This window comes from Herpailurus yagouaroundi, unplaced genomic scaffold, assembly GCF_014898765.1.
Source record: "Herpailurus yagouaroundi ecotype Mexico unplaced genomic scaffold, PumYag 166, whole genome shotgun sequence".
Classification (NCBI taxonomy): Eukaryota; Metazoa; Chordata; class Mammalia; order Carnivora; family Felidae; genus Herpailurus; species Herpailurus yagouaroundi.
Genome location: NW_024412407.1, coordinates 9,301,522 through 9,373,610, shown reverse-complemented (window position 1 = coordinate 9,373,610; position 72,089 = coordinate 9,301,522). Strand labels below are relative to the sequence as shown.

Genomic DNA, 72,089 nt, shown 5'->3' with positions numbered 1-72,089 from the left:
GACCAATCTGTTTACTGACACACTATATAAAGCATTAAAAATTATTTTAAACAACAGATTATTTTATGATCTGAAAGTAAGTAAATTGTGATATAGCTACACAATACATCATTGTTCAGCTTCTACAATTTATGTTTATTAGGAGAGCTTGGTAGCATGATGGATGCTTATGTTAAAGTCATCGATGAAAAAAGAGTAAGATATGCATTTGGCCTACAGTAATAACCAAGAAACAAAATACATCGAAAGAAGGTTCTAGGTAGAAGTAGCCAAAAATTCGGAGTTATTTTTCTTGGTCGGTGGATCTGTGAATGATTTTAGTTTCTTCTTTCTATAGTTTAGTTTCCATTTGTATATGTCTTTTGAAAGTTGTATTCATGTAGCATATTTTTTGAGGACATATCTACCATGTTCCAGACACTATCCTAAGTGCTTAGGATAAAGCAAACACAAAACCAAAATTTTCACACTGAGTAGTACTGCCGGATTTAGCATAAATACATAGGAATCTCATTAAGTTAGAATTTCAGATAAACAATGAATAATTTTTTAGTAGAAGTGTAGTACTTTATTTGGCAACCCTGTCAGAGAATTTAATTCACTGGGGGATAAATTTTCTACAATGAGCATGAATTAACTTAAAAAAAATTTTTTTTCAACGTTTATTTATTTTTGGGACAGAGAGAGACAGAGCATGAACGGGGGAGGGGCAGAGAGAGAGGGAGACACAGAATCGGAAACAGGCTCCTGGCTCTGAGCCATCAGCCCAGAGCCTGACGCGGGGCTCAAACTCACGGACCGCGAGATCATGACCTGGCTGAAGTCGGACGCCCAACCGACTGCGCCACCCAGGCGCCCCTGAATTAACTTTTTAAATTTATTTTTTATTATAGCAAAATACACCTAACATAACATTTACCATTTTAACCATACTAAATATACCAGGCAGTGGTATTAAGTTCACTCACAATGCTGTGACTACTATCTGGTTCCAGAACTACTACATCCCCTCAAAGGGAGAACTCTCTATATATTAGGCATTCACTCCTCAGTTTCCACTCTCCCCAATGCCTGACAGTCAGTAATCTGCTTTCTGTCGCTGTAGATTTGCCCATTCTGGATATTTCATATAGATGGAATCATATATGCTGTGTATCAGATTTCATATAAATGGAATCATATAAGACCTTTTGGGTCTGGCATCTTTCAGTTGATGTTTTTAAGGTTCAGCCACATTGTAGCATGTATCAGACTGCCTTTTGTATGTATATACCACATCTTGTTTATCCATTTATCTCTTGGTGGACATTTGGGTTTTCACCTTTTGGCTATTGTGAGGTGTGTATTAATTTTATACTTTCAAAAAATAAGTTTGAGTTAAACCATTAAAAACCCCAGGGGATAATGAAAATCTTTCTCAGAGCCCCCTCTCTCTCAGTTTTCTATGTGTAAATTACTTTGTAAAGTAGAGGGCCAGGCAATAATCAAGACAGAATAATGTATTAAGCAAAATAAAATAAAATATGGCAGATATAAAGAAGCACAAAAGATAGATCTTGCCATCAAGAAGCTTATACCAAATTCTGGCAAATGAAAGTCAAAAGTCCAGCATTTAATCCCAGTGAGGCTACTCTGCCTCTTGTTAGAAACAGTTGAGTTTAGATGACCAATTCAGGGCTGCCCCTAGAACAATAAGTAGGGCACATGACATCTGCATGGTTAAAAAGCTTACTAAAAAAGCTGTGCTTCCCAGAAAAAAAGCAAGACTCTTATCCAAAGATAAGTCATATTTTCCAACCTTTAAAGCTACAAAAGTTCAGAAATATTGGAGTCCCTCTTCCAGCACCTCCTCACAGCCCATGTAAGATAACTGGTTCCTGGCTTCCCATTTTTAGTGAATGTTCTTTTGTTGTAGGTCCTCTGAGGTTTTCAGACTTACATCAGTAAATTCTTCTTCCAACAGCTGGGGTAAGCTGGCTTGCAAAACCTCAAGCCGGCATCATCTCAGAGCATTATGCACCATAAGAGATAGAGGCGACACGAGGGCATCTTCACACTTCTTTTTCCTTTGGCAGGAGCCCAAGCAACCATTGCCTGACCCAAAGCCAAAGAAAACACAAAAGGGTAAAGGGGAGTAAGATGGGGTGGTGAAGAGCAGAGTCAGAGACTCAAGAGTCCTCGAGGGTCTTATATGGGTCACTTGGTTCATTCTCTCTTCCAGAATTTGCCAGACTTTCCTTCTTTTGCCCTTGCTCTAGTTACCTGCCTTTACCTTACCTCCGACTAGCCGCTGATGAGAATTTTGTGTTTTTCCTTTGAGGCTCAGTGCAAACCCTACCTTCTCCAAAGAGGCTTTGCCAGTCTTCTTGTTCATCTTTGGAAGGTTTTGGAAAGTCTTGCAAAGAGGTTTTGCTGATTCTTGTTCCTTCCTTCCAAAGAAGGAAGATGCGATTTCTTCCTTCTTTGGACTTTATCTTACCATATGTATTATAATTACTGAATATTCTAGTTACTTATATTTGTGTTTTTGTGTTGGTACTTGTTCCCCTTCCTTACTGCCATCCAACAGACATAATACAATCCTCACACGTTGTCTCCTCATGGTTGCAACTACATTCCACTTGTTTCTAAATCCTCTCCACCCTTTAGTTTATTCTGCCACACACCCATGACGGGTTGACTAGTATCATACTCAGGCATGATATTCAGAAGAAAGTATTTAATAGGTCGATAGTTGCTTTTTTTAGACTCCCAATTTCAGAGGCAAAGAAGTCTCTTCAAATACAAAATGCCCAAATAACAGGGTCGTGGTGTTTGCATGCTCACAGCAAGCTGGAAGTATTTGATTCTCTATGTTATCTGGATAGATGGAGCATCTGCTCTCCTTCGATTCTTAAAAGCATTTGTCTTATAAGGGCGCCTGGGTGGCTCAGTTGGTTAAGCATCTGACTCTTGATTTCAGCTCAGGCTACAGTACGGACCCTGCTTGGGGTGCTTTCTCCCTCTCTCTCTGCCACTCCCCCACTTGCAGTCTCTCTGTCTCCCAAAATAAATAAATAAAGTTAACAACAACAAAAAAAGAATTTGTCTTTTAGGGTGTAAAAGGGAGAATTTAGGTCACGCCTCTCTAGATACCTCCCAAAGAGTACCCTTCCTTCATTTTCATTTTTTTACCTTTAACCATTATTTTTCTACACTTAATTTCTCAACTTTCTACATCAAATCATACAAACTTTTATCCTGTTACTATTTTAATAGTTTTTCTGTAGTTTTAACCCAAATATTCCAAATGATCATACACTAGAATAATTTCCATATTTATGTGAAAAGTGGGAAAATAGCACTCTCCCATAGAGAAAATAACCAAAGCATTAATATCCTTAACCCAGAGTACCTGGGGATATTGTTGTGAATCAGACTGCTGACCTTTCATATCACCCTAATAGCAGTAGAGTTGTCAACACTTGACTTTGTAACTTATCCATTCCTTCAACAAATAGTTATTGACTACAATGTCTGAGATACTGCACTAAGATACTGCACACTGGCTCATTTTCCTCCTAACCCTGTTCTTGTTCTCTTTTGCCAGCACAGACTTTCCAACCATCCCTTAAGGACTGGTGTTCTCCAGGGGTGTGTTCTTGAGTCCCTTCTGTTATTGGGAATGGCTAACATCTGATGCAGATGCAACCACTTCCCTCTCTGGGACCAATGGTTGATACTAGTCATCACTCATGGTGCGCTCTCCCACTACTCCTGAAGGGGTCCTTAAATTCTTCCTCAACATAGCATCTAGGAAAGTTCTCTCTTCTTCGGAGGTGATACACAACCGGAAATATTTCTTCTTCTCCTGAAACTTTCTCCCTGAATGATTTCATCTACTCCTAAGGCTTCCACTTTCACTTCTGAGAAGATGATTCTCAAACTCCTCCTGACATTTTTCCCTGAGTCCTAGATTCATATTTCCAATAACCTAAAGTTCTTGTCCAGTTAGTGCCTCAAACTCACTTCATCCAAAACCAAACTTACTATATTCTTACCTGCTCTTAGAATCTTATTATATTCTTACCTATTCTTAGGAATCACTATTTACAATCACCCAACCTGGACTTTAAACTTATCTCTTTCTCTTACCTCTCACTGCTCATCTGCATTAGCAGTTGGTCATTAAGTTCTATTAATTCTACTTCGTAAATGTCTCCTAACTATATTACTTCTTACTCTTTTCCACCTCCCTAGTTTAGGCCTTTATGTATTGCCTACATGGATTCTTGTAATAGCTTCTATCATTCTCTGTGAACAGATTACTCCCTCTCCAGATTATCCTCCACCTTGCCATCAGTTGTCCTCCTGGAGCAATGATCCGACTATATTAGTGGTTTCTTTCATTCCTCCGGTGGATCTTTGAAATCCTTCAGTGTCACCAAGAGAAATAGCAAATTCCTTCTTAAGAGGATACCTGGAGGCCTTCACATGCTAGCTCTGCCCTGACTTTCCAAGAACATTTTTCATCACTTCCCAACTCCCAGCTCCCTGCTTCAAGTGTGCAGGGAGAGTACTCCCTAAATACACCAGGAGCTTTCACACCTGGATGTCTTCCTCCTTCATGTTGTACAATCTGCATAGAATGCCTTTCCCCCACTAACTGCCTAGGAAAATTCTCCTCCTTCAAAGTTTTTTTCTTCCCTCTTCTTCTGTCCCCTTACTCTCCCCACCTCTGTCCCAGCCTCTATTAGTGGTACATGTTGCTATGTTGTATGGTGGTGAGTTGAGTCTATTCCACCAAGCTGTGGACTCCTAGTGCCGTCTTATCCAGTTTTGTATCTGTAATATGAATAGCAGAATTCCTAACTCAGTAAAACATGAGTGGATATTCTTGGCATATGCCTGCCCATATTCTAAATCATTTTTCTCTTTAAAGAATAGATGGTTAGTAAAAAAAAAAAAAAAAAAAAAAGAGAGAAAAGAAAAGAGAAAAAGAAAAAGAAAAAAAAAAGGTTAATTTGGCTTACATTTGAGTCTTATCACATGGTCTCAAGTTGGAAATTACTGAGTTGCCAATATTTTTCCCAAGGCTCCAGTGAAATGGTCTTGGAAAATTATGCAGTGAGGTGGTTCATCCAGACTTTATAAAATAAAATTGTCCCTTCATTTTCTTGTTTTAGAAACAAAAAGAAAACCATCAATGCTTGATTGACATAAGCGGAAAAACCCTTTTGTTCTGTATAATCCAGTGTTTTCATAAGTAATTTGCAGAGTAGGAAGAGGAAAAGAGTCTTTGTAGGGGGTTCCAGAGGCATTCTGCCCAAGGAAATCTGATTAATTTGAATAGCAGAGTTGGAGTCTCCAATGGTACCTTATAAAAACCATCCCTAGGGAAAAGGTCTTCATAGTAACAAACTGCTTCTACTTCTGGATAGAAATCCCATTTCATGCTGCCTACAAGCCCCTGGAAGAAAATGTTCTGTGACACTTTCAGACTGAAATCTGTTTTAAAAAGGGAAACCTGCTTGTGCTCGCTTCGGCAGCACATGTACTGACAAGGGAAACCTGCTTATGGCGGTGGTTGAGCATAATAATATGATAAAATCAAATTTTGGTCTTTGTAATGACATAACTCTTTACTATAACATTTTAAAATGTGAGAAGGTATACCAGAGAGTTAATGCTCACTAGACTTTAAAATTGAAGCTAAAGTATTTGCAGGGATGGTGGCAGGTGCCCCTGAGCCAATCTAATAATATTTACCTGCATTATAAAACTGTATTTAATAAGGCAAATGGGATTAGTGAATGATAGTGTAGTTTATGAGAGAATAAGGGCCTGCTGTTCACGTATTGCTGTGAGCAGTTCCCTTTGGGATTGTTTCACGAACTGATTGAAATTACATTACCCAGATTTTAAGTGGAAGCATTAATAAATGGATCAAGACATAGAAGGGTAGAAAAAAAATCCCAGAAAGCCAGAATACCAGTAAGTGAATCTTTCTGACAAAGAAAAAGATGCCAGATTACAAATGAGCACTCTCTTTAGAGAACGGGCTAATGCAGTGTGCAGGCTTGGATAAAAGGAACAATGGTCACCTTCTGACACCAGGCTGTGTGTCTGGTGAGCATCCCTCAGTGCAAGTGTTAGTACTGTGTGAGTATTTATTGTGTTTCTATAAAGTCCTAATGAGCTCCTTGGGTGAGAGTGAAACCCTTTGCTTTTTCACACTGTGCTCAAGACCCCTAAACTTCATGGGGTCAAATCTAAAGAAAGGGTAATGGACCATGAGGTCCAGCTTAATAGACCTGATATTAACACAGCAGCAAGAGTGTCACCAAATGCAAAGTTTAGGGCAAGCCATGAATGAAGTATTTGTTACACTTAAATAATATACAAAGGTTATAACAGAGTAGTGGCACTATATCAATGTCATCATTGCAAGACTTTGAAAATCTGCCATGTATGAAATAACCCTGTAACACACATCTTTAGGTTCCAATAGATGAATTTGCTTTTCAAATGGTAGATTAGAATAGAAAGTTATGCAACTGCAGTGACTAAACTGTAGTTATTTTTAGATATTAAAAATCTCTTGTCCATGGAAATAATCAAGCTACTCTCAGCATCTAATATTCATATAACAAATGTGTTGCACTCTACGCAGATTATACAGTTCGTATACTTAAGTGTTCATTTCCTCTAAATGAAATAGAGTTTTTCTTCTACAGTCGTCTGGTGTTTTTTAGGATAGGACAGATGTCCTTTGCTTTGAAATGAGTAAAACATAACCACACTGAGTATGATGTCATGAAGCAGAACCACTTGTATAAATAGGACTCTTTCACCAGACTCCTTTATCCATGTACTTGTTGGCTCATCACAATAAGCCTGGTCTGTTGTTACAGTGAACTTCAGTTCAAATGATGCAATGTAAGCCACAGACTTGGGATCTGAGAGCGCTGCCCTCTGCGGTTTTGTTCATAAGTTAATATTAAACACATCATCACTCTCACACATGGGTAAGAATGGGAAGATCTGAGGGTATAAGCCAGTAAAAATATTTGTGTGCTTGTTCACCTTCCATGTTTTTATTTCCTGCTGGGTTAAATACTTGTCTTTGGGATCGACTCAAGTAGGTTGTAAATTCTTTTAGGACAAGGACTGTATTTCTACTTCTGCTGTTTTATGTTTCTATTCCCAGCACCAAAGACAAAGCCACAGTATTGTCTACACCCTCCAGACCTCATGCATGCATATGTAAATGTTGTTCGTTACTTATCATCTCTTTGTTTCCATGACTTGATAATCGCAAAAGTGGAAAACTGCATTTATTCAGGAAATTAGACAGTATACTGTCAAATTAGCCAACATATGCTGTTGTGAATTTTCAACAGGCTCCTATGTGCTAACCCTCGTTTCAGTTTGCATTAATAACTTGATTTCCTGTCCCATCCACCAATTTTCAGAGGTTACTAGAATGTCACTTTCATATTTGTAAAATTACACCAGGTTCAAACAGATGAGAAACCTCAAGGGTTTCAGAAAACTAGTTTCTGTGTTTAAGTACATAAAACAAGGACGTTTACAAACAAACATAAAAATGCTTCCAGATTTTTCAAGTTCCATGGTTAACTGTTGTCATTTCTCTGTGACTAATCCCTATGATGACTAGTAGGAATGGAAAGAATGACATGACCATTTTATTTTCACATGTTGCTCTTTTAAAAGGAAATACAGAGAAATTCAAAAGGGTAAACGAATTAATTTTTGTTAATAAAGAAAAAACCAAAGGCACTTATCTGTTGATGGAGTTGATCCTAAAAAAGGGAGACTAGGAGCCAGGTGAATGTGTATGATACAGCAACATCAAAACTCTGACCTACCTAAAAATATCATTTCCACCAGGCGGCCAGAAAACTTAGAATTTCTGTCATTGGAGTCTTTACTGTGCATTAGAACTTCATTTACAGATGGTCCATTAAAATGCAGGCACAGTGCACTTAACCCAATAATATCCATTCTCTCTGTGGTTTGTAATAGCCAAGGGCGGGCTATAGTCCAGAGCAGATTGTCTGAACCAAAAGAGAGTAAAAACTTGAGACGAGAGTGAAGACTTGAGTAAAGTAGGATGTGAAGGGAATTCTGGAGACTCAGGGGGTCCCAAGGCACTGGATAAGTGTATTAAGAAGTCACCACCTGGGATGCCTGGGTGGCTCAGTCGGTTAAGCGGCCGACTTCGGCTCAGGTCATGATCTCGCGGTCCGTGAGTTTGAGCCCCGCGTCGGGCTCTGTGCTGACAGCTCAGAGCCTGGAGCCTGTTTCAGATTCTGTGTCTCCCTCTCTCTGACCCTCCCCCGTTCATGCTCTGTCTCCCTCTGTCTCAAAAATAAATAAACGTTAAAAAAAAAAAAAAAAGTCACCAGCTGAGAGAATGGGGCAATACTGAAGACTGCCTCTTTCAAAAGTGGCCATGGAGCCTGGTTATGCCTATTAGTGAACTGTTTCTAAAGGTTTCCCTAAAATGAGCAGTTCTTACAGGAGCTTAAACATACAAAGGTATAGTTTTTACACACAAAATAATAATGTAGAATTCATGTCTTCTGATATCATTTTATCCGTCAGTCCAACACAAATGTTAGAAGAGAGATACTTCCACTTCAAGCTGAGATGGAGTCAGTCAGACCAGTGTACCTTTCCACCGTATGTATGCACCCACAGATCTGAAACAATTATTTTCAAGATACTGAACATTAGGAAGTGAAGGACAGTGATACCCAAAATGATGATTTTTTATTTATTTTTTTTAAACGTTTATTTATTTTTGAGACAGAGAGAGACAGAGCATGAACAAGGGAGGGTCAGAGAGAGAGAGGGAGACACAGAATTGGAAACAGGCTCCAGGCTCTGAGCTGTCAGCACAGAGCCCGACGCGGTGCTTGAACTCACGAACCGCGAGATCATGACCTAAGCCGAAGTCGGCCGCTTAACCGACTGAGCCACCCAGGTGCCCCAAAATGATGATTTTTTAAATAGACTATTTTTAAGAGCAAGTTTAGAGTCACAGCAAAATTGAGCAGAAAGTGCAGAGAGCTCCCAAATATTCTTTCCTTCCCCCCCTGACACACAGCTTCCCTAAGAATCAGCATCCCACACCAGAGTTGTACACTCATTATGATGAGGAACCTACATTGATACATCCTTATCACCCAGAGTCCATAGTTTACCTTAGGGTTCACTCTTGGTGTACATCCTATGGGTTTTAACAAGTGTATAATGTGTGTAATGACATGCATCCACTATTATAGTATCCTACAAAATAGTTTCACTACCCTTAAAATCTATGTTCTGCCTATTCATCCCTCCCTCCCTATTAACCCCTGGGAACCACTGATCTTTTTACTGTCTCGGCAGTTTGCCTTTTCCAGAATGTCATATAGTTAGAAGAATCATACAGTATGTAGCCTTTTCAGATTGCCTTCTTTCACTTAAGTGATACACATTTAAGATTTCCTCCATGCCTTTTCATAGCTTGATGCTCATTCCCTTTTAGCATTTAATGATATTCTATTGTCTGGCCTTACTACGCTTTATTTATCCATTCACCTACTGAAGGACATCTTGGTTACTTCCAAGTTTGGGCAATTATGAATAAAGCTGCTATAAACATCCATGTGCACATGTTTGTGCGGACATAAGCTTTCAGCTCCTTTGGGTAAATAACAAGGAGCACAATTTCTGAATCAGATGGTAAGAATATTTTTAGTTTTGTAAGAAGCTGCCAAACTGTCTTCCAAAGTGGCTGTATTATTTTGCATTCCTGCCAGCAAGGAATGAGAGCTCCTGTTGCTCCACATCCTCTCCACCATTTGTTGTCAAGTGTTTTAGACTTCAGCCATTCTAATAAATGTGTAGCATTACCTCATTGTTGTTTTAATTTGCATTTCCCTAATGACACGATGTTGAGCATCTTTTCATATGCTTATTTACCATCTTTTTATCTTCTTTGGTGAAGTCGTCTGTTCAGATCTTCCACCCATTTTTTAATTGGGCCGTTTTCGTATAGTTAGGTTTTAAGTGTTCTTTGTATATCTTGGATAACAATCCTTTATCTGATGTGTCTTTTGCAAACATTTTCTCCCAGTTTGTGACTTGACTTCTCATTCTGTTGACAGTGTTTTTCACCGAGCAGAAAATTTTAATTTTAATGAAGACTAGATTATCAAGTGTTTCTTTCATGGATTGTGCCTTCTTTAGGGTGGTATCTTAAAAAGCCGTTATCTTGCCCAAGGTTATCTGGATTTCCTATGTTATCTTCTAGTAATTTCATTGTTTTGGGCTTTGCATTTAATTCTCTGGTCAATTTTGATTTAATTTTTGTGAAGTATGTAAAGTCTGTGTCTAGATTCATTTTTTGTGGAGTGGATGTCCAATTGTTTTAGCATCATTTCTTGAAGACTTTTTCTCCATTGTATGTTGTTGAGTATCAGTTGACTATATGTATGTTAATTTGAGTTCTTTATTCTCTTCCATTGATCTGTTTGGCCATAATATTGTCAATACTACACTCTCCTGATTATTGTAATTTACAGTAAATCTTGACCTCAGGTAGTGTCAGTCCTCCAACTTAGTTCTTCTCCTTCAATATTGTGTTGCTATTCTGAGTCTTCTGCTTCTCTGTAAAAAGTTAAAATCAGTTTGTCAATAGTCTCAAAATAATGTCCTGGGATTTTGGTTAGTATTACATTAAATCTATAGATCAAGTTTGAAAGAACTAACAACTTGACAATATTGAGTCTTCCTATCCATGAACATGGGGTGATGAATTTTTTAATGTTTTGCAAATAGGTAAGAGATGCTTTAATTCGGAAAATTACTGATACGTTATTTAAAAACAATAGTAAAATCAGTGGGTTTTTTTAAAGGACACTCTTTGATGACTTTAATTATAAAAATTATTAAATATCCCCCAATTTTTTTTTATCAATGCTTAACAATTCATTTATTCAAGAAATATTTATTGAATACTAATAGAAGCCAAACACTATACCAGATGCTGGGGATAAAAAAAAAGCATACAAGACAAGGTTTTTCTTCTCTAGAAGATTGCAGTTTAGAGGGAATGAGAAATAGGGGATTGCACTGTTGTTTCATAAGGGTTACTGATCAATGTAAAAACTACAGGGTACTCTGGAATCAACTAAAAGCAAAACTTAGCTTGAAGGATCAGGGAGGGCTTCCTGCAGAGGGTGACATTTCAGGTGAGATGACTCCTTCTCTTCCCAACTTTTAAATATTGAAGGACTCCATCCTCTTGGCTATCAACATCCAGTCCCTAGACAATTGCATCAATTTCAAGACTAAACAACAGCTTGGGCTCCTGGGTCCCAACAAGATTCCAGCACTCCTGACTTCTCTCTTGAACTCTAAACTCAGATATCCAACTGCCTACTAGATATCTACATTTGGATGTCTAAGAAGTGTTTCAAATTTAATATAAGATAGTAGTCCTGATTTTCTCCTCCAAACGCAGTGTCTCCCCAGTCTTCCCACCTGTTACTTAATCTGAAAATCTTGGAGTCACTCATGACTTCTCTTTTTCTCTCTCATTCCACAGTCAATTCATGGGCAAGTCCTGTTGACTGGTCTCAAAATAAATCCCAACCAACTCCAATGACTTCCCCCACCATCTCCCTAGCTCACACCCATCATCTCTTATCTGAACCATTGTGATAGATTAGTGGCTCTTCCCTCAATTCCAGCATTGTTCCCTACAGCAGCCTGAGTGATTTTTTTTTTTAATACCTATGATGTCAGTTTCCTGCTCTCAGTTTTCAAGAGGCTTCCTACAACACTTAGACTAAAATCCACATTTCGTCCAATGACACACCTAGATTATTTGGCCCCTGCTTGCCTCTCATTTGTTTCTTATTGCTCCTACTTTGGCTTACCTCCCTCTTGTTATAGCTGGCTTGTATGCTGATGCTCACAAGTGCCATTCTCATTTTCTTATCAAAGCCTTTTCATTTGCTCTTCCCTCAGCCCAGAACTTTCTTTCCTCAGATCTTGGCAGGGGTCTAGACTCACCCTTCACATTTCAAGAGCCCAAGGCAAAAGTGAAAATAGAGACTCTGTATCTTGTGTTTAAAACGATTAGACAACAGAGGTGCCAGGAGACTCAAGTCAGTTGAGCATCCGACTCTTGATTTCAGCTCAGGTCATGATCTCACGGGTCATGAGATTGAGCCCCGCATCGGGCTCTGTGCTGGGCGTGGAGCCTGCTTGAGATTCTTTCTCTGTTCCTCATGTGCAAGCTCTCTCTCAAAAAACAAACAAATGAATAAATAAATAAAATGCTGAGACAACAAACTGCCAAATGAAATAGATTATATTCTCTTGCCTTGACAAATGGACTTTCTTGGTGACAATTTTTCTTCAGTGGAAAGCTATGGTTATTACATGACATAGTAGACAGTATCAAAGATTTCTAAATTTAATAATATCTATAATGACTATCAAAATTTTAATTAAATTGTCTAAGTAAAGATGAAATTGTATTTCTTTTTTGGAAAAAGCATGTAAATTGTAGTAAATATTTTTATACACATAAAACGACCCACAATTCTGGTGTTCAACGTCCATTTAATTTCAGTGTAAAAAGTCGAATTAATTTGTATCTCCAAAACTACAAATCAGAACATGAAAAGAGGGAAGGAAGTGGACATTTAGCATCAATGGGAAATAGTTTTTCACCATGCAAGAATATGTTATTTTCCGAGAGGAATCTGACAACCCCATATAACCTGTCTTTCACCTTAGCGCCGCTGTTACTTGTATCCTCTCCAGCTTGAACCGCGGAGCAACTCACCCACCCTAACAGCATTAGGACACTGTGGCCTTTAGTTTTGAGGTCACAGCCCAAGAGATTTCTGACAAGAGTTTCCCTGGAGCCTGAGCAGTTTTATTCACGAGGAGAGACATTTAGGGTCCCTCGTTGTGCTGTGCCAGCACTGAGCGCCAGGTTCTGAGTAACAGAAGCACTCATGTGTTCTCTACAAATTTGTTTTTGTGTGTTTGTGATATGTGGGTCCCTCTAGCCAGCAGAGCCTGGGGAAACTGCCCTCTTGCCTGAGCCTAAGGGTGATGTTACAAAGCTCATGCCTATGATTCTTCCAGGCTTTGATTCAAACACCACCTCGTTAGGTACTCCCCAACATGCATGCACACATAAATGCCCACATATACACACATGTGCCCTTATAATTCTCTAGTCTCTTTTCCAGATTTAATTTACTTCAGAGTACTTATTCCTACCTGACGTATGCTGTGTACTAATTTTTTATTGTGTATGTCCCCACATACAGAATATGTAAGCTCTGTAAATAAATATTCCCTAACTCTTTCCTCTCTGGGTCACTGCTGGGCAGTGTGTGCGTGTGTTCAGGGTCAGTGAACAGGAGCATCAGCTAGAAAGAAGGTAACACACGGAATGCAGGAAAATTACCCAGTTTGCTGTTGTCCAGGGATACTTCTGACAAATACCATAAAATAACTACTGTTTGCAGACTTGTGTGTTTGCAATTAAAACTAAGGGTATCTTCGATAGATTTTTTTGGTTTGGGAGTAAAGCAATGAAGGCTAATTGCACACGTTCCCCTTCAGTTTTCTGCAGTGAGAACTTGAATGCATCCTCTGAAGTCCTTTCTCACCCTCTGTGGCCCCTTAGCTTGTGTCCTTAAATGAGCTCATAAACACCTTACCGAAATCAGATCCTCACCCTTACAAATATGTTTACATGATAATATCATTTACTAAATAATAAAATGTAAAGTGAGAAAGATAAGTCCTAGCTCAATAAAACTCAAATGGAAAAACAATTAGCAAGACAGCTACAATCTAAATGCAAACAAAAAATATTCTCATACATAATTCTCATAAATAGAAAGTTCCTGTATTTCCTGAGCTTTTTCTTTTCGTTCTTTCTTTTTTCTTCTTTTGGTCTTTTCCTCCTCTAGTCTCTTAGTCTTTCTCTCAAACCATCACTCATAGATTATACCGGTAAAAAGTACATACAGGAAATCATTGTAAAAAATAACGTTAATATGTCATGACTGAAGCCAAAAATACATAGTTTCCTTATAATAGCAGTGAAGGAGAAAAAAATGTAGAACTCATCCCATTAAAAGGGTTATTAATAACACTTCACTAATAACATAGACTTCACTGGGTCAGCAGTTTAGCTCAAACAGTCCCTGACAGCAAGCAACCTCATCAGGGTTTGGTTCCTTTTTTCTTTTGAAATGTTTCTTTGCTAAATTGTTTCTGGTGTGCCTATGTCAATGGCTTCAAAGCATTCCTTTTCTTTTTTTTTTTTTTTTTATTTTAAACTTTAAAATGTATGCTCTCCCTTCAGAAGTTTCATACAGCCTTCTAAGCGGTTGGAAATTGAACCTTTTCATGCCAGTAATGATGATCAGTTAGCTGATGTAAACATTCAGTAGCTATCCAAAATGTCTGCATCAAATGCTAAGTAAAAATATGAGATTTCATGTTTTATTCTAAAGACATAGACTCTTTTATAAATAGACATCATGAATTAAGAGTGATTTGTGGTTTCCTTGGAAAATTCTGCCACCTAGAATTTATATATAGGAATCTACAGCTAGAAAAATGAGGTAGACCCCAGAGTTTTAGGGAGAAGACATGTATAATTCTACACAATATCTGATGGAAAAGAGGAGAAAGGAGGAAAGGAAATCTTAGTGATAGATTCACAGTGTTTCAGGAAAAGAATGATGTAATGTTCTCAAATTAACTTTACTACAGGTTTGAGCAGTACTCTGGGTACAAATTGCATGGCCTAGAGCCATGATTATCTCTGTTTATCTGTAGAAGAGTGTGTTTTATTAACAAGGCTTTATTAAATTACTATGTGCCAGGAAGTGTGCTATCCACTAAAAGTGTAAAATGTAATACACATTCCAGGGAGGAAGAGCTACCTATTTTTAAAAAACAACAACAACAAAAACATCTCATTTAATACCCAAAAGAATCGAAAGCAGGGTCTTGAAGAAATAGTTGTATGCCCATGTCCATTGCAGCATTACTCACAATAGCTAAGACATGGAAGCAACCCAGTTGTCCCAGGACAGATGAACTTCTAAACAAAATGTGGTATATACATACAATGGAATATTATTCAGCTTGAGAAAAGGAAATTCTGACACGTGCTACAGTGTGGATGACCCTTGATGACATACATTATGCTAAGTGAAATAAGCCAATCATAGACATACACAAAAACTAATACTGTGTGATTCCACTTATATGAGGTACCTATTATGTTTAAAATCATAGACACAGAAGTAAAACAGTGATTGCCAGGGACTGGGGGAAGAGGAAATGGAGAGTTACTATTTAATGAGTATAGAGTTTCAGTTCTACTAGAAGAAAAGAGTTCTGGAGATGGGTGGTGGTGATGGCTGCATAACAATATGAATGTAATTAATGCCACTGAACTATACAGATAGAAGTGGTTAAAATGGCAAATTGATGCTGCGTGTATTTTATCACAATAAAAAAAAATCCAAAAAATGACCACGCTTTTTTAAGTATGTACTAGAAACAATGTACTGTGCAGTCACTGAAGAGGAAACAATTACCTCTGTGTCAGGTGGAGACATGACCAGAGAAGTCTTGCAGCACAGGGATAGCTGAGGCAAGGAGACACACAATACATTAGCCTTGGAGGCAAGGACACACAATACATTAGCACTTGCTCAGTCATTGCCACTTAACATCAGATTAACCAACACTCCTGTCCCGTCTAGAAACATACTGCCTGGAATCCATGGCTACTGGTTCCTGGTGGGAGTGACTGTCCTCTGGAGTGCCCCAGAGTTTCCCTCTCACTGAAGACTTGTGTGCTTATCACGTCAGACATGTTGATTCCCCAGAATGTGTGCCAATTGTATTAAGGATTGTAATTACTCAAATTAAGTATTTTGTAAACCAATTGTATTTCAGCATGAAAAGGAATAGAATTGTTGGTCTCTAAAAACGTACGCTTTGGAAATTCTCCATGAATTAATCCCTATTAAAAAAATTGAAGTTGTTGTTGTATTGTGTAGGTAAGACACCTAAAAGTAACTGCATTTATTACTTTGCAAGTGCACTTAAATTTCTCTTCCTCTTTAATGAAAAATGCAAAAAAGATAAAAATAATGCAAGATCAATTATGAGAAACTTCAGTCAGCAGACCTGTTCTCAAAGAAAAAGCCTTGGACCTACACTGAAGTTTGACGACTAAATGAGACATTTGTATTTTAATTATGAACAGCTCAATATAGATACATAAAATTACGTACATAATCTTTTATCAATTCTCTTTCTCTACCACACATCAATTACAGGTATGGTTTCCTTGGTTCAGAAGATATAGTGGGTCACCCGGCTGACTCAGTTGGTAGAGCATGTGATTCTTGATCTTGAGATCATGAGTTTGAGACCCATGGTAGGCCTGGGGCCTGCTCCTGAAGCCAAGACTACACTATATGTTAACTAACTTGAGGGGAAAATAAAAGAATTAATAAATAAATATTTTTTGAAAAGAAGACATAGTGGTTTATTTTTTTATGGGTAGTTGGGCAAAACTTCATTGGAAGTACATCCATAATATATTTAAAGATATCATTTTAACCTTTGCCTAATTTTTATGTAACTTATGTAGAGGGATAGTGTTTAACTTGGGATTAGTATGTTATTCAAATGGACTCATTCTTCTGAAAAGTAAAACCGAAGTTCCACATGAGAAAATGGGAAGGCATAAGAATTAAATTAGTAATAATTGAAGGGGAAAGATGCAAGTTTCTAGGGTAAAAGACAACTCAGAAAAAACCCAATCACAGTGGGCCAACTGAAAGTAGAAAAATCCATAAGCTAATAAAGAAAAAGAGGAAGATTTCATTAGATCATGAGAGGCCATCCAATCCAAGTCATCCTCTTATGCAAAGATCACTTCGGAACATTTTACCTGCTTAATTCTGCACACTAGGTGGCGATAGGGAGGTTGCTGTTACAGAATGGTGCCAGTAGTATGTAGCCATAATTAGTGGGTTCTCCTCCCAGTACTAGGCCCATTGAGCTCTTTTCAGATGTGGAAAGAGGCAAACATTTTCTGGCCAGAGAGGTAAGCCAAAGGTTCTATTGTCCAGTGATTTTCTACTCAAATAAATGCTACAATATATATAGTTCTATGACATGGTTGGCCTCTGCTGGTAAGAATTTTCTTCACATGCTTGATTAGATCTGGATCCTTCATCTTTTGGAGATTTGCCCCCTGCACTTGTGGATACAGTTTGGGGAGGTCCAGTTTGGCTCTTTGATAATGTCTCTGGAGCTTGAAATGATTTCCAGTGGTGAAGCCCATCATGACCCATGTACCTCATATGAGGTAAGCCTATGACATAGTGGTTTAGAGCATAGACTCTGGAACCAGATTGTCTATGTTGAATTATGACTCTATCACTTATTAGCTGTGTAACTTAATTAATCTCTTTGCACTTTAGTTTTATCATCTATTTAATGGGGCTAATAATAGTAACTATCTAAGAGATTTAGTGTATGTAAAGCCTTAGAACAGTGCCTGACACAATAAATGCTATAGAAGGAACAGCTATTACCAGTACTAGTAATGGCACTGATATCCCTGCTACTGACTGTACTCTGCCAGGGACAGAGAGACAGAAGGATAGGAAGAGGAGCGGGCATTTGGAAAAGGGAATGGCCTGCAAACCACTGAGTTGTGAGCATGCCCACTGGAGGTGTATAGTACCTGGGGGGAAGATGGATGATGAGGTGGTCTCCCGTCCGGATGGGGATGCTGCTTTTCGGCCATCCCACTGCTAACCCACCCTACACCTTTAATCCTCTCTGCTCTCTTGATCACTTATTGTATGCCTGGTTTTGAGATCCTAATGAACGTAGAGATTGAGCGGTCTCACACTCTGACAAATTTACAATTTAGCAAAAGGTTCTCACACATAAATAATGCAAGAGAATACATGTTGTTAGGAATACATTATATATTCTGTATGTAAAAGTGTATTACTAGTGCAAAGAAGAAGGTGCAACAAACTGACCTGAGAGAGGCTGATAGAAAGTAATCATTGAGCTGGATCAATAAGAATTTATCCATAAATGGTAGCATAAAATAATAAGCATCCTGCATATATAGTTGCCATCACTAGAATTAATAGAAGAGGTCATCAGGGTGCTCTTTCCAAATACAGCAACAAACCTTCTGCCCTACACTGAAAGATTTGGAAAATATAACATCTGTATCACAAGGTCATGGGTATTTTCAATTTGACTTCTCCTTGATAAAACTCTGAAATAAATTGTTGACCCAAACCACCTATCTATGATTTAGTCATATGACTTCTGAAATATTTCTTTCCTCCATCTTCCTATTTTTTTTAGCTCTCTCGGTTAGACAACTGGCAAGATAAAAATGAACATGAAATGTTGAAAACAACCAAGAGAAAGCTATAACCATTGTTCACTGTCTTTCCCTTCAATACAATACAATAAAAGGAGATTCCATAAAATCATTCCACTTTGGTATCATACTTTATGGGCAATGTCATTCTGACATCATTATTCTGGGCCTCACGTTGACATTATAGAAATGGGGACGGGCGAGCTAACTTTTTCCTGAATGCTCACTAAAGATTGGAAATGGACAAAGAGGAGATCAAGCACTCAGTGGTGGGATTTGGCACAGAAAAGCAGCTACAGCATAGCTCTGACTTCTACCCCGAAATTTATTCATTGTGTGACATTGGAAAAGTTCCAGAACTTCTGTAAAATGTGGACACTAATTCTTACCCTCTGGTATTTCTGGAATATTAAGAAAAATAATTAAAATAGAATACCTAGCACATTATAGATACTTAGTAAATGTTTCTTGAATGCATAAACATACAAAATGCAGTTCTTTTTATTCTTCACCTTTTTCAAAAATACTTTATTGGTTTTTAATTTCAACAATAATTGTATCCATTTGCTAGGGCTGCCATCACAAAGAACCACAAATCGGGTGGCTTAAACAGCAGAAATTTGTTGTCTTGCAGTTCTGGAGGCTGGAAGTCTAAAAGCAAGATGTTGACAGCAATGTTGGCTCCTTCTGAGGGCTATGAGGGGAGGCGGTCGGTGCTCCAGGTTTCTCTCCTTGACTGTAGATGGCCATCTTTTCCCTGTGTCTTCACATCGGCTTCCCTCGATGCCTGTCTGATGCTCTGAATTTCCCCTTTTCGTAAGGGTACCAGTCATCAGAACACCTACTACAGTATGATCTCATTTTAGTTTAACTGATTACATCTGTATGAATTTCAAATAAGGCACATTCTGGGGTACTGGGGAGCAGGTAGGACTTTAAATATGAATTTGAGGGGGATATAATTCAACTCATAAAGGTAATGAAGGCTTTGTGTAGTAATTCAAGCAATAACAACATATGGAAAATTAATGTTCTCCTCCCCCAATTTAGTTCCATTCTTCTGCTTCCAACATTTTGGAATGTATCCTTCCATAGGTCTTTCTGTGACCCCCAACACCCCAGATATTACATAGTCCTATAGTTAGGCACACACCCACCTATACAGCCCCTTTATAAAAATTCAAATGTATTACAACTATTATTTAGCCCTTGTTATTTTCACTTCACAATATATCATGGATATTTGTCTAAATCAATGAGTGTAGACCTATGTAAATGTTTGAAAATATTCTAGAGTATACATAAAATAATAACCTATTCAATATTTGTCTTACTGGTAGATGTTCAGGGCACTTCAGCGTTTGGGGTGTTCATTTCTTAAATGCAGAAATATGCAGTTTCACTCAGCTGTTTCCTTAAAACTAGTGTTTCTATTTAGGTAAGTTAGATTCCTAGAAGTGACATTTCTAGGTCAAAGATCTGCACATTTAAATTCAATATTACGGGGCACCTGGGTGGCTCTGTTGGTTGAGCATCTGACTTTGGCTCAGGTCATTATCTCGCGTTCATGAGTTCAAGCACTACACCAGGCTCTGTGCTACAGCTTAGAGCCTGGAGCCTGCTTTGGATTTCTGTGTCTCCCTCTCTCTCTCTGTCCTTCCCGCATTCATGCTCCGTCTCTCAAAGAATAAAATAAAACAATAAAAACATTGTAAATAAATAAAGTTAATATTGCCAGGTGACTTTCATTTTTTTTTTAATTTTTTTTAACGTTTATTTATTTTTGAGACAGAGAGAGACAGAGCATGAATGGGGGAGGGGCAGAGAGAGAGGGAGACACAGAATCGGAAGCAGGCTCCAGGCTCTGAGCCATTAGCCCAGAGCCCGACACGGGACTCGAACCCACAGACCGCGAGATCGTGACCTGAGCTGAAGTCGGACGCCTAACCAACTGAGCCCCCCAGGCGCCCCCCAGGTGACTTTCAAAAACGTTTTAGCAATTCACACATTCACCAGTAGTGTCTAAGAGGTATCAGTTTTATCCACACTTTGGCCAAAGTAGATTTGGTCCATTTTTTTTAAATTCCTGTCTCTCCAATACATGAAACATATCTCTTTATTTCTTTAATGTACATATCCCTGACCATCACTGCGATACAGCATCTTTTTAAATGTTTACTATTTGTTTCCTTCATCCGATAATTACTAATCATCTTGTATACCCATTTTTCTGTTATATTTCTTGTCTTTTATTCATTTGCAAGAGTCATTGTCTAAAATAAAAGGGAAATTAGCATCTTCTAATATTTGTTGCAAATATTCTTTCCCACTCTATCATTTGTCTCTCAACTTTTTAATAGTGCCTTTTGACATTCAGAAATTTTATGTATATACTCAAGTCAATCTATTTCCTTAATGATCTGTGAATTTTTCTGCCTTGCCCATGAATGCCCTTACCCTACCCCCAAGATTCATAGTCTTCATTATATGCTAATATTCTCTTTGTATTTATTCAAGTTACAGATCTCTTTGTTTTTCTTTCAGGTGAATATTTCATTACCTTAATGCTATATATAAGGTAATTGTTCTTTTTCCCACTAAATTGAAATATAAGCATCACTCTATACTAAGTTCGTATTTTAAAGAAACCTTGAATCCATTCCTGTGCTCTCTGTTCTGTTTCATTGATCAGTTTGTTCATTCCTGAGCTAATATCCATATTATTTCGGTTGTAGTAGCCATGTAGGAAAGTTTACTCTCTGGTATGGCAAGTTCCCTTCATTGTTTTCCTTCAAAACTTTCTTGACAATACTCACGCACTTTTTCTTCCATGTGAACTTCAGAATGATTTTGATGGGTTAAAACCGACAACAATAACAACAGTGAGACTCTGATCGAAATTGCTTTCAATATATGTATATGGGAATATTAATGATTTTCCCTATACAGGAATCACACGCATCAACCATATGAGCTCAATAGGAAAGCTGTGGCTTAGAAAGGTCGTGTGCCTTGCTAAAGGCCATGCAGCTGGCAAGAGACAGCAACTGCCTTTAATGTCTTTCTGGCACAAATTCCATAACATTAATCACCTCCTTCATTGATATCAGAGAAGGAAAGTAATAAATTGAATTACTGAGGTTCTCCTGACTAAACTACATAGCAGCTTGACTATTTACAAAGCTGTCGAGGCTAGCAGGATTTGACCAAGCATGGCACCAATTTATAAGCAGATTGTTAGCTTTTATCTCAATAAATTGTTTCTCGTTTTTCAAAAGATCTATATAGAATAAGAATAAGAATAAAGTTCCATTTACTAAGTACCTGGAAGATTCCTGGTTCAAACACATCTTTACTGACACAAAATCTGTCATTATAACTTCACTTTTTTGGTTTAAGAATGTATTCTTCTAAAATGTAAATATTCTTGTTTGTTTGTTTGTATTAGAGAGAAAGTGTGTGAGCAGGGGAGAGGGGCAGAAGGAGAGAGAGAACCTCAAACAGGCCCCACGCTCAGGACACAGCCCACTGCAGGGCTCAATTCCACGACCCTGGGATCATGACCTGAGCCGAAATCAAGAGTCGGACGCTCAACTGACTGAACCACCCAGGTGCCCCTGAATGTAAATATTCTTCTACAGATTACTGCATATATTGGTGTGAATTGGTTTAATTGCTACTCTTTTAATAACCAGCTAGCAAAGTCTCTACTGATAAAGGTTTGCTCTTGGGTGGTGGGACATGGAAAGGGGCATGGCTTTAGAAGGTGGGACGCCACCTCAGAGTGGCCAGGGTTAAAAAGGATGCTGGAGGCTAGAAGAAATCTGCAAAGGCGGACAGACTAGCCAGCAGATAGCATAGAAGGGAGGTGGGGCCGAGTGAGAGACAAGAGGCCACCACAGTTACTTCACACTGTGTGTCCACTGGGCTAATCGGTTCTGCCCAGACAGCAGGAGACAAATGAAGCAAATCCTCTGGAAGAAATGGATGGCTGGCCTTGGTCTGCTCTCCCTCCTACACTGACAGGACTCATAGCTAGCTCGCCTATTCTCAGAGCAACCACATTTCTTAATAGGAACTCTGGCCACAGTTTGCCATCTCTGCTGCTCAGAAATAAAGCCCTTTTCAAAACATTTCAGAAAATAAAACAACAAGAAGGTCATCCTCCAGGGAAGAGCTTAGCCTGAAGCTGGAAACTGGTTGTTAACAGATGGACCCATCAGGCAGCAAATAGGAAAACAGGCGAGGACTAAACCAGGCAAATCAAAACTTGTCAAAGTCAGTTAACTGACCAGTCAGTACTATTGAGCACCAGCTATGTGCAAAGTGCTGGTTAAATCGAGTTTTAAAAAACCACTCAGTGTAACAGACCGATATGGGCTACACATCACCTGAACGCTCCGTAATTTTTGCATGTCTCCAACTCCCTTTTTGTTCTCGGCAGAATAAAATTAGATTCTGCCCCTCATAGGAAATCACAGTGGTGATGTCAAGCATAAATTTTCTACTCATTCTGCTTGTGTGTGATGTCTGTTTCTTTAAATTAGTGGATCAAAGTCATGCTTGTAATATTTTCTCAGAAGAAATCAATGGGTACAGCATAAATTGAGGAGCAAATAATTTTCATTATAGGGAGAAATAATGTCAACTTACTACTCCAGAATGTAGGATGAAGTATTAGTGATGTATTTGTTAACTTGGAGAGAGAGAGAGAGACAGACACACAGAAACCAAAAAACAGACTCTCAACTACAGAGAACAAACTGATGGTTACCAGAGAGGAGGCGGGGAGTGGGGGATGGGTGAAATAGGTGATGGAGATTAAGGAGTGTGCTTGTCATGATGAGCACTGGGTGATGTGTGGAATTGTTGAATCACTGTATTGTACACCTGAAACTAATGCTACACTGTATGCTTACTAACTAGAATTAAAATAAGAACTTTAGAAAAATATTCATTAACTTGGGGTGCCTGAGTGGCTCAGTCGGTTAAGCGTCTGACTTTGGCTCAGGTCATGATCTCACGGTTTGTGGATTTCAAGCCCGGCGTCGGGCTCTGTGCTGACAGCTTAGAGCCTGGAGCCTGCTTTAGATTCTGTCTCCCTCTCTCTCTCTCTCTCTGCCCCTCCCCTGCTCGTACTCTGTCTCTCTCTCTCAAAAATAAGTAAACATTTAAAAAATATATTCATAACTTAGTAAAAAGATTGGCATCAATCCTAAATTCTCCATATGTGGGTATAATAGGTTTGCCTAAAACATTTTCAAATAGAAGGGAGGTTATTTTAAAATGCAATACAAAAGTCCATTATTTAAGAGTATAAAAGGTGCGTCTCACTACTGTGCACCAAACTCCAGCAGTATATTAATGCAGGCAGGTGTCTGAAACAATCATATGTTTTTTGCAATAGACATATACCTCCACTAAAAACGCAAACAAACAAACAAAATGCCCGTGTAGAAATGGAGTTTGGTGGAAGTGGTGCTGGATTAGAGGTCACAGGTTCTCTACCAGGCTGTGCTCGCTCTGCTGAGGGCATTGCATGTACCAGGTGGAAGATGCAAATGAGCTGAAGCACAGCCATGGGCTTTGAGAACTGCAAAAACCTACTAAAGGCAAAACATTCTATTATCATGTGACAATTGGGGTGCTTTACTTGGGTCTGCGTAAGTAAAAAATTTTAAATGCCGGTACGAAAATTTATATTCCATCGGAAAGCTCACCATTCAAAGATTTTTGCAGTTTTTTGTAATGTAAATGTACCATCCCTAAATCGATTTGTTTTTGTGAACTTAATTTATTTGGTTCTCTTAAAATGAGGTTGCTTTACTGGTCATACATGACAGTTTCATGTTTGTTCATCTAATCGGTTCAAATCATTCTGTCCTCAAAGGTCCCCTAAGTGCTCAGTTGGGTAGTGATTGCTTCAGTTCCTGTACGGGCCACAGAAAGCAAGGGTGGCAGTGTCACCACCCCCAGGAGTCCCAGGATCTCCACTTAAATCCCAACGCCCCATATTCTCTCCTTAGAACTTTCGTTAAAGAAACTAAAGCATAGTACAGCAACAGGGAAAAAATGGAAAAGAGCTCCTTCGTTGCATGAAACTTTAAATTTTTTTTAACGTTTATTCATTTTTGAGAGACAGAGAGAGACAGAGTATGAACGGGGGAGGGGCAGAGAGAGGGAGACACAGAACCCAAAACTGTCAGCACAGAGCCCGATGTGGGGCTCAAACCCAGGAACCATGAGATCACGACCTGAGCTGAAGTCAGACGCTTAACTGACTGTGCCACCCAAGCGCCCCCATTGCACGAAACTTTAAATTTAAAACTGAAAATCACATTCTGTAACTGCAACAATGACAACAAAAGGCGCTGAGGAATAATAGACTCAAAGGCAAGTATTCTGGTGCAGGGGGTGGTACGGACATCGTTGATAGTAATCAATTTTTATCCAACCTAGTAAGGAGTCTCCATGAAACTATTCTTTGTTGTCTATATGACTAAAATACAAAGACAAGAAGCCAAAGAAAATACAAGCAGCATTTAGGAAAGAATGTGGTTGGCATAATTTCATGACTGTGCTTTTATGAGTATAGATGTGTAATTTGCACTCCACTTGCTGCAAACTTAGGCTTTTATTGCAAAAATAAATGCCACAAGAACATTATTTAAATGACCAGAAAAAGTGGAATGCTAACATTTAAAGAGTATGTAATATGATTCTTCTTAAAACCGTAAGGTACATAGAATTATAAGTTATAATTATTAGGTTATTTTACTTATGTTAATTAATTTATAATAATATCTTTATTCTAGGTTATAATTATTAACTTATAATTATTAATTTATTTTATTTATATTAATTTATATTATAAACTTGTATATTCAAATTTGGACACAATTAAGGGGTAGGTGTATACAGCCATATAAGGCTTTTTCAACTCTTACATTCAAAGGGTCTCACAGTCCTTGATCTAGAAACATCTTTGTGAGCATTATAGGAAATTAGAAAATGTTCTTTCTATAGTCACAACCATGAGAAGAAAATTGTGGGTTGCCATTAAGACCCAGCTCCTCCCATCCATTTTTTAAACTACTCAACCCCTCTCATTTTAAATAGCTCAAAATTACAAAAGACCAGATTCCTCATTCAGTTTCACCCACACAATTCCCACTGCCTTTTTGCAAATTGCATTAAATACATCTGAAGCTACATTTATCCCAAGTGAATATGGTATTTATTTATTTGACTTCAAATTAATATTCATTTTGTGTTAAAGAAATTTGTTAGCATGTTTTTGAAAACCTCAAAGGTCCTAGAAAATCTATTTTAGTATGTGTTTTTAATTCTTGACTTTCAGCCACCTACTAAGCATTTACTGTGTAGCAGTCCCTGTCTTAGGTACCAGGTGTGCCAAAATGAACAGGATACAGTCTTCTCAATTCTAAAACTAAGAATTAATAAGGGAATAATTCTTCAGGTCTAATCTATCAACATATTTATTTGCAGATGCTCCATGTAGAATTCACAAGATAAACATGAAAGGGTAAAATAGCCATTGTTGGTGAAATTATGTAACTGATAATTTCCCTAACTTGCTTCATCCACTTTTTGGGTACTCAGTATCAGTGTTTCAGTGTGTGTAACATCACTTGCTTCTGTCAAATGACGTTATTTAGACTATCCCATTGTGAGTGTGTAATTCTTTTTTTTTTTTTTTTATGTTTATTTTTGAGAGAGACAGAGCACGAGCAGGGGAGGGCCAGAGAGAAAGGGAGACAAAGCATCTGAAGCAGGCTCCAGGCTCTGAGCTGTCAGCACATGGGGCATCTGACATGGGACTTGAAACCACAGACTGCGAGGTCGTGACCTGAACAAAAGTCAGACGCTTAACCGACTGAGCCACCCACGTGCCCCATGAGTGTGTAATTCTGTAAAAATAAACATGACGTGTTTTACCATCCTTAAAAGGACAGAGAGCATAGATGGGTTCCAAGTTCTTCCACCCCATCAGTTATTTCCTAGCAGCCTTTCTGTCCACAGCACACAGCTTTAAAAAGGTACACCATGTTGGTGATGGGAGTTGTGGCCCTGGATCTTTTCCTCCAGACTCACCACATGCCCATACTTTCTCTATACACTCAATCATTTTATGTCTATTTAAAACCCTTCAATATTGCCTTAAAACCATCAGTATAAAATCCAAGCTTCTTGGAATGGCATTGGAGGATCATCATGATCTGTCCCTTCCTTAGGTCCAGTGATATCAATTACTTGCAGTCCCCAGAATATACCCTGCTCTGCTTTTTCTCCTGACTTTTGCATATTTTGGCCCCTAGAATCCTCATCTTCCCTCTGTTCCCTTATTCTGGCTAACCTTTGTGTGTCCTTCAATGCTCAGCTTAGCTGTCTTCTTCCCCAGAACCTTTCTTGATGAGCAAAGAGGTCAAGTGACTATCATACAGTAGGTTAGGTGCCTATCAAAAATTGTCCCATAGAGGGGTGCTTGGGTGACTCAATTGGTTAAGCATCCTACTTTTGATTTTGGCCCAGGTCATGTTCTCATACATCAGGCTCTGCAATGGGAGTGGAGCCTGCTTAAGCTTCTCTTTCTCCCTTTACCCCTTCCCCACTCGCTTGAGCATGCACACTCTCTCTCTCAAAAAAGTTGTCCCATAGAACTTTGGGCTCATCCCATTATTAGTGCCTGTCATTTTTTGTGTGTGATCATTTGTTTAAGTATCTACTTCCCCAATTATAAAAACAGAGAGTCAGTCTTATTCACCTTTGAATCTTCAATCCATGACATACATTAGGTGCTCAATAAAAATATACTGGAAAAACTAGGAAGTAAATTTGCTCTCCCTAAAATGAAACGTATAGGTTTGTTTGTTCATGTTGGCATGAGGTTCTAATCTACCAAACTGAGAATTCATGGAGGGTGGATAACTCATCGAAGATTCTCTTGCTATAAATTATGCAAATGAGAAACTATATGAGAATAACTGTTCAAAACATTTTCATTTGGCTAAGCATTAAGCATCAACTTGCGTCTGATTTTTAATTTACTGATGAACAGGGCAATACCTCATACCAGAAAAGGGATGGAGAGCTGAATACAGATTGAGGAGGCATAAGCCATGTCTATTTGTCTCAAAGGACTCCTCATTGAAGGTTGATTAACAAGCAACAATCAGTCTAATCACCTTCACACTTTGTCAAATGTCCAGCTGTCCTCCCCAGATGACACCTTTGTCATCTCCCAACTATAATGCATGATGACTACATATGAGTATCCAGAATTAGATTCATTACTCACAGAATAAAAGACAGATCAATACAGGCTGACTGAAGACCACTCATGAAAGTAAGCCTGATCATAACATATTCCCATGGCTGCCCCAATACCAGATTTTCTTCATCACCCAGATAGGTGCACTTAGACCAAGTAATCCTCCCCAACACCCGCAGTCTCAGAGTCCATTCTTCTTAGCACTTCCATTTTTTTTTTTAATGTGCTGATATTGCTTTCAATTAGTATAATGTCCTGAACTTTAAAAAGAAACCAAGTTCAGCAAATGTCAAAAGTTATCTGGCACTGATTAAAACAAAGAGGATTACTAGCCAGTTCACAAAAACCACTTCTGCTGCTGATAATATGTCTCTCTTCACTTGTGAGAGCCCATTCCTCTAGCTAGCTAGAGTTTCAGCACTTTAGGTGATGAAAATGAAACTGGGGGAAATAATGCTGAACATAAAAAATTTTTTTTGAAGTGTTCAAAATAGCAATGCATAAAATTTCATATCAAGGGTAATGTTTGCCACTAACATAAGCAGTGCAGATATCTTGATAACATCTTTTTCATTCTTATGTTTAAGCAAAATGTCTATATAAAATAATTTTATCTTATTAGGTTACACAGTGTCACTGGTAAAAGCAATATATTGGAGTTTACTACAGGGTAGTCTTGCTCTGCCAGCATTCGATTAACGTTTTTTCCAACTGTTATTTCCCTTAGCTACAGGATGATAAATGGCTTACATAAAAGTTAGCCTAAAGCATTGTGAGATAATGTTACTTGAGATCACCAAAGAGTAATTAAATAATGGTTAATCATGGTCTGAGATTTGAGTGTGTTTTATGGTATTTTGTAGCTGCACAGAAGTAAAAGGTACTGAGCTCTGAGTCTCAGTCCAGCCTGTGCAACTCTGTTTGTGATTTAGGGACAGGTCTCCTCATCATCCCTGCCTTTTTAACTTCCTTTGTTCACTGGGTGAGGCAGTGAAAATACGAAGACAATTTAGCCAAGGTCCTATGAGAAGTTTCTGATTCTCAGTTTTCTTCTGTGTAAAATGGGGCTTCTTGAAGAAGATTAAACAAAATAAAAGATGTTGAAGGACTTTGTAAGTGGCTAGGAGTCATGCATATGTTAAATGCCATCGAATAACTAAAAATAATGATGAGAATGTTTAATGAATAGAGGACCTCATTCAAATATTTGTTTCACTTTTTAAAATATTTGTCATTTGGAAATAAATTCAAACTTACAGCAAAGTTGCACAAGTAAGAATAGCACACATGTTCATCGACTGACAAATGGATAAAGAAGCGGTGATATGTATATATATATATATATATATATATATATACACATATATATATGTGTGTGTATATATATACATATATATGTATGTATATATATATATACAGTGCAATATTACTTAGCCGTAATAAAGAATGACATTTGCAGTGATGTGGATGGAGCTAGAGTGTATTATGCTAAGCAAAATAAGTCAGAAAGATAAATACCATATGATTTCACTCATACGTGGAATTTAAGAAACAAAACAGATGAACTAGGGGAAGGGAAGGAAATATAAGATAAAAACAGAAAGGGAGGCAAACCATAAGAGACTCTTAAATGTAGAAGACAAACTGGGGGTTGATGGAAGGGAGGTGAATGGGAGGATGGGCTAAATGGGTGATGGATACTAAGGAGGGCACTTGTGATGAGCAGTGAGTGTTGTATGTAATTGATGAATCGCTAAATTCTACTCCTGAAACCAATACTACTCTATATGTGAATTTACTCGAATTTCAATAAAACTTGGAAGAAAAAAGAAGAATAGCACAAAGAATACCGATATGCCTTTCATCCAGATCGTCTGCTTATAACATTTTACCCCAGCTGTTCACTCTCTCTTTCACTTTCCCTCTCTCTCAATATATTTTTTTCCTGAAACATTTAGAGATAAGTTACTAAATATAAATACTAAATACTCCTGAATATTTTAATATTTCTCAATATTATTTGATAGCTCCTAGGTGGCTCAATCAGTTAAGCGTCCAACTCTGGCTTAGGTCATGATCTCACAGTTCATGGGTTCAAGCCCTGCATTGGGCCGTGTGCTGACAGCTCAGAGTGTGGAGCCTGCTTTGCATTCTGTGTCTCCCTCTCTCTCTGCTCCTCCCCTGCTTGCACTCTGTCTCTATCTTCTCAAAAATAAATAAATTTTTAAAAAATTAAAAAAAAAGAATAGGGGTATTTGACCAAAAGGGGGGGGGGAGGGATAGGGGTATTTGCTTTCATAACCATAGCAAAGTCTTCAGCTTTAGTAAATTTAACGTTGACGTGATACTTTTATACGATCTGCCATCCATATTCAAATTCTATCTATTGACCAGTAATGTTTTATAGCATTGTTTTGTCTCCTCTAGTAGGGGATTCAGCATAGATCAGGTATTACATATGCTTGTCATGTGTCTTTAGTCTCCTTTAATCCAGAACATTTCCACAACCTTTCTTTTCTCTTCTCTGATGGTGACAATTTTAAAATACAGTCTCCCTCTTAAAAAAAAAAAAAAAAAGAACATTTCTCATTCTTCAGTTGCTTTACTTTTTAAGTGGTTATTTTATATTCATCAACTGAAGATTCTGTTCCTACCACTGAGAACCCAGAAGCCATCCCTGCAGGTAAAAAGATTGTATACACATGGTGTCTGACTTGCCACGAGTGATAATAGAGTGTTAATTCTATGTCACTCCTCTCCTGCCCTATTTCTTCCCCTCATTTTTCTTTTTTTTTTTTTTAATGTTTTAATGTTTATTTTTGAGAGAAAGAGATAGAAACAGAGCACAAGTGGTGAAGGTCAGAGAGAGGGAGACAAAAAATCCAAAGCAGGCTCCAGGCTCTGAGCTGTCAGCACAGAGCCTGATGCAGGGCTCAAACTCACGAGCCATGAGATCATGACCTGAACCTAAGTCAGAGGCTCAGCCGACAGAGCCATGCAGGTGCCCCCCCCCCCCCCCCCCCGTCATTTTTCTATTGATCCTTAAACTGTAATATCCCTTCCTGTTATCTGAACTGAAAGGATCATGGACAAGATTATGTCTGTTCCCATCATTCCCACCAGGGGGAGAGGGGAACCAGAAGAGCTGATGGTTATGACAGTCCCATAACAAGGCACAATCAGGTTTTGCTTCTCGTTCTGAATCATCCTTGATTCTTCTCCTGTACTCCCTACCTTTCTAAGCTCCTTCTAGGTTCCTCCTACGAAATGGACGAATTTCCATCATAGTTGCCCTTCCGAGTTTTCTTTTTTTTTTTCCCCAAAGTTTTTTTTTTTTATTTATTTATGGGACAGATGGGACAGACAGAGACAGAGCATGAACGGGGGAGGGGCAGAGAGAGAGGGAGACACAGAATCGGAAACAGGCTCCAGGCTCTGAGCCATCAGCCCAGAGCCTGACGCGGGGCTCGAACTCACGGACCGCGAGATCGTGACCTGGCTGAAGTCGGACGCTCAACCGACTGCGCCACCCAGGCGCCCCGCCCTTCCGAGTTTTCAACATGCTACCTTGAATCTTATTTCACTTGAGCCTTCAATCAAATGTATTCAGCAGAATAGGTTATCACCATTTTGCTTATAAGGAAACAGAGGCTCAGACACATTAAGTGATTTTCCCCACAATCAGGTACTTAGAAGGTGATAGCTCGAGGCCAAAATTCAAGGCTTCCCACTGTATTTTGATGCCTCCTTATGGTAATTTTACACTTACCCATCCTGCAATCCCCTGGCTTGGTGACCCAAGTAAGACAAGCACACTCAGGTTAATCTGCCTTTTCTTTTATGGAAGATGGCAGAGGTGTTTTTAGGTGGCATATTTAGGGTATATGGTGTTACCACTCTTTCTTAAAGAGACTTAAAATTTGGCAGAAATTAGAAATACACTTGTTGTAATACGCATTTAGCAGGTTTGAAAGAAACATATAGTCCTGAGAAATTTTCTATAAGTATTCATCAAAATTAGTCTGAGACTTTTCTTTTAATTTTTTTTTTTTTTGAAAAGAAACAGAGCGCTCATACATGCACGCGTGTCCAAGCAGAGAGAGAGGGAGACTGAGGATCTGAAGCAGGCTCCACGCTGTCAGCTCAGAGCCTAATGCAGGCCTCAAACTCCTGAATGGCAATATCATGAGGTTGGTGACCTGAGCCGAAGTGGGACGCTTAACCAACTGAGTCACCCAGGTGCCCCAGTGAATCTGAGATCTTAAGAATAATAGCATTTACTGACTTAAACTGGGGTCCATGGATCCTCCACAAAGGAGTTCATGTTTAGAATTCTGAATTTCTCTAATTGAAAATTGGCATGCCCTTAAATTATGAATGAAGCAGACCTTATGTATTAGCATACCTTCACATTAGCAGACCTATGACTATCACCAGTAGAAATCACAGCTGTTTCCGTAGCACAGTGAAATTATTTCAGATATGTCAAAATACAATTTGCTTTACTGCTTTAAACTTATGGCGGTTACTAGGCTACCCCCTAAATTTTGTGTTAAGTGCTTTAATATATAGTTATATCTGTCATTGTCATATATTTACTATATAAAAATAAAGGAGACCCTGGGTGGCTCAGTCGGTTGAGTGTCTGACTCTTGATTTTGGCTCAGGTTATGATCTCATGGTCATGAGATTGAGCCCAGTGTCGGGTTTTGAGCTGAATGTAGAGCCGGCTTAAGATTCTCTCTGTCTCCATCTCTCTCTCTCTCTATCTCTCTCTTTCCCTCTGCCCCTCTCCCCTGCTCTCTCTCTAAAATAAAAAAAAAATAATAAACAATTTTAAAAAATTATAACAACAAAAAAAGAATAATAGATTTAAATGAAAAGCTCATATTGCACAAAAACTAATTTGCAAATACACACAATCACAAAAAATATCACATAAGACAGAGGGAAGGAATCTATTAATAGTATAAACAGGCTCATTAATGAAAATTTAGAAATACACAAAGTTGAAAATGGAGAGACACTAACCACCTAACAAATGTGGAAACTAAGAGAGATTGAATCATGTATGTAGCTCTACTGGTTATTAGTAACAAACTTGGAATTAGACTTTGTATCTCTTGGCTGGTAGTCTAATGCACTTGCCCACATCTTACGAGTGTTTTATATGTAAATTCAAACATTCTCTAATTTTTTTTTAAATTTTTTTTTTCAACATTTATTTGTTTTTGGGACAGAGAGAGACAGAGCATGAACGGGGGAGGGGCAGAGAGAGAGGGAGACACAGAATCGGAAACAGGCTCCAGGCTCTGAGCCATCAGCCCAGAGCCTGACGCGGGGCTCGAACTCACGGACCGCGAGATCGTGACCTGGCTGAAGTCGGACGCTCAACCGACTGCGCCACCCAGGCGCCCCGCTAATTTTTTTTTCATATAGAACCACAAGTATGCACTGATCTAAATTACACAGAGCCAAGACAGACTTTTAGAAAAATCAAACATTAAATTGAGCAAATACCTTTTTTTAAGTTTATATATTTAATTTTTTTTAATCTTTATTTTTGAGAGAGAGAGAGAGAGAGAGAGAGAGAGCATGAGCAGGGGAGGGGCAGAGAGAGAGAGAGAGATGGAGAATCCAAAGCAGACTCCAGGCTATGAGCTGTCAGCACAGAGCCCGACACGGGGCTGGAACTCATGGACAGTGAGATCATGACCTGAGCCGAAGTTGGAGGCCTACCTGACTGAGCCGCCTAGGTGGCCCCAGTTTATTTATTTATTTTGAGAGAGAAAGAGCACAAGCCAGGTAGGGGCAGAGAGAGAGAGGGAGAGAGAGAATCCCAAACAGGTTCCACACTGTCAGTGCAGAGCCTGACATGGGGTTCAAACTCATGAACTGTGAGACCATGACCTGAACTGAAATCAAGAGTCGGATGCTCAACCGACTGAGCCACCCAAGTGCCCCAAGCAAATACTTTTTTAAAGAAAGAAAATTTATCTCATGTGGCCTCTGCCAAGGAAAATGCCTGTGAGCTACCTTTAGTCTCAGGTCAGTAGGAGAGAGTAAGATGTCCCAGAGTTGTCTTGTTTCTTCAAGGAGTTCCTTGAATTGGGCATTCAGCTGAGTCTTGGGCTATGTGTGATAATGGCATCCATTTCCAGTTAATGTTTGTATATGCTGCAAGGTAAGAGTTGAGGTTCATTTTGTGTGTGTGTATGGATGTCCCATTGTTCCAGCACCATTTGGTTGGTGAAATGACTAATAAGATATGAGATTAACTCTGGAGAAACAACACATCAAGGCTAAACATAGATGGCACATATATCATAATGCATAGGCCCCTTCCTCTTTAAGTAGAATGCCCTAGGAAATAGAATTAATATTTTAAAAGTTCACCCAGAGAAAATGAGAAACTTGGTTTCTCTCAAATCTAGGAAGATGAAAAGTAAGCACCCATATTGTTCTACTTCATAAATGCTTTCATTAGGAATTTTCTTAAATAGTAAGTAGGAGTTAAAGAGAATAATATTGCAAGAACCATAAGTGAGGCAGTTGTTAGAATACATGAAAATCCTAGCCATAAGAATGCAAAGCATAAAATCTGCAATTCCATAAATGAACTGGCCACAAATGCCCCCGTTCCAAAATGCTTTGCCAGCTTATGAGTTAAATTGTTCAAAAACTGTCCACTTGGTGGCACCATGGTGCTGCTGCAAGAAATAAGCCTTGCTTTGGGTAAAGGTTCAGTTAGGGACTGACTTCTTAATGTAGGGTTTCATGATTCTTAAACACTTGGTCATACCACAATACGTGCCAACAACAGACAATTGCCCTAGTCATTTGCACAAGAGAAGAAAAAGAAAAAAAGCATTGTAGGTTGTTCAAGCAAAGACAGAATGGGCAGGATTTAAAAGGACTTGTAGGGCAGGTTGAACTAGTGGATGGATGAAAGCCAACACAACCTGTCTTTTATCTATGTTCCTAGACAGAAATGCCTCTGCTGGTTTTTTCTCTTCCTCTTTTGACTTGATTCTGAGCAGGAAAAAAAATGACACTTAACAAATCAGCCTAAATGAAAGCCCCATCATAAATATTTATTGAGCCCCTGCTGCGCCATCATTATTTGGCACCATAAGTTACAAAGTAGAAGCCTAAACATACTTCTTACCCTTGATGTCCTTGAGGCCTCCTGGAGAAGACAAGATATATGCATGAAACAGTAATTGCTGAATTGTGTGCTGAAGAGAGAGCCAACTGGAAGCCATAATTGTGACAGCCTTCATGGAGCAGGTGGGACTCTAGCTGGTCTTAAAGAATGGCTTCATTGTGGCAAACAGCCTGTTGCTACACAGATGGGTAGAAGTCCAGTGCAGGAGGGAGCAGGGTTCCTGTGGGCAGTCTTACTAGTGGCTGGCTGGGGAAGAGGGAGGTCAGAGCCTCCTGCTCTGCAGCAGTCAGTTAGAGAAGCAGCCATCCCAGCTGGGTTTCCCTGCCTCTCCATCCAGTTGATCTATTACTGAATGGATCCATTGATTCTTTGATCTGTTTTTGAGATTAAGTAGACTTTTTTCTTCCAGATGTTGGGATAAACACTATTAATTTACTTAATATATATTTTAGATATTTGAGCTAGAAATCCAAACACCAAATTATGTGGGATGTCTATGAAATAATTTTGTAAGTAATGTTTACCTAGAGAATAAAGTCCATACTCTTTAGAAGAGTGTTGATGACGTTTAACAGTTTGACCTCAGTCTATGCTGAGATGTGTAGTCATGAAACGATATGAAGCTGGGGGTATACTTTCACATATTTCAGCAAAGAAAAGCTATACATATTGCAGTGTTGTGTAATTTGGGTCATTGTTGATTCTGGAAGATGCATAGCTAGGGATTTATTGTACTATTCTATTTTGGGTATGTTTGAGAAGTTTTATATAATACCTTTTTCTTAAAAATTAGTTGATACTTTGAAAAGAGAATTCTCAGAATGGGCAAAACTGAGCGTGAAGTTAAAGGAAGTAGAGCCAGGTGAGGGTGTAGATAATGAGAAAATGGAGAAGTTTGCACTAAGACCAATTTATTCTACCCAAAGCGTGATGTAAATAATGTCTTTCTTCCCAGGGAGATATCCCAGTTTAAAAAGAATGTTTAGGAAATGGAATGCTGCTTCTTGCTTCAACCCACTTATCCAGATGTGACAAGCAGGTGTTAAAGAGACAGTCAAATGCGGACTATCAGAGACTGTGCATTGGGAAGATAATAGCACCTGTTAAGCAAGGAATGTGTATACGCTTAACTATTAAAGTATTTTTATACAGATTCTCTTAAACATGTATAAAAGCTATTGCATGTCTGTTCTCTAGAATTCCTCCTGCATTCTCTCACCTGCAGGCTAAAGAGAGGCTAGCAAATCAAGACATACTGCAAAAAAAAAAAAAAAAGATTTTTAAATGAGCCATTGTGTTAGAGCATACAGAGCACAGGACTGAAAGGTAAGAAAACTGAGCTTGGAAGTCTGATTCTCCCACTTTTGAATTAAGGCACTGAGGACAAGTCACTTAACTTTTCAAAAATTCAGGTTATGCCTCTACACAATAGAGGTGCTAAGAACTTTACAAGTCGGCTGTAAGGAATAGACAGTATAATGAAGTGATTTTTGAAGAGTCTACTTGTAGCCATAATTTGCAAATACTCTCTCCTCCAACTTCCTGTGTATGCACCCCACATGGCCTCAAGTCCACAGTAGACACGGATAAATACACGAGATTACAAATTTTAGGTTCAGTAGAGACCCAACCGGGTTTAAGATGGAAACCGTCTGGGAATGATAGGAAAGGCAGAAAAACCTGGTTAGCCACCCCCAGGTGGAAGACAAGATATAAGAGCAAACCAAAAGGCTGGAGAGGGAAGAAGAAAAGTGTGGGAAGCAGCCTTCAAGAGGTGAGTGGTACAAGGAAAATCACTTCTCACTCCCAGTGTTTCTTTCCCTGTGGAGGGAGTTTTTCTAAAGTGACGCTCCTGGCCTTTTCTTGCCTTCACACTTAACTCCCCCACCACAGAGGTGGAGGAATGTATTGGGTTGATGAATTTGGAATCAGACACAGGACGAACAGAAGCTAGTCCTTTCCCTATCGTTTCCTTTCTGGCATCTGCCTGCCTGCCAAGAGCGTGAAGTCTCATCTGCTTCATTACTGATAGCGCTGCTGTATGTTCAGCGTGGTACATGGCAAAACGGACTTTCTCACACTGAAATCTGGCATTAGATGGAATTACCCACATATTCCATAGATTCTAGAAAATTGCTGACCTACCCCACATGGGGCAAATCCCCATTGACAGCTAAGGTTACTGGATGGCTCCCCAATCTGCCTTGAGATATATTTATATAATGGTGATGTTATAAATGGTGTTGGTTTGCTGTAATTTTCAGCTTATAGACAAAGCACAGGTGATGTATCTAGTTAATAGAATAGAATGTAAGTGTTTTAAATCTTGATGGTGTAAAAGTAACGCTATTGTTAACCAATAGTAGGTTGTAGAGGACACAGACGGTGTTATGTATTGAATGTTTGCATCACCCCCCACCCCCCCGCTGTTCATATATTGAAATTCTAACTCCCAATGTGATGTTATTATGATGAGGTAGGCCTTTGGGAAGTAATTAGGTCATGAGGGTGAATGGATTAGTGCCCTTATAAAAGGGTCCCTAGAACCTCCTCTCTCTGTTCCCTGCCTTGTAAAGACACAATGGGAAGATGATGGTCTGAAAACCAGCAGTGGGTTCTCACCAGACACCAGATATGCTGACACTTTGATCTTGGACTTTGCAACATCCAGAACTGGGAGAAATAAATTTCTGTTGATTACGCCACCCCAGACTGTGGTACTTTGTGATAGCAGTGTGAACTAACAGAAACAGAGTGATCTTTTAAAAACATCCATCAGTTGCATTCCTCTGCTTAAAACTTCCATGGCTTCCCACTTCACCTGGAATAAAACCCAGGCTTTTTGCTGTGGTCTCCTAGACCCTACTGGATCTGCCTCTGCTGCTCTCCCGTCTCATCTAGTGCATACTTACCCTGACTCAACAGTACTCTATGGAGTCCTGGCTCTACAACAGCTCCTAGAAGTGAAAAGGTTTCCACTGCTATTCTACCTGCCTACAACTTCCACCCTAGACCTTCACATGATTACCTTCGTTTCCTCTAAGGCTCAACTTAAATATCACGTGGTTAGAGAGCTTTTACCTAATCACCTAAGTAATTTCTGAGGGCAGCATCCTGCTTTGTCACCCAACATCCCTAATAAGTATTACTTGAGATGGTTATATACCTATTTGATTGGGCTTTTTTCCCAGTTTTATTGAGATATAAATGACATTACATTGTGTAAGTTTAAGTTTAAGGCATACAGTGTGTTTATTTGATACACTTACATGTTGTGAAATGATTACCAAGGTAAGATTAATTAAAATGTCCATTACCTGATAATAATTATCATTTCTTTTTTGTGGTAAGAACATTTCAGATCTATTTCAGATCTATTCTTCTAGCAACTTTCAAATGTATAATACAACGTTGTTAACTAAAATCATCATTCTGGGGCGCCTGGGTGGCTCAGTCGGTTAAGTATCCAACTTCGGCTCAGGTCACGATCTCGCGGTTCATGAGTTCAAGCCCCGCATCGGGTTCTATGCTGACAGCTCAGAGCCTGGAGCCTGCTTTGGATTCTGTCTCCCTTTCTCTCTGCCCCTTCCCCACTCACACTCTGTCTGCCTGTCTCTGTCTCTCATAAAAAAATTTTTTTAATCAAAAAATCAAATCAAATCAAATCACCATTCAGTGCATTAGTTCCCAGAACGCATTCATCTTGTAACTGGAAGTCTGTATCCTTTGACCAACATCACCCCCTTTCCCCCTGAACCCCCTAATCCTGTATCCATCATTACTCTCTGTTTCTATGAATTTGGCTTTTTTAGATTCCACATATAAGTGATAGTATGCATCATTTGTCTTTCTCTGTATGACTTTTCTCACTTAGCATAATGCCCTCAAGGTCTGTCCATGTTGCTGCAAATGGCAGGACTTCCTTCTTCCTCGTGGCTGAATAATATTCCATGGTGTGTGCATGTGTACACACATATACGTATGTGTATGTATAATCATCTATCTTGTTTTCTATGTCCAGTACTTAGCACAGTGCCTACCTTACTTAATAAATAAGCATTTGTTGAGTGACAAGAGGAGTGAAAGATTATTGAGTCACACTTTGTCTAAATCACAAAAGGAAATTGACAGAGTCCAAATCGACTCTTGCAGTTCTCTAAAGGGACAAGGGAACAGCACATTCAAGATAGCGGGAGTGCTGGAGTTCTTGGTACCTATAGCCTACACAGTGCCTGTCCCTCCCAATTAAGGCGGTATTAGCACTTCCATTAATACTTACTTTTATTTTATCCCTTTCTATTTTTTTTTGTAGCACACATTTACATAATCTAGTACTGCAGTAGTACATGTAGATAAATTTTATATAAATAAATGTGAGTATAAAAGAGATGTAAGTCCCAAAGTATTTTAATTACTGAGTTTATATGGTCAACAAACGCATGGAGACCTCTACCAGAGAGGAGAAAAAAGACACCCGTGGGAGCAAAGGCTGGAAAAGCAGGCAAGTATGGTGATGAGGATCTTATATGTTGTACTAAGGAGGTTAGGCTGTGTTATTTAGGCCATGAGAAACTAGTAAAAATTGGGATTTTCGCTCTTTCCTGAGAGAATGCCTACTCTTAATTATCTAAGTGATGTTTTAAATTCACTTTTAAAAAATTAAAAGAAAGTTTTTAAAGATATTGTAAAAATATCTGTCCTTGCCATCCAAATGTGACAAACACTAACATTTTGCCATATTTGTAAGTCCTTTTTCTTTAAAAAAAAATGTTTTTTTAATACTTATTTATATTTGAGAGAGAGAGAGAGAAGACAGAGAGAGGGAGGGGTAAGGGAGGGGCAGAGAGAGAGGGAGACACAGAATCCAAAGCAGGCTCCAGGCTCTGAGCTGTCAGCACAGAGCCCAACGCAGGGCTCAAACTCACAGACCTCAAGATCATGACCTGAGCCGAAGTTGGATGCTCAATCGACTGAGCCACCCAGGTGCCCCTGTAAGTCCTTTTTTCAAATTATGGAAAAGAAATTGTGACAGATAAATGTGAAGCCTATATCCTCCTCTCTCCAATTTAACGTCCTATCTCCCTCAACAATGTACACACAAACAACATATTGCTTTTTTCCTACTCATCTTTTCAAATCTATCTTTGCTGATAATTCAACTGAACTGCTTCATAGTGCCCCACTGAAGGAATAAACCCCATTATTTCCACGTTCCTCCACTAATGAACATTTGGATTATTTCAGATTTTTTGCTGTTGCTAGTAGGTTTTTGGTAAACACTGTCAGATTTAAGAAGACTCCTTATATTTATAATGTGACAGGACTTTTTTAAATAATAAGTGAATCTTAAACATTATTAAATATTTTTATTATGATTCTCTGCTAAAATGTTTACATAATTTTACTTTTTCAGTTAATGTATTAAATTACTTGGGTAGATTTTCCAGTATTAAATTATGCTTGATTTGTGAGATAAAGCCAACATTGGTTATAGTTATAGTTTTAAAATATTGCTATCTGGATTTAATTTGCTAATAATTTGTTTCATAAGTTTGCATTTTGTGTCCATAAATGAGATTTTTTTGTTAATAAGCTTATTGCTTAGTTTTAGCATACAGGTTTATGCAAGGCATATACGAGTTAAATATCTTTCCCTTTTTTTCCTCTTGTCTGAAAAGTTTATCTGCTTCTTGAAATTTTATGCAACTCATCTTTTGTGACCCAAAATATGTTCTTTGGAAGAATAGATTTGAGAAAACTGATACAATTTATTTAGTGATAATTCATTTATGTGGGTTTTCTATTCTGAGTTTGCTTTAATGTTTCTATTTTTCTAGAAAATTGTCCATTTTGTTTGCATTTTTCAGTGGTTAGTGTCTACGAATTTATATATGTATATGTTTATAGTATTTGTGGTTATGTGTCTGTGTTCCTATTACAATTCATCAATGCCTGTGTTTTATTTATTTATTGCTAAGTTTACTTTTTGTTTATTTATTTTTGAGAGAGAGAGACAAATCATGAGCGGGGGAGGGGTGGAGAGAGAAGGAGACACAGTATGAAGCAGGCTCCAGGTTCCAAGCTGTCAGCACAGAGCCTGACGTGGGGCTCAAACCCACCAACTGTGAGATCATGACCTGAGCCGAAGCCGGATGCTTAACCGACTGAGCTACCCAGGCGCCCCTTTTGGTAAGTTTTCTTACAGATATATATTTTGTATTGGCCTTTTCACAAAATAGGTTTTGAGTTTGTTAATTATTACTATCAGTGATTTTTCTTTCCTTGTTTTCTCTATTTCTGCTCTCACTGTTATTAACTTCTTATATATTTTTGTAAGTTTACTGTTTTATATTTACAGTGTCTTGAATTAAATCATGAAATCATTCATTAAAAATATTTTTATTGTTTATAAGTAAATACGATAAAGTAGAAATTTCCTCCTAAATGTTATAGCTGCATAATATACATTTTGAAATGTAGTAGAGTTTTTTGTTCAGTCTTAAATATTTCATCATATCCTGTGTGGTTTCCTCTTTAACCCATGAATTATTTGGCACTTTTGGGTTTGTTTGGTTTTTTTTAACTATTTTTGTTATCGCTTTCTAACTTAATTACATTAAAGAACATGGTTTATGTGATAGCACTTCTTTGGAATCTGTTGAAACATTCTGTTATGTAATACATGTTAAGTTTTTATAAATGTTCTATCTGTGCTTGAAAAGAATGTATATGCTTTATATGTTGGGCAAAAGGTATTGTGTGTATGCATGTTTATGTACGATAAACTCTTAATTTTGTAGACCAATATAATTTATCCTCACTAATTTTTATTTTGTCTGTTTTATCTCTCTGTTCTTGATCAAGATTTTTTAAATTATTCAACTATGATTGTAGGTTTTTCCATTTCTCTTTGTGGTTTGCTTGGTTATGCTTTTTGTAGTTTGAGGCTAAGTTGTCGAGTTTATACATGCTCATGGTTATTCTGTTTTCTTTGTGGACTGTTCTTTCATCATTGTGTAAGTCTCCTTCAATCCTATTAATGCATTTGACTTAAGTTCTCTTTTGTTTGACTTTAGCATTGCCACAGCAGGTTTTGTTTTGATTATGATCCTAGTGTATTTTACTTTGTGGTTTTATTTTATGGGTGTGTCTATAAGCAGTAAATAGCTAGATTTTATGAAGCCTTTTATTCGTATTTTAATAGCTAAGTTTAATCCATTTATACTTATTTTGATTATTGAAACATTTAGAATTATTTATGCCATACTATATGTTTGATGTTTTTCATGCTTTTTCTTTGCTTTTTTCCCCACTGTTTCTTTTCTTTAGTTGATTTGCTGAAGTTGTTTTAATAAAAATTTAAAGATTTCATATTTTTTTTCTCATATTAAATTAAAATTCTTTACACACTGAGATTTTTCTTTCCAATTTGTAGGCACCACTTCATTAATTTACAAATGTGTTCACCAATAAGATATCATACTTCCTCTCTAGAAAACTATTTTTGTGTCTGAATAATGTCTATATTTTAAATTCAGTTTTGAACAATAGTTAGCTGGGGATAAAATTATATTTTGTGTCTGCCAGCAAAATTCCAAAAAATTGGGGCAGAGAAGTTCTTCTTTGAAGGGGAATCTAGATAGTACATCACAGGGTCCACCAACCACAATTCTGATTCTGTCCTAACATGATCTGAGGGACATCACAGACTTTGTCCCCATGAAAGCAGCTTGGTTTACATTCTAATTGCTCAAATGTTTAATCTTCCCTTACCATCCCACATAGGCTACTTTATGTAAATTATGAAGCTCTGGCAGCTGTCCTAGCCATTTTTTGCTTACCTTGACAGTCTGGAGGATCTACCACCATCCCCATTTTCTTTCACACAATTAGTCTGGTGTAAGTTTCCAATAACACGTGGAACGAATGTTGTCAGATCTTGGTTGCTGTTGTTTGTTGGTTTTAATTTGATCTGAAAGGATATTAGTTTTTATCAGTTCAATCCATGTATGTTTCTTCTGATTTGTGCTTGTTAGAACATACTTATGCGGGGCACCTAGGTGTTTCAGTTGGTTGAGTGTCCAACTTCAGCTCAGGTCATGATCTCATGGTTCATGAGTTCGAGCCCTGTATCAGGTTCTGTACTGACAGCTCAGAGCCTGGAGCCTCCTTTGGATTCTGTGTCTCCCTCTCTCTCTGCCCCTCTCCCACTCACACTTTGCCCCCCCCCTCCCCGTCTCTCAAAAGTAAGTAAACATTAAAAAAATTTTTAAATTAAAAAAGAACATACTTCTGCTTCTTTATTTTATATTTTCTGTTTATGTATTTTATTCTGATTTCCTGTCTTCTACTTGGTAGATAAAATTTTTTCTGAAGTGAAACTTATGTATCCTATTTTTATTCTCCTTGTGAGTATTCATCCCTATATTTTTCTATAAATTTCTTAAGGTTATGAATGCTCTATTTTTCCCTGAATAAGACCAGTACTTCCACATCTTCTCTTTCCTCTCCTACCCTACCTTTATCCTGAAGTATAATGATTATACCATCTAGACTTTTAGACTTCATTAAGAGTTGTTAAACACATTTTTTTTTAATTTTTTTTTTCAACGTTTATTTATTTTTGGGGACAGAGAGAGACAGAGCATGAACAGGGAAGGGGCAGAGAGAGAGGGAGACACAGAATCAGAAACAGGCTCCAGGCTCTGAGCCATCAGCCCAGAGCCCGACGCGGGGCTCGAACTCACGGACCGCGAGATCGTGACCTGGCTGAAGTCGGACGCATAACTGACTGCGCCACCCAGGTGCCCCTAAACACATTTTTTAAATCTGGTGTTAGGGATGTCTGGGTGGCTTAGTTGGTTAAGCGTCAGACTCTTGATTTCAGCTCAGGTCATGATCTCACAGTTCATGAGATCCAGCCCTGCGTGGTGCTCTGATTGGGATTCTCTCTCTCTCCCTGTCTCTCTGCCCCTCTCCTGCTCATGCTGTCTCACTCTGTCTCAAAATAAATAAATAAACTTTTTTAAAAATATGGTTTTATAGGTAAGAAGTAGACTACTAAAATATTTAAACACCCTTATTACTCAAGTATTTCTTTTTGATTAAAGTCAATGAATATGGGAAGAATTTTACATCATATATTTGAATTGAAATTTTTTTGAGAGAGAGAGGGTACAAGTGAGTGAGGGGCAGAACGAGAGGGAGAGAGAGAATCCCACATGGGGCAGGAGAGGGAGAGAGAGAGAAAGTGGGGCTCACCCAAAGCAGGGCTCATGCTCACCTGAAACAGGGCTTGAACTCACGAACCATGAGATCATGACCTGAGCTGAAGTCGGACACTCAACCAACTGAAACACCTAGGTGCCCCGCATAAGTATGTTCTAACATACTGAGCTGAGGTCTGATGCTTCACCCACTGAGCCACCCAGGTGCCCCTGAACTTAAATTCAATACAGACTCTTCTTTAATTTACTTGCAAGTCTACAAGAACAGAACTAGGGATCTGAGATATATAAGTAAGAAAAATTTTGTAGAAAGTCTGAGCATGCAGATTAAAAAGGCATACCACAATCCAGACAAAATCAATGAAATTAAACCATTAACTATTTTGGCAAATTTCCTGAACTTTAAGGATAATGAAAAATTTCTGTGACCTTACAGACAATAAATTTTGTTTCCTACAAGGAAGCAAAATTAGGCTCACCTCTAACCTTTCTTGTGTAACCCTAATGCCAGAAGACTATGAATCAAAGATCACAAATTATAAAGGGAAAAGTATGAGACTCAAGAATGTAGTAACCTGATGAATTGTTGACCATTTACTTAAGCCACAGATATATTGTCCCAGATATGTAAGGACTTAAAATATATTCCACCCTAGAGGTGGTAATCAAAATTTAGAATGGGAAATATGAGATATAAACAAATTGGCTGAAAATGTGAAAATCAAACAGAATTTATTATAGCTAATCATGGGAAATATAGTGATAAAATCAGATGCCTACAGTAGAATTAATTCAAAATATAAGATTTGAGTGGTGCCTGGGTGGCTCAGTTAGTTAAGCATCCAACTCTGGATTTTGGTTCAGGACATGATCTCACAGTTCGTCAGCTAGAGCCCTGTTTGAGGATCTGCACTGACAGCATGGAGACTTATTGGGATTCTCTCTCTCTCTCTCTCTCTCTCTCTCTCTCTCTCGTCATACCCCCCCACTCATACATATGCTCTCTCTCTCTCTTTCTTGCTTTCTCTTTCATAATAAACATTTTAAAAAGAGAAGATGTGAAAAAATTACATGTTAATAAACATAATCTAGATCCCAGATTATAGCAACAAATTGGGAAATATCTAGCTGGATATGGAAGAGAGAGAGAGAGTTATGCGTGCGGAACTGGTTCTTCCTTCCCCTGGAATGAAATTTAAGGCCAGTTCCATGTCTTCTCACCACCTTCTGGTAGTAATTAATAGGTAAAATAGTAATCAAAAGTTAAACTCTGTTCAAAGATTATTCCCTTTCCTAACTCAGGCCTTTTACAACCAACTCTCTGTGAGAAAAGAATTCTGGCACTGTTATCACTCCTACCCATCTTCTAAGCTAGTTTTTGGACTCAATTATGTTGGAACCTAGAGAAAGAGAAAAGCAAATCAGCAAAAGAAAGAACTAACCCCATGAGTAAATTTAAAGGGGTACCAGTAAATTAAAACAAAGTTGCCCGACGATCACATTCCACAGGTCATAATTGTTCAATATGGTGTCAACATTATACCCTTTGTTTTGGTTCCTGTCACATCTCCAGCATCAAGGACTGCCTGGCACACCATGGGAACTCAGGAAATATTTCTGATGAATCAGTGGATAAATAAGGAAGTATATGATACACAGAAGAGATTCATTATAACAGAATGGCAAAGGTTTAAAAAAAAAAAAGAATGGACCAAGGTTTTCCAACCAAACATAAATTAAAATAAGACAGAAGGAGCAGGACAAATTGTATAAAATAGAATCCAAAAAAATAAAATAAAATAAAATAAAATCCAAGTCAAAAGGAAATAGTTTAAAAGACATTAGTCCATAATAAAAACATATCATTGAGGTTTAAGCACTAAATACAATAGCTTTAAAATATAGAAAGTGTGTTGGGGCGCCTGGGTGGCGCAGTCGGTTAAGCGTCTGACTTCAGCCAGGTCACGATCTCGTGGTCCGTGAGTTCGAGCCCCGCGTCAGGCTCTGGGCTGATGGCTCAGAGCCTGGAGCCTGTTTCCGATTCTGTGTCTCCCTCTCTCTCTGCCCCTCCCCCGTTCATGCTCTGTCTCTCTCTGTCCCGTTGAAAAAAAAAAATATATAGAAAGTGTGATTATTCAAAATAAAAGCAAAACCAAAAACATTTACATTCTAGAAGACTTCATAGACCATTTTTAGCCTTTGACAGATCAAGTATACAAAAAATAATGACATAAGGAATTCGAAATTTAGGGGGAAAAGAACCCTATAAAAATACATAGCTCCTTGTGTCTTTTATATGTCTATAAAAAGTGATAGTGTACAAGATTCACTACATTGGCCTACCCAACATCACTCTAAACTTTATTCTCTACAAGAGGTACCTTTTCAGTTGTCTGCAGGCTCTCTCTCGTGCCTAGGGGTGCCCACATGGTTCAGTTCTAACCAAAGACACATCAGCACAAACCTGCTGTGCTGCCTCTTCGCCTTCCTCCTTCTTCCTGCTTAGACCCCACACTGAACGCCCAAGACACAGCACCATCTATGCATATCAGCAGAGCAGGAAAAGGGCAAGAGCCCCGTTTCTTCATTTCAGTTCTGGACTTCCCACTGTGGACTTGTTCCAGGACACAGATCGGCCCCTTACTCACACAAGCCCCTTTTTCAGGTTTTCTGGTACTCACTGCTAGGCACGATGCTGGTTTACACAGCCCCAAAACACATTAGTAAATACACCAGCACCGAGCTTGTATGGGCCACATCCTCTAACCACAATTCAACAAAACTAGAAATAGGTAATTAGAGTGTTAAAGTCAGTTATAAAATTTACAGTGATCTTCTCAATAAGTACTGGCAAAGAAGGAAGTAAGAATGCAAATATTATTACTATCTGGACAAAAATAAAATTAAGGTATTAAGAATTCTCAGGATGCCTGGATGGCTCAGTGGGTTAAACCTCCGATTTCAGCTCAGGTCATGATCTCGTGGTCCATGAGTTTGAGCCCTGCATCGAGCTCTATGCTGACAGCTCAGAACCTGGAGCCTGCTTCAGATTCTGTGTCTCCCTGTCTCTCTGCCCCTCCTCTACTCATATTCTGTCTGTCTCCCTCTCAACATAATAAGTACACATTAAAGAAAAATTTTAAAAAAGAATTCTCAAGATATAATAATTTAATTCTACAAATTACAAATTCTACACCCCACCCTAAATTTCTTATCTACTCTCTCTGCTTTATTTTTTCCCCTAAAATTTATCACTTTCTCATATACTACATAATTTACTATACCTCTTCCACCTCCCACTACTAATATAAACTCCATGAAGTCAGGGATCTTTGTTTTGTTCACTATATCATCCCCGGTTCTTGAAATACTGCCTGACTCACAGACAATATTGAATGTCACAGTAGATATTCAAGAAAATTATGAAATGAATTAATAATTCCACTAAAGGCAAAATGCATCATCTTGATTTTTATTATTAAAATTAAATATGAAAATAACTATTCCAACTCAAGGTGAAAGAGATAAACAACAGTCAACCACCCAATAAATAAAATACCTAAATAAAAGCAGAGATAAAGGTAATAAAGATAAGCAGAAATGAATTTTGAAAAGAAGTTTTACATTAATGAAAAACTTCTTGATGAAAAAATATAATAGACAAACTTTTGGTGAATCTAATCAAGAAAAGTAGAAAATCATAAACAAAACTGGGGGGGGAAGTTATTATAACAGACATAAAGGAGAGTGATTAATGATAGTAGAGAACTATTTATAATTCCCTGCCTATAATATTTGGTCTTGGAAAATACACAAGTTTCTGTGAAAAAATTTAATAAAATTGACTTAAGAAGGTCAACGAAATCAGAATAGATCAATAATCATCAGTAACCTAGAAGTGGAAGACTGTTAAATCATTACTTTTTTAAAAAAGACTTTCAGAAGGAATTTTTTCAGTCAGTTCTTTCAAATTTTCAAGGAAACATAAATCTGTGTGCTGTAGAAACGATTAAAGAACGCAGCAAAACATGAAATTGGTGATGAATTTTATCAAGTGACTTTCACTATCCATTGATGTTCTTTTTTTCCTGAGCCTCTTGATTTGATGGATAGTGTTAATAAAAATCCTAATAGTAAATCACTGCCGCATCGTTGTGGTGGAGAAATCTTTTACTATACTGTTGAATTTAGTTTGTTGGTCCAACAGCACAATAGAATATTAAACAGCCAATTAAAAGGGAGGTTCTGAAAAAATGTTTATGACATGAGAAAATGCTTGTGAAATAACAGTGTTTTCTTTACTCCATTTTATTCCATCTAGTGAGTTGAAAATTATACATCTTTGTTCTTGCATACAACATTTCTCAACTCTAAATCCCACTTTGTCTGGAATTCCATTGCCACCTTGGCTTTCAGTGTTTATTACAGCATGGTGTATTGATAACTGGGGGTCTCCAGAGGGTCTATCAAAATGGTCTTTCAGTAGTTTGATAATTTTCAAGAAAAAGGTGATGAAACCATCTTGTTCACATACATTTCCCCAGCTTGAAATATTAGATTAATGACGATTTTCACAGAAATCCCATCACAAAGTAATAACCATTGTGTTTTTAAAAACTATGTATGAACTGAAAGAACCTGTGATTTCATCTCAGTAATACTAATAGCGTGAAGTTCTTCTCGTTATCTTATATTCACCTTATTTGCATATTTGCACATTTCCATTAATTAAAGGACTATATGCAAAGCAGCTGGACAAGTTAGACCTCTTATCTCTCGCCTGTGCTGAGTAGTTGGTAACAAGCTCATTTACCTCCAGATTAAAGTTGTGACAACTTCTACCTGTGTTATATTTGTGGAAAGTTAACATTTTTTTCCCACATTATTCACATATTTGCATGATTTGCATGTTGTTTACATTTGGTATATTAGCATTTTGCTTTTTATGTTATAGCTCAAATCAACAAAATGGATGGATGGGTCAAAAGTGTTATATTAAGGAGTAAGCACAGTAATTGACAAGCTGATTTGAAGGTGTATATGGAAATCAAAGGATCTAAAAGAATCGAAACTATCCTTAATAAAGGGTGGGATTTATTTTATGAATCTGAAAAACTATCCTTTATGATTTTGAATGGCTTGTGTGGTGTACGTATTAGTTTGAATAGCCTGAACCTGTCACTTTAGGACTGAAATGTATGCAACATGTCAGAGTTTTTAATGAGACAAAGCAAATAGTACAATGCTAGCACATTTGACCCTTTCCCATTACTTGATCATTTTCTTCACTTGTTCAAACAGAGATTGACAATCCTGGGTCTGTTTTTAAAAATCACATTCCAAGGCACTGGGCTGGCTCAGTCAGTAGAACATGTGACTCAATCTCAGGGCTGTAAGTTTGAGCCCCAAGTGGGGTGTAGAGATTACTTAACCATAGAATCTTAAAAAAATAATAAAATAAAAAATCACATCCAAACATTGGAACTCTGCCTCCTTTTGTTACAGAGTTCCTGATGACTCCCAATTCTTTCTCTAGACCCACAGCTCATGCTAGACCAGCACCAAGAATTTCACACACTATTTTAAGAAAGGTTGTCACAAGTTTTATCAGGTGGGTTGCTACCAGCTGCTCAGTATGGGGAGAGAAAAGGTGTCCAGATCCAGCAGATACAATTAATTATCCTGATCATTGCCCTAAACACACTCCCCCTTCATGTTCTTTGTATTGGTTGGCCCTGAGCTGGAGTGTCTGAGCTTCTTGGGGAAGGACCCTTACTTGTGTGAGCTGTTCCTGTGGGTTTTAGTCTTCTATTTTCTATCCCAGCAGAGAAGAAGCCAGCAGAAAGGAGAGTGACAATAAACAAGGGAAGAAATAATTGACAGAGCAAGTTTCCTGAGGGTCTGGAAAAGATAGAATTGAGAACACAGGTAGAACAGAAATAGCAACACTTTGTTAAATGGAGAGAAGATAGGAAAGCAGGGAGCAAGTATAGCCTTAACTAAATATGTTGTGTGTAATAGCAACTCAAATACTTACTGAACTCAGTAGTATTAACTCGTGACACAAACTACCAGCTCCTAATGAATAGGAAAAAGTGTCACTAAAACTTTATATCCAGCAATGAGCCGTGTGGAAATTTAATATAGATATTTAGAGAAAAACACTGGGCTGGGTTGACCATGTGGTTGACCTAATAGAGTAAATGGTACTCTCAGTAGGCACCTGTTCTTTTAATTATAATGATTACCAAATGTACCTTGTTAGTCAACATACCATGACTAACCTGTACCAGCAGCACAAATGCTCTCCCAGCTAACAAAGATGAGCTCTTAAGTGAGAGGCTCTGTGCCAAACACCTAAATACGTTGTAGTTTCAGTTAATTTCTCACAACACCACTGTGAAAGAAAGTGACTCAGAGAAATTAAATACTTCACCAAGGCCATTGGTCTAGAGAGCAGGGCTGAGATTCAAACTCAGATCTGCCTCGCTTGAAATTAATTAATTAATTAATTTTAGTTAGTATTTTTTTAAAGATCAACCTCCAGTTAGTCAATTTCATGCTAGAAAATACTGTTCAAGTACCTAACAGAGACAACGTCCTACAGAAAAACAATTCCACTTAACCCAACCCTCTTGTGTAGCTCTATAAAGTGTCGTAGATTTGTGAGTATTTTCAGAAAACTGACAACTTGGGCATGGAGTGTAACTTGGTGCTCAGCTCTAGCCTTCCTGTATTCTGGTGAGAAAGCAATTTTTAAATGCCTCCTGTTTCTCTCCCTCTGAATTTGAGGTCCTCTATTATTTTCTGTTGTCAAAACTCAGACAAACCTTATTATTTTATTAGGTCATCGGATATGATTTATTTGTCTCCTAGGAGGAGTGACTGTAGAAAGTAAGAGTGACAGGACATATCAGGCCCCGAGTGGACTGAGCTCACCCATTAAGTTAGCCTGTCTGCCCTGCTCTTGACAGGTATTAATGCCTCCATCTCCTGCTGCTTGCAATGCCTGCTCTTCTGGAGTGCCGACTCCAGATGTTATTGTTACATTGTGACAGTACTTAGAGCCCAAACATGCCAGGGGTTTCCATGACTTGGGCACAGTCTTGCTGTGACAGCACCCTGCTTGGCCCCCTTCCGATGCTTCGTCCAGGAAGCCCAAAATGACCAGCATGAGCCAATCAGAGCCTCCGAAACAACCAGCATATCCTTGCTCAGGCCAGTTTCAAGTTGAAATTGTTTCTTAGCAAGCAAAACATTGCATGTTGCTAATTCCCCATTAACCTGACATTCCCTCGTTTACCTCCATCAGCCTTCATTGTGTTTTAACTTTGTGTGGCTGCTCAGCTCTACAGCCTTATTCTATGCCCACAATAATAGCTGTTCCTTCTAGAGGCTGGGTGAATACGGGCAATGAGAGGTGGGATCTCCTTGTATGCGTCAGGTGTGCTAGGTTATGCTATAGTAACAAATGACCCCAAAGTCTCAGTGGCTTACAGCAATAAAGCTCTATTTCTCATTCATATGATATGTCCACTGTAGGTTGGCCTCAGCTCTGCCCTACGTCTGCTTCACTCCAGGACCCAGGCTAAGAAGCAAACCTCCCTGGAGAACATTAAGACTGTGGCAGAGGCAAATGAAGCATGACAAAACTGAAGCTCATTCTTAAATCTCCTCTCCCCAGTTCATCAACAAAGCAAGTCATAAGGCCACTCCTGATATCAACAGAGAAGGAATGTGAAATCCTCTATCAGGGAGCAGTGCCCCAGGGAAGGACAACAACTATTTTGAACACGAATACAATCTACCATTCTCACTTTGGAGACCTGTCACTGACATCACCAAACTGTCTTAGAAGGAGCACCGTCTGTAGACCTCAAGTCTCAAGATTTCACAAGATTCTGCCAGGGCAGCAGAGACCTGCTCATTTTCTCAGCTGTGCCGCCATATTGAGTTGAGCTCCTCTGACACTGACAGATGGCACTAGTGTCCTAGAGACCCCCTGAGGTGAGTCAAGGTGTTATTCCTGGTCTTTGTAATTCCTAGGCTGTGTGATCCCAATACCTTAAGAGGCAAACCTCACCCCTTGCCCAGCCCCTGGGACAAGGTAAGTAGAAAAGCTTCTCCACCAGAGGCCGCATTTGTGTCAGTGAAGGACGCTATACTCTGAGTCACTTCTTTTTACAGCCTGTCAGAGGCCAAATTCGATCATTTTGAAGGAATACATTATGACCCATCTGTCCATTCACATAAATCACTGACCTTCCTTTTTTTTTTTTTTTTTTTTGCCCTAGCAGGAGGGTGTTCAAAACAGTTGTCTCTGTGATAAATCTTTACCAGTTTAGTACTATAAATGTTGTGCTTGATGTTTTATGCTATGATTATTTCTCTATTGAAATGTGTAGGACTTAATAAGATAATGCTTTCCTCAGCAACGTGAGGCACATATGAAATAAAGATGATTTAATGATGTGAATTTTATTAATATACAGAAAATGCCAGTGCAGGAAGTACTTCTTCTAAATATAGTTATTCAAAATCCATTTAAAAATCATTTCAAAAGCGGGGCGCCTGGGTGGCGCAGTCGGTTAAGCGTCCGACTTCAGCCAGGTCACGATCTCGCGGTCCGTGAGTTCGAGCCCCGCGTCGGGCTCTGGGCTGGTGGCTCAGAGCCTGGAGCCTGTTTCCGATTCTGTGTCTCCCTCTCTCTCTGCCCCTCCCCCGTTCATGCTCTGTCTCTCTCTGTCCCAAAAATAAATAAACGTTGAAAAAAAAAATCATTTCAAAAGTATAAATAATATAATAATTTTAAATATACCATATTGGGGCTACACACAGACACAAATTAGATATAGATAAATATATATTATAAATTGTTATATTATAAATAAATATATTAAAAATTATGATTTATTATAAGAAATATATATGGTCTTCATTCCCATTTCTGGTTCACAGACCTCAAAACTCTGAGGTTGGGGGCTAGTGGCCAATGGAGCCAACTACATATTTAGAGGGTTGGAACTTTCAGTCCCACCCCAGACCTCCAAAGAATACAGAGGGGCTGGAGGTTGAACAGTTGACATGGCCAGTGATTTAATCAGCCATGACTGTAACGAAGCTTCCACAAAAGTCCAAAAGGATGAGGTTTGGAGAGGTTCCAGGTTGGTGAACACATGCAGATTAGGGGAGAATGTTGTGCTCTGAGAGAGTATGGAAACCTTGTGCCCTTCCCACATACCTGACCTTATACATCTCTTCTGTCTGGCTATTCCTGAGCTCTATCCTTTTGTAATAAACCAGTGATCTAGTAAGTAGAATGTTTGAGTTCTGTGAGGTGCTCTAGCAAAGTAATTGAACCTGAGGAGGAGGTTCTGGGAACCACTGATTTGTAGCTAGTTGGCCAGAAGCACAGGTGACAACCTGGACTTACAACTACTATGGGGTGAGCAGGGTACAGTCTTGTGGGACTGAACCCTTAACCTGTCGAATCTGATGCTGTCTCCAGGTAGATAGTGCAGAATCGAGTTGAACTGTAGGACACCCTACTAGTGTCTGAGAATTGCTTGTTATTATGTAGGAAGCCCTCCCCAACATATGTACACACATACACATAGAAATTGGGGCCCAGGAACTTAAATATATATGATATAATTTATTATCAAATATTTATTACTCATATAAATTCGGGAAACAAAGAGAACCAACAGAAAAAGCATCTCTCCTGGTGACAAATTATAAATAGCCTATAACTGTTGTACCATTGTAGTTGTGTTTTCAAATGCATGTTAAAACAACTGATATGTCTTCATTCAAGAAACATTTATTGAGCACCAACCATGAGCCAGCCACTGTTCTAGGCACAGAGGACCCAGCAAAGAATAAAACAGGCAATAATCCCAGTCCTCGTGGAACTTAGGTTCCAGTTGAAGGAAAGGACAGGAAGTGAAATATAGTGGTAATCCTCTGTGTGCTCTTCCTGACCTACTCTCCAGCCTTCTCCACTGTGGGCTGTGCCTCTCCACAGACCACATCAATGAGCTCCCTGGCCCTCTCGTCTCCAGTTGGATTTGGTCAATGGGAGGGACTTGTGGCTCAAGAGGAGAAAACAGTTCTGAACTGTATTCATCATGGCATGGCTATATCCTTCTCCCAAAAGTGGCCTCCCCAGGCTGCTGTCCTTTCTAGATTTTTCTCTCAATTCTACTGTTTGCTCTTTCACTCCTCCCCTACAGGCCTGGGAGTGGCAATGGCTTCCATCCCTACTGCTAGTATTCCCAGCCCTGTGGTACTTCATGAGCCCTTGCTGTTTTCCCTAAACCTTGCCCACATCTTTGTTAATACTTTTATTACACTGTGCTCCGATCACCCAGTGCAAGGATACTGTGTCCTGTTATAATACTGACCAATACACAAAATAAAGAAATAAGTTATAAAGTAATTTAGATATTGGTAAGTGCCATTGAGAAACACAAAGCAGGGCAAGGGGATAAAGCTACTGGCTCAGGGCAGGTGGGTTCTTTCTAAACAGCATGGTCAGATAAGGCTTCTTCAGTAGAAGTACGTAATGGTACACATTTGCCCATCTCCCAGCAGAACTTTGCTTTCAAAGGAGCTCTAAAATTTAGAACCTGGAATTGAAGAACGTCACTGGTTGCAGCAGAGGCTCAGACCACTCACACACAGCCTGGTCCTCCCCCCTTGCCTCCAGGTGGCAGCCTTAACCTGACTCAGCCTTGGCTTTTGTGGCACTCAATTGGTCCTGAACTCTGAGACACTCAGAACCAAGGGTGATACAAAATATTGTTTGTTAACCAAACTATGGAGAGAGTCCAAATGTCCACTGGCTGATGAATGGATAAAGATGTCAGATATATACATGCATGCATACATACATACATACATATAAATAAATAGATAGATAAATGGAATATTATTAAGCCATCAAAAAGAATGAGATCTTGCCATTTGCAATGACATGGATGGAGGCAAAGTGTATTATGCTAAGTGAAATAAGTCAGAGAAAGACAAATACAATATAATTTCACTCATAGGTGGAATTTAGGAAACAAAACAGATGAACATATTGGCAGGCAGGGGGAGAAAAGAGAAGGAAACAAACCACAAGACTCTTTTTAAAACTTTTTTTAATGTTTATTCAATTTTGAGAGACAAAGAGAAACAGAGTGCAAGCGGGGATGCGGCAGAGAGAGAGGGAGACACAGAATCCACAGCAGACTCCAGGCTCTGAGCTGTCAGCACGGATCCCAGTGCAGGGCTGGAACTCATGAACCACGAGATCATGTCCTGAGCCAAAGTCAGAAGCTTAACTGACTGAGCCACCCAGGCATCCCACAAACCACGCAAGACTCTTAATAGTGAACAAACTGAGGGTTGATGGAGGGAGGTGGTTGGGAGATGGGCTAGATGGGTGTTGGGTATTAAGAAGGGACTTGTGATGAGCACTGGGTATTGTATGTAGGTGATGAATCACCAAATTCTACTCCTGACACCAGTATTGTGCTGTATGTTAACTAACTAAAATTTAAATAAAAAAAAAATCCATTCTTAATCGTCTCCAAGTTTATACGACATCACTCCAAAGAGACATGAAACTCCTCACCTCACCCTCAGGAATAGCTTTCATAGAACCACAATTTAACATTCTGTCCTCGTCTCTCACCCACAACTGGAAAAAAATACTTGAGGTGTATTTCTTTTCATCTCTGTTTGTAAAATTGACATTAAGTTTCCTGTCCCTGTTTTTCTCCATGTCTTTTTCACAAAGACCTATCGGATGAATTACCTCAGATCTCAGGACTGGGAAAGCGTTCTTTCTCTGGCTGAACTTACACGCTTCCTTTAGTGAACAATGAGAAGTATATACTCCTTCATGTTTTCCTCTTGGCATTGGCCTATAGGGAACCCAGAGCTAAGTGTCATGTTAAATTGCTATGACTTTTCTCAAAGATGTTTTCTTAATGTAATATTCTTTTCTAGTTTCCCTTCTATGGGCTTTGCTTTATATGTTTTATTTTATTATATTTGTGATTTTCTTATAGAAGTCAGTAGGTTATAAAGAAATCTTATAATGCAATCTAATTCTATTTTGATTTTGATTGACTATTTTTCCTGACTATATCTATATCAGAATAATCCATGAATTATGAAAACTTCAGCCAATTAAGAATTTCTGATCTCTGTGCTAACCAAAATAAGCAATTTGACTGATATTTTCTTTCCCACCCAAGAGACTGTGTTGCTTCATTCATGGAAAGAAAAAAAAAATGATACCTCTAGGTAATTTATTATTGTCAGGATCTGTGCTCAGTACTGAGGGCTCAAGGATGAATGTGGTACAGACCCTATCCTCAAGGAATTTACTGTCTAGGAATAAGTTTATTTATTCTTTCAAACTTATCATTCAGAACCAATATTTATTTGTAGTTAAAGCTAATTTGCACAAGAATACATTTTTTAAAGCAAAATTAGCTTTCCCACTTAGTTCTGTTCTCTCAAGCCAACAGGGCTTAAAAGAAATAAAAAGTCTAAACATTCTACAACAGTAGCTTGCCCCCAAACAAACATGAGATTGTTTTTAAAATACTTCTCACAAAAAACACTTATGGAGACCAGCCACAGCTTCTGACAAACCACTGGGGGCCGGGGAGCTTTTGCTCTTGATCCACCCTGCTTCCCTTCAACATCAAATCCCCTTCAAACATTTAAAATCAATATGTGCCCTTGAAAGCCTGAAATGTATCCGCCTAATAGGTCAAGCTATCCTTTTATATCAATCATACTTCCTAGCAAGTTTTGTAATTTTCCAAGTTTAATAAATCATTGTTTGCCATTGACTATGCTAAAACTACCCACAAAAATATGTCAAGACCTCCCATTTGCTGATGTGACCAGCCCCAGTGAATCTCCAACTTCTATAACATGCAAGTATTTGACAAATACTTGTTAAGCATCTACAGTGTTTCAGGCTCAATACCACGTGCTGGGATATAAAATGGTAAACAAGACAGATACGTGCACTGCCCTCATGGAGCTGTGGCTAACAGAGAACACAAAGAGTAAACAAATAACTCCAACGTGCGAAGGTCAAGGATTTGTGTCTGTTGCCTTCACTGCCGTATCTCTCAAGCATGTAACAATGCCAAACTCAATGAGTATTTGCTGGATGAATAGTATGAAGGAGGAAGCACAGAGTCTACGAGAGCATATGCGGGGACCTCAGCTAGTCAGGGAAGCTGAGGAAGGTCAGCCTAAAGAAATGGCATTTCATCTGACACTGAAATGATGAGTTGAAGAGGAGAGGCAAGAGTGACACACGTGGAAGAAAAACTTAGCTCAGAGACCCACACGTAAAAGCACTGGAATTTTGTTTGTACTCACATACCTGCAAACCCAGAATGGCTGACTTGGAAAGAGCATAGAACAGAGTGACAAGAGATGGGATTGAAAAGTTTGATATAAGCGCCAGCTCAGACAATCTCACCAAGCAAGTTAAGAATTTTGCACTTTATCTTACAGGCAATAGGGAAACACTGAAGGGTTTCAAGTGGATGGGGGATGTGATCAGATTTGTATTTTTAATAGATTCTTCTGGGGATAGAGAGAAGTCCTTGTAGCTGATGTGAAAGAGTGATGCCTTTATTCCCATAATCTTCCTATTGCTCTACTCTCTTTATTCCCCTTTTTGCTGGCTCTGTAGTGTTCGGTTTATAAGACATCTTTGTCAAAATCCTATATCCCTTCTGTGATCCCAGCCTTTCCCCTTGGAGAGGGCAGTATCATTGCCTCTTACACAGAGACTGTTCCCTCCTCTGTGTGTGTGTGTGTGTGTGTGTGTGTGTGTGTGTTTATTCCATGTACCCTTTCATTCATAAACACACCATATCTTGATTTATAATACCATACACGTGTAATTATATGCCAGGATTCTCCTCTCTTCGGTGGTGACTCAATACACTTAATATCCATACAAGCAAATTTAAACTCCTCTGCCTCAGGAAATGCAGAGCCCTGCACAATTCTGAGAATACCCAGAAAATGTTCACCTTCCTCTGGTGTGGCTTATTCTCCCATTCCACTCTGCTGTTCCCTAATCATTTCCAGTGGTCCCATCATCACTTTCATATGATGCCCCAACTGTCTGCAGGTGCACATTGCTCCCAAACACAGACCTCCCTTAAGCCCCTGAAGCACAACCAAAGACTCAAGAACAGGGGAGAACATCAGAGAAGAAAAACAGAACTAAAATTTGGTTATTAGCCCTCACTGTGATCACAAGTGGATGCCCTTGGTTGGTTGGTATTTTCCTCCATAGCCCTCAGCCAAATGCGATGTTGTTGGAACCAATGTCAGTTCAAATGAGAGTCTGGCTCTTGCTTGAACTCCCATACTGTGTCTGGAGCCCAAATGTTCCCTTTCCCTTAACCCCAACCAAAGGGGCTAAACCAGACAGCTCCATAATAATCTGCAAGAGTTGTCAACCTATACAGAATGGTGATAGCTTTTGACATTCCTCTGTGTTTCAACCTTTCCCTTCCAGACTAGCTGCTGGGATTTACTTAACGTGACAAACGAAAAGGCCTGCTAAAATATTTTCTTCCACGCTAAAAAGCAATCTTCCTTTGAAAGACAGTTCTGCAACATGTCCCTAGAATGCAGACATGCAGCAGATCTTTAAGTAACACTTTGCATTCACTTTATAGATGTACAAATATGTTTAATAGGGGGAAAATTATACATACACCTACGCGGTGTTTCTCCGATTTTGCAAACTAATTACTCCTAACAAGTGAGAAATCCAGGAGGAATTGAGCATATTATCTCAAAGTAGCCTGTGGCAAGCATATTATCTCTTTGGAGTCTTCTTATTTTATCTTCAAAAATTCACATACATTTTTTTGCATGCACTGCATAATATGTCCATTTATTTCAGTACATAACAATAGAATGAAATACACTTAAACGCAACCACAGTGCTGTAAATGGGATCCACAAGTTTCTATCATATGAAATACAGAATTGCATTATTCCAAGATTATTGAAATGACCAGTGCAAGCTATAGACTGGGAGTTCTCGGGGGTCCCCAAGTTATATGCATATCAAGTTCTATGCACATTTGCATTATCATAGGCATCACTAATATCTTGATACTTTTTGAGAACACTATAGTATGTCATTTATACCAAAAGAAAATGTGATATAAACTAATCAAGCTCCACTGTAATACAGCATTTTGACGCTTATCAGGGTTCACTCGCTAAGTAAGTGACTTGATCCTACCCACCAACTTTGATGAGAGTATAACTCAACTTCTTGCCTCAGCAAAATTAGAATTGATTGCATATAATTAAACCATGATGTCACTTTCAAAGAGGTGAAACTTTAAATGTTTTCTTCACCCTTGTCTCCTAGAAAAGAGCCTAAAGCAAGGATTAAGATGCCAACATTTTACGTGAGAAGAACAAGCCATGAGCAATCCGGGTGATGAGAAAAGGAAAGTCAGGCAAGGTGCAAAGCAGTGTTTTCAGAGCAGTTTGCTTATCTTAGGATCAAGATGGTAATCTGACGGGAGGCTTCTTGGATGGATTCACTCAGCACTTGCAAACTCTCTGGAAGAGTGACATGGAGAAACCATGTCTTAGAATAGCCCGTGGGACAGAGAAAAGAGGGAGAACTTATCCATCCTTATTTACCAAAAGCATCTAATTCCCCCATACCCCATCCCCACACTCCATCCTCTGGGCAATTGCTCAGGATAATGGAGTCCCCACTCTATAGTGAGGGGTTTCATCTACATCCAAAAGTGGAGGGGAGAGTGCAGGAAGAGAGCTGAATAAGAACAAGAAGGAAGTAGTCAAGAGCCTCTGAGGAAGTTCACAAGGTTTCGTCCCAAAACAAGCAAGTTAGACACAAAGGACAAAGTTCTATCATATTCAACACTTATCAGAAATAAAACAAAAAAGCTGATCATCCTGACTCAAATATGAATGAACTTCATGTAAAGTCTACAGTATTATCCCTCTGATTTGAACTCCCCAATCTATAAAATTTTAGAACAGTTTCTAGTTGTTACCCCCAAACTAGTATTTAAATATGTCTTCTTGTATAGTTTTCTAAGCATGTGTGTAATCCTTGCCCCCTCCCATCACATTTGTGGTTGCTCTAAATCGGGGACCAAAATAATATGGCATAGGGGCGCCTGGGTGGCGCAGTCGGTTAAGCGTCCGACTTCAGCCAGGTCACGATCTCGCGGTCCGTGAGTTCGAGCCCCGCGTCGGGCTCTGGGCTGATGGCTCAGAGCCTGGAGCCTGTTTCCGATTCTGTGTCTCCCTCTCTCTCTGCCCCTCCCCCGTTCATGCTCTGTCTCTCTCTGTCCCAAAAATAAATAAACGTTGAAAAAAAAAATTAAAAAAAAATAATAATATGGCATAATATTTAATTTTTATTTATTTTTGAGAGAGACAGACTGACAGAACATGAGCGGGGGAGGGGCAGAGAGAGAAGGAGACACAGAGTCCGATGTAGGCTCCAGGCCGTGAGCTGTCTGTCAGCACAGAGCCTGATGTGGGGCTCAAACTCATGAACAGTGACATCATGACCTGAGCGGAAGTCAGACACTTAACCTACTGAACCAACCAGTCACCCCAATATAGCATAATATTTAAGAACATTGACACTGGTGAGTTTACTAACCATTACAATTCTGATTCTTAATAAACTCAGTCTGTTACAAGAAATAAATGACATAATGCATAAAAAAACACTTTGTAGGGGCACCTGAGTGGTTCAGTTGGCTGAGTGTCCAATTCTTCATTTTGGCTCAGGTCATGATCTCACGATTTGTGAGTTTTAACCCCGTATCAGGTCCTGTGCTGAGTGGGGAGCCTGCTTGAGATTCTCTCTCTGCCTTTCCCCTGCTTGTGCATGTGCTCTCTCTCTCTCTCTCTCTCTCTCAAAATAAACGCTAAATCAATTTTTAAAAAAACCACTTTGTAAATTCCTAGCACCTGGAACTTAAACATTTTATACTGCTACTATAATAATTATTATTTTTCATGCCACAAATCAATAAAGCATGGAACATACTGTTCAGTAAAGTTTTTTTAGTTCCATGACTGATCCATGTATGCTCCGCTTTTTTAAATACTTGTCTATCCAAGGAGGAATAAAATAATTCTGTGTCTTTTTTGATTTATTGGTCAAATGAAGGGATGAGACTAAATGATATCAAAACTCCATAAGTTTACTTGTTATATATTAAAGTTCTTTGTTGTTGTTGAAATATCTAGTTGCGATAGCTTCTAGTTACTAGCCAGTGTAAGTACAACATGTACTATTATGGAGAAATGAAAATCAGCACTGGGTGTATCAGCTATGATTCATAATGATGACACAGGTGATGCTCCACTTAGATATCTAACTGCTGTACCAAAATTGAATACATACAAAACTAAACACATCACCTCTCGCCATAAATATTCTTTTTTTTCTATCACCATGAGTAGTTTGTCCATACACCCGGGGGCTCATGGCAAAGACAAAGGTGGCATTCCCTTTAACCTCAGCATACCTTGTTACTGGCATCTACAACATATATATTTGAATCCATCCAGTGCATCTCCAGTAGCACCACCGAGCTCCAGTCACCATCATCTCTCTCTTAATAATAGCACAACAGAACTGCCTTACGTGTCTCCCTACAATGATTCTTGAATCCTCTAATCCATTTTCCCCACCCCCAAATATGCCTATTTTAAAACCAAATCTAAAACTAAAAATAGAACTACCCTGCGATCCAGCAATTGCACTAAGACAATTTCCCCAAATGATACAAAAATACAGATTTGAAGGGATACATGTACCCCAGTGGTTATAGCAGCATTATCATAAATAGCCAAACTATGGAGAGATCCTAAATGTCCATTGACTGATGAATAAAGAATATTACTCAGCCATCAAAAAGAATGAAATCTTGCCATTGGCAATGATGTGGATGAAGCTAGAATGTATTATGCTAAGTGAAATAAGTCAATCAAAAAAAGACATAGCATATGATTTCACTCATATCTGGAATTTAAGAAACAAAACAGATGAACATATTGGAAGAGGGGGCAAGAGAAGAGAGGGAAACAAACCACAAGAGACTCTTAATGATAGAGAACAAACTGTGGATTGATGGAGGGAGGTGGATGGGAGATGGGCTTAGATGGTTGATGGGTACTAAGAAGGACACTTGTTTTGTTGAGTACTGGGTATTGTATGTTAGTAATGAATCACTGAAAAAAAATTTTAAAAATAAAACCAAATCTATCTTCCTCACTTCTAAGTATAATCCCTCTGTGTCTTCTGTGGTATATTAGGTTATTATAGAAAAATTATTCTCTTGCTCACCTGCCTCCTTTAGAAGATTATACTTCTGTGCCCCAATGATGTAGGGCATGGCCGTGTGACTTACTTAGGCCAGTAAGAGGTTAGTTCATGTGACACGAGCAGAATCTGTCCCTGTTGTTGGCTGTCAGCCTTGTTCTTTTGTTGCTATCACCATGAAAAGAGCTTCCTCAGGCAGCTACTGACCCTTGGGCCTACACCACAGAGTGATACAGGTGGAGCACAGCCTCTTTAGCAGACCCTCAGATCTGCAGCCTGAGGTCAAGCCAAGCCAGTCGACTCATGTAAGCAAAAAATAAATGCTTACTGTCTTATGCCCCCGGATGCAGTGGCTGTTTGTTATGCAGCATCGCTAACTGATACAGCTTCATGTAAAAACCCACTTAAAAATACTTAATATGGCCTAAAAGGCCTATTATGGGTCTCTTCAGCTTCATCTTGTACCATACTCCCCCTTATTCCTCCCCACACTATACTCTGACCCTCTCAATTCTTCAAATAAGCCCTTTCCCAGCATGGAGGCTCTACATACATTGTTCTCTCAGCCTGGATGTTACTTCTCTGACCTCTCAGTCCAGCCAACTTCTTCTCACATTCAATCTATCCTTGTATGTCCCTGCTGCAGAAACACAGCTTTAAACTCTGCCTCACCAAATATCAGGCTGGGAATCATCCTCATACTACATATATCCCACTCACTCTGGGCATTTCTTTCAAAGCACTCACAAGAATTGTGATTTATTAGCTTGGGAAAATACTTAGTATCTCTATACTATATAAATAGTTCTGTCATGTCAAGGATGATGTCAGTCTTGTTCACCTCTGTACCTTCATGACTAACTTGAATAAACAGCTTAATCACTCATATTTCCCTGATTGGAGCACAGTAAACTAGTATTTACACACTGCTTATGTTATATCAAATGATGTCAATAAACCTACCATATGTCGGAGTCCTTCAATTGCAGGTTGTTTCAATTGAACAGACAATTTTCTTGTCTTTCTAGAATCCGGTCTATTTCTCATATTGTTGTCACTACAATAGATCCAGGTATGTTACCAGTCTGAAATGATAGCTAACTCTCTTTTCCTTGTTTTTTCTCTAGCAATACCATTTGACAAATTCAATTATGATACCCCATTTGTAAACAAAAATAGAGAAATTTTAACATGCCAGAACTTATTCTTTAATGTTAAGAAAATTTTTTTTTAGTTTTATTATTTATTTTAAAAGCTTTGACCTTAAGAATCTTAGCATACATCTGGAGAAACACACAAAGGTTTAAAACACTCTGTGTAACATAAAATAGGTCAGCGGCTGATCTGTACAGGGCAGGTAAACTAGTCTTGATAATTGAGGTCAATTTATCCCGAATTGGGGGATGTGAATTGAGGTCCTCCTGATGAATCAATCTCATTTTTTTTTCAGTATATGAAGTTTATTGTCAAATTGGTTTCCATACAACACCCAGTGCTCATCCCAAAAGGTGCCCTCCTCAATACCCATAACCCACCCTCTCCTCCCTCCCACCCCCCATCAACCCTCAGTTTGTTCTCAGTTTTTAAGAGTCTCTTATGCTTTGGCTCTCTTCCACTCTAACCTCTTTTTTTTTCCTTCCCCTCCCCCATGGGTTTCTGTTAAGTTTCTCAGGATCCACATAAGAGTGAAAACATATGGTATCTGTCTTTCTCTGTATGGCTTATTTCACTTAGCATCACACTCTCCAGTTCCATCCATGTTGCTGCAAAGGGCCATATTTCATTCTTTCTCATTGCCACGTAGTACTCCATTGTGTATATAAACCACAATTTCTTTATCCATTCATCAGTTGATGGACATTTAGGCTCTTTCCATAATTTGCTATTGTTGAGAGTGCTGCCATAAACATTGGGGTACAAGTGCCCCTATGCATCAGCACTCCTGTATCCCTTGGGTAAATTCCTAGCAGTGCTATTGCTGGGTCATAGGGTAGGTCTATTTTTAATTTTCTGAGGAACCTCCACACTGTTTTCCAGAGTGGCTGCACCAATTTGCATTCCCACCAACAGTGCAAGAGGGTTCCTGTTTCTCCACATCCTCGCCAGCATCTATAGTCTCCTGATTTGTTCATTTTGGCCACTCTGACTGGCGTGAGGTGGTATCTGGGTGTGGTTTTGATTTGTATTTCCCTGATGAGGAGCGACGTTGAGCATCTTTTCATGTGCCTGTTGGCCATCCGGATGTCTTCTTTAGAGAAGTGTCTATTCATGTTTTCTGCCCATTTCTTCACTGGGTTATTTGTTTTTCGGGTGTGGAGTTTGGTGAGCTCTTTATAGATTTTGGATACTAGCCCTTTGTCCGATATGTCATTTGCAAATATCTTTTCCCATTCCGTTGGTTGCCTTTTAGTTTTGTTGGTTGTTTCCTTTGCTGTGCAGAAGCTTTTTATCTTCATAAGGTCCCAGTAGTTCATTTTTGCTTTTAATTCCCTTGCCTTTGGGGATGTGTCAAGTAAGAAATTGCTACGGCTGAGGTCAGAGAGGTCGTTTCCTGCTTTCTCCTTTAGGGTTTTGATGGTTTCCTGTCTCACATTCAGGTCCTTTATCCATTTTTGAGTTTATTTTTGTGAATGGTGTGAGAAAGTCGTCTAGTTTCAATCTTTTGCATGTTGCTGTCCAGTTCTCCCAGCACCATTTGTTAAAGAGACTGTCTTTTTTCCGTTGGATATTCTTTCCTGCTTTGTCAAAGGTTAGTTGGTCATACGTTTGTGGGTCTAGTTCTGGGGTTTCTATTCCATTCCATTGGTCTATGTGTCTGTTTTTGTGCCAATACCATGCTGTCTTGAGGATTACAGCTTTGTAGTAGAGGCTAAAGTCTGGGATTGTGATGCCTCCTGCTTTGGTCTTCTTCAAAATTACTTTGGCTATTTGGGGCCTTTTGTGGTTCCATATGAATTTTAGGATTGCTTGTTCTAGTTTTGAGAAGAATGCTGGTGCAATTTTGATTGGGATTGCATTGAATGTGTAGATAGCTTTGGGTAGTATTGACATTTTAACAATATTTATTCTTCCAATCCATGAGCACAGAATGTTTTTCCATTTCTTTATATCTTCTTCAATTTCCTTCATAAGCTTTCTATAGTTTTCAGCATACAGATTGTTAAGAAAATTTTTAAATCAGGGGCACCTGGGTGGTTCAGTCGGTTAAGCATCTGACTTCCGCTCAGGTCATGATCTCATGGTTCCTGCTTTAGAGCCCCGAGTCAGGCTCTGTGCTGACAGCTCAGGGCCTAGAGCCTGCTTTGGATTCTGTGTCTCCCTCTCTCTCTGCTGCCCCCACTCTGTCTCAAAAATAAATAAACATTGAAAGAAAAAAATTTTAAATCAAAATCTTGCCAAGGGAGAAGGGTGAAAGGAAAATATCTTGAGTCCAGAATCGTGATAGAAGAGGAAGGGACATACCAGGTAACCGTGGGGGGGGAAAAAAAAAAAAAAAAAAAAAAAACCTGCTATCCCATATGTGCAAGAAATTGTAATTGGCAAGAAAAGAAAAAGAGACAGAAGAGGGATGGCGAAGGAAATCAGAAGGAAGGAGGGAGGGAGGAAGAGAAGAGAAGAGAAGGAAGAAAAAAAGATTTTCTGTATCAGCAGCCCCAGTGCTTTCAGCTGAACTGGAACATAAGCTCCTGTCTATAAAATAGTATCTTTCATCAGACTTCAAAAATAGCTGTGAAGGGGTTAACAGTCCAAAGGCTGGAAGTCAGCCTGGTCCACTCTCTGCTAAAGCAGCTGTGTAAGCAACAGACTCTGTAACCTTCAGAGCAGCTGTTAGGAGCAGCAGAGAATGAGGGTCAGCCCATATGGGAAGAATAGGTCAAATCAGCATTTTTACACAGGAATAACTCAAGGTAAACCTTCTTACCGAGTTTTTTGACAGGGCCTTCTATAGTATCTGAAATCTGTCCTTCCATCACTATGAACCATTAGCAAGCAAGACTAGGAAGGCCAGATTTTATCAGGCTTCTCTTCAAGAACAACCCACATAGATAGGCCCCAAAGCTCCTGGTTTTCTATACCTGGGGACAAAGCAATTTGATGATAAACTGAGCTGAACCTTACAGGTTATTTGCATGTTATGGCTAGATTCTCTTAAGTAACGTGTGTAAGGTACTTAACATTACACCCATGTAGTGAACGTTTATGGTCTGATATGCCCCCAAATAACACCTGTGCTTGTGATGTGTTATTGCCTCAACTTAGCTGTATGATTAAAAGGAAAATTGCCATTTTCTTATAGATCCCACCTAGTCACCACCACTGATTCGCCCAGCGATACTTACTCAACAGAAACTAGATTAATTGGAATATCCCACATTCCAGACAGTTTATTGGCCTGGGATAGGGTACAGGTATCCTTTGTTTTTCAAAAGTTCACCTTATGCCACTTCGCTTTTAGGAAAGACCTACATTAGTACTTGATTTCACCAACCAAAAGAACTCTGAAGATTTTCATGCTTTTTTTTTTTTTTTGAGCATTTTATTTTTATCCTTTTATTTATTTTTTTAATTTTCATCCAAGTTAGTTACCATATAGTACAATAATGATTTCAGGAGTAGAATCAGTGACCCATCCCCTACATATAACACCCAGTGCTCATCCCAACAAGTGTCCTCCTTAATGCCGAAGATTTTTGCTGTTAAGAAAAAAGAAGAGTGAAAATAGCATTCAACCTTTATTTTGCAGCGCGCTGTCCTAGAGGCAGTGCAGACCCTGAGCAATGAGTGGCATCCCCAAACTCCTTCCCTGGGAACTACACTCAGCATCTCCACATCAAGCCACCATAGCTTGCCTTTTTTTTTTTTTTTTTTTTTTGTTGTTGTTGTTGTTGTTTTGAGAGAGAGAGAGAGAGAGAGCACATTAGCAGGAGGAGGGGCAAAGGGAGAGAGAGTATCTTAGGCAGGCCTCACACTGAGCCTGACACGGGGCTCAGTCCCATGACACTGGGATCAAGAGTTGGATGCTCAACAGACTGAGCCACCCAGGTGCCCAAGCCACCATAGCTTTAAACTGTCCGTGAGCATCTGTGCTGTATCTCGATTTATTTTCTTCATCTGTTAGCAAGACATGCGCTAAGGTATCAGAAGAGCCTACAAGAGATCATTTTTTTGAGCCTTGGAACACTCAAAAGTTCTTTCCACATACATCGATGTTAATTGCTTCTTCACTTTATACCATTTTAGGTTTCATAGGAACACTCTACTTTCGGATAGTGGGGTACACCTGTACCTACCTTCTGTTGAGGTAATTTAAACTTTTCCTTAGGCTACAGTTTTGTTTGTTTATTGGGACTAGAGAGAGAGTTTGGGTCCCTCCTCAGTGGTACAGTTGGGGAGGAATGAAGGGAAAGGCTGCTGGCATCTGTTTCCTGCTGGGTAGCAAAAGTCAGTGTGAGAGAATAAAAGCAACATGCAGAGAAAAACAGAGAAGATAGACCAACCTCGTGTCTGTCAAGCCATGTTCCTTCCAGTTACCTCTAAAGCCAGCTGCGGTCCTGCTTTATTTCACTTGCAACCCAAAGTCCTGACTAATATACACGGACATCTAGTAACAATTCAGTAAGTGATGAATAGTACTGAGCCAACTTTGGCTCAGGTCATGATCCCACAGTTCATGGGTTCGAGCCCTGCATCGGGCTCTGTGCTAACAGCATGGAGCATGGAACCTGCTTCAGATTCTGTGTCTCCCTCTCTCTCCAATCCTCTCCTGCTCCCACTCTGTCTCTGTCTCTGTCTCTGTCTCTGTCTCTCTCAAAAATAAATATTTTTTAAAAAGTGTGAAAGAGGTAGGGTGCCTGGGTGGCTGAGTCATTAGGCATTCAACTCTTGATTTCAGCTCAGATCGAGCCCCACTTCAGGGTTGTGAGCTGACAGTATGGAGCCTGTTTCAGATCCTCTGTCTCCCTCTCTCTCTGCCCCCTCCCTGCTTGCACTCTGTCTCTCTCTCTTTCTCTGAAAAATAAACATTTAAAAAAAAAGGTGTGAATAGCCAAAGTATGGAAAGAGCCCAAATGTCCATCAGCAGATGAATGGATAAAGAAGATGTGGTACACACACACACACACACACACACACACACACTGGAGTATAGCTCGGCAATCAAAAAGAATGAAATCTTGCCATTTGCAACTATGTGGATGGAACTAGAGGGTATTATGCTAAGTGAAGTTAGTCAGTCAGAGAAAGACAAATATCATATGACTTCACTCATATGTGAAATTTAAGATTCAAAACAGATGAACATAAAGGAAGAGAAGCAAAAATAATATAAAAACAGAGGAGGACAAAACATAAGAGACTCTTAAATATAGAGAACAAACTGAGGGTTGCTGGAGGGTTTTTGGGTGGGGGGATGGGCTAAATGGGCAAGGGACAGGAAGGAGGACACTTATTGGGATGGATGAACACTGGGTGTCATATGTAGGGAGTAGAACCACCAATGATTCTACTCCTGAAGTCATTATTGCACTATATGCTAACTAACTGGGATGTAAATTTTATAAATAAATAAATTAATAAATAAATAATTTTTTTTAATATGTGAAAGAGGCGAAACTTATCTTCAGTTTTTCTCACAAACACTACATATGTGCATGTCTCAAATCTGTGAACACATTTCTTAGGAAACTGGCAAAATTAATTGCTCCCTGCCCTGAACTCCTGTGCTTTCTGTTGAATCTCCCATCCTATATGGTATTTCCACTTTTTCTGCTACATTATGAGCTTTTCAATGGCAAAGATTGTTTTGAAAAACAATGTGTTAACCAAATTGATTGTTCTCTCCTCAAAAGAAGTGAATTGAATAAATGACTAAAATTCAATAGCTAAAAAATTGCATTGAGATAAGCTCCTTGTGTTTCTGTTCCCTGAGGACAAAAGCAATGACTGTTTTTGACCATGACCCAAAGTAACAAACACATTTTACCTTGTAGTACAGTGTACATGTGCATAGATAAATAAAACCAAAACAGAGATTTCACAAAACAACATTTATTTTTAAAACATGGCACAAGTTCTGATGTCTATTCTAGTCCATTTTTTTCTTTTAGATAATAATGGTTGTGACTCATTACAGCAATTTCATGACTCCTAATGAGTCCTAACCCATAATTTGAAAATATTGCTCTATTGAGAACCTATGGCTTAGTGCATACTTACCGGAGCAAGTGAGAAAGTTGAGTGAAATCCTCAAACCAGGTGAAGTCTCAAAAATAGCTAGGAATTCTATAGCTTGCATAGCTTATAGGACACAGAATTATGAATTCTTAGAAATGTTAGCCCAGAAGCAAAATTTAGAGGACTCATTCTCCCGCTTTCAAAATATTTTTCATCTATATAGTACAAGATCTGGGCAAGGTAAACAAAATCTTGAAGGATTTATTCATTCTTTCAATAATTTACTTGGCACTGTATTTTAGGTATTGGAACTGTGGAGGTGAATAAAATATACAAAGTCCCTGTCCTCATGGAGTTTACATTCTAGTGAGGAATACAGAGAATAAACACAGACATAGTTAATACAATATCAGGTAGTGATAAATGTTATGAAAGAAAAATGACTTGTGGTAAGGAGCTAGAAAGTGATGGAGCGGAGGGAAAGGGCTATTTTAGACAAGGTGGTCTGGAAAGGCTTCTCTGTAGAGGTGCTATTTGAACAGCATCTGATTGAGCCAGTTGAACGTCTAAAGAGATGTATCAAGAAGAGCAGCATATCGTAAATCTGTGCTAAAGTAAGGGACTGCTAGGCAGGTGGTATGGTCAGTAGAGTTAGCAATCACATCCATGGTATAGATGAACCTAACCACAGCTCCTTCCAAGGGAAACCATCTTAAATATAATCACTGGCCATCTGGCAGATATAGGCAGTCATGACAGTAACATGCCCTCCCTTCGCTTCCAGCATGTCAGCCCCCAGGTATGGGCACTTGGCCCAAGGTTCCTAGACTTGGAATTGATAGGAACTTCAATAACTTGATAGAAAATAGGGTTTCTATTATGTTATGGGTTGAATTGTGTCCCCTTCCACATTTCATATGTTGAAGTCCTCACCCCTCATACCTCAGAATGTGACCTTATTTGGAAATGGGGCCACTGACGTTTTAATTTGTGAAGACGAGGTCCTACCGGAGTAGACTGGGCCCCTGACCCAATATGATTGGTGTGTCTTTACAGGAAGGGGGAATTTGGACATAGATAGGCACACAAGGAGGGTACCATGTGAATATGAAGATGATCATCTACAAACCAAGGAGAGAGACTTGGAGTAGCTCCTTCCCTTACCTAACTACCAATACCTTGATATTAGCCTTCCAGCTTCCAGAACTGGAAGACAATAGTGTCTGTTGTTTAAACCTCCCAGCTTGTGATACTTTGTGACAGCAGCTCTAGCAAACGGACACGTCTCCCTTGGGGGGGGGAGTTGAGTGTATTCCATGTAGTAAGATGGGTAATAGGTGGGTGAATTGTGGCACACGTGGCAGACTGGCAGTTGTCCGCTTCCACGGTAAGAATAGCCCCACTTTTTAGCTGAGCCGACCACATTTCCCACCCTCACGTGTTAAGCGTGGCCAGGTCTCTAAGCTCTAGCCAGTGAGCTGTAATCAGATGTATCTGGTGGCAGCTTCCAGCAGCCTTCCTTAAAAATAGCTGACAGCTGTCTTTTTTTTTTCTTTTTCTGTATCCCTTCTTCCTTCCTGGCGGCTGGAATGCAGATGTGATGGTGGTATTTAATCCATGAGTGACATTGGGAGTGAAAGCCATGAAGGATGAAGAACCAGAGTGAAGGGAACATGGATCATTAAAAGCTTTTGGGACAGAGTCATCACAAGCAACACTGAACTACCCACATCTGGACTTTGAGAAAGAAATGGTCTCTTATCTGTTCTAAACAATTGTTTTGCAAGGGAGGTTAACTATTACTTGCTGTGGATTCTAATCTTTTTAAACAAATTTTTAATGTTTATTTTTGATAGAGAGGCAGAGTGCAAGCAGGGGAGGGACTGAGAGAGAGAGAGAGAGAGAGAGAGAGAGAGAGAGAGAATCTGAAGCAGGCTCCAGGCTCTGAACTGTTAGCACAGAGCCCTGTGCAGGGCTGAAACCCATGAACAACATCATCATGACCTGAACTAAAGTCAGATGCTTAACCAACTGAGCCACCCAGACACCCCTGTAATCTTTTTTTTTAATGTTTATTTGTTTATTTTGAGAGAGAGAGAAAGAGAGTGGGGGAGGGAGAGAGAGAGAATCCCAAGAGGGGCTCTGTGCTGTCAGTGCAGAGGCCGATGGGGGGCTAATCCCACAAACCATGAAATCATGACCTGAGCCCAAATCAAGAGTTGGATGCTTAACTGACTGAGCCACCCAGGTGCCCTGGAATCTAATCTTAACCAATTCAAGCATGTAGAATGAAAACAGGAGTAAAACAGAACCCAAAGGAGGATTATAGCCCCAGAGGAAGGGAAATCAGATTGAGA

The 72,089-nt window shown here is 39.0% G+C and overlaps 2 long non-coding RNA genes across 3 annotated transcripts; both read left to right on the top strand.

Moving 5' to 3' along the window:
• Nucleotides 1-13,386: 13,386 nt before the first annotated feature.
• LOC121038690 (uncharacterized) lies at nucleotides 13,387-33,060 on the top strand. 2 transcript variants are annotated; one of them, XR_005794449.1, is made up of 3 exons: nucleotides 13,387-13,462; nucleotides 17,291-17,437; nucleotides 33,017-33,060. It is a non-coding gene; the product is annotated as an uncharacterized LOC121038690 (long non-coding RNA). The 2 variants fall into 2 exon arrangements; XR_005794448.1 differs by lacking the exon at nucleotides 33,017-33,060 and adding an exon at nucleotides 18,466-18,596.
• A 1,920-nt stretch (nucleotides 33,061-34,980) lies between these two features.
• On the top strand, nucleotides 34,981-40,992 carry LOC121039073 (uncharacterized). Its single transcript, XR_005794605.1, has 3 exons — nucleotides 34,981-35,066; nucleotides 36,170-36,270; nucleotides 40,952-40,992. It is a non-coding gene; the product is annotated as an uncharacterized LOC121039073 (long non-coding RNA).
• Nucleotides 40,993-72,089: the final 31,097 nt, after the last annotated feature.